The following is a 67,074-nucleotide window of genomic DNA, read 5'->3' as shown; positions in this document are numbered from 1 at the left end:
ATTTACCTTTGAGACTATTGTATGCTGTTGATTAGATTTTGTGAATCTCTTTTTAATTAATATTATATTTAGGTATGATTTGTGTGAAAGCTATTTCAGCAAAATGACCGTGAGGTTGATCAAAGTACATCCATCTTGGCCTTTTAGTATTCTTAATATACTTTGGTCGTATTAAAGTTTAAGCTAATAAACTTGGGATTCTTAATTAAAGCGATAGGCTAACAAACTGTCTCAATATTATCTCAATTCCATTATAAAGCCATTCAGCTGAACGAAACCTTTCAATCTTTACAAGACTGTTGCCTCTGTCTTCCCAGTAATGGATGAAGACGTAATTGTATATATGTTGGTCGTTATATACGTAGGTAGGCATATTTCCAAACTAAAAACAACTCTCTGAGTGAAAAAATCAATTTGTTCCTAGTTTTTTGACAGCAAATAAATAAACATAACTAATAGTTTCATTCAGAAATATAATTGAAGTTAGTACTGCACTAAATTTTCAAGTAACTTTAAGTTAAAGTTAAACTATCTTGGAAGAAATATGACTGCGGAAACAGCGGATAAAGTTGGGCTGAAATAAGAACTATTAAGATTAAATTGAGTCTTAAATCAAAGTGGCAAAGAGATTGTTATAAATTACATTGCGTAGAAAAATTCCTCAAATATATTTTAGAACCTCTTTCGTTTCAAATTTATTTTGCTATCGTTACATTCGTGAAATCACCTCCTTCCTTAAAGGGTAGGCAGAGATTACATATTTCTTACAGTAACTTACATGTGTGCATGCTTTTTTCGTTATCGGAATGAATGTATTCAAAATAAGTTTGCGGGGATCGTGGCAAGTTGAAAGACGTAGCTACTGCCTGGCCCTCCTGGAAAGATAGATAGATAGAAAACCCTTTATTGTGCATAAAATTGTAATAACATACATACATACATTACGTTACGTCTATATCCCTTGCGGGGTAGACAGAGGCAACAGTCTTGAAAAGACTGAATGGCCAGGTTCAGCTTTTTGGCTTACTGATAGAATTAAGATTCAAATAGTGACAGGTTGCTAACCCATCGCCTAAAAAAGAATCCCAAGTTTGTAAGCCCATCCCTTAGTCGCCTTTTACGACATCCATGGGAATGAGATGGAGTGGCCCTATTCTTTTTTATATTGGTGCCGGGAACCACACGGCACAATTGTAATAATAAATTTGTTATAATATTACAAATTTATTATTACAATTGTGCCGTGTGGTTCCCGATGCTTATGTTAAGGTAATGTATAAAAGACAGCCTTATCGCATTATACAATCTCTTCCAGGCAACCACAAGAACATTTCGTAATTGAATTTATTGAGGGATAGTTAGAGAATATTTGGAGAAATATAGCTACCTACTGATCATAGACGTACACAAATTCTGGAAGAGATTACTTTTAAGTATAAGCAGATCCTTTGAAATTGTGTTTCTTGTGATTATCAGTTTTGATGTTTTCTGTGTACATAAATTAGTAAATAAATCTATACTTATAAAGTTGAAGAGTTTATTTGTTTGAACGCGCTTATCTTAAGAACTACTGGTTGTAATTGAAAAATTCTTTTTGTGTTCAATAGACTATTTATCTAGGAAGGATTGAGACTATTTTTCATCACTTTGCAACCATTAGGAGCGAAAAAATAATGGAAAATGTGAAACAAACTGGGAACATTATTCCTCCTTGAACGAAGCGGACGCGGACGAAGTCGCGGGCAGAGCTAGTAAATAAATAAAATATATTTATATTAATTATAATTATATTAAAACTAACACAACATAGATCTTCCTTTATCATTTGGTTAAAAATAACGTAACATTTTGCAAGAATATCAACGATACAGCTTTGAGTTTTAAAATTCTTGAGACGCGGTATCATATTTTTATTTTAGCCTCTAAAAGCTCTTAGCCTGAAGGATATCTGATTTCGTCGGCCACGACGACCCATCTTCATCTTATTACTGATAAATTACTCATATTTACCTTCTTTAGAATTCGTTATTCTGCCGTGTGGTTCCCGACACCATTAAAAAAAAAGGATAGGACCACTCTGGGGTTCTTCTTTGAGGCGATGGAATAAAAGAAGAATCCCAAGTTCTAGAATCTGCACGGGAAGAGAAGCAGCCGGCACACACTCTGTTTTTTTCGCAACCAGACCATCGTGGCATTAGATGATAGTGCGCCTATTCCCTTAGTCGCCTTTTACAACATAGGAAAGTAATGGAGTTGTTCTATTCTAATATGTCAGGCACCGCACTTTAAATAAACACCCTCACATGTTAAGTAATAGTGCATTAGCCTCTGAGACACAAGGTCCATAAATTATTCCTTATAATTTTTTTTAATTGTTATAATCTAAAAAGTTTTTAATCAATAAACGATTATTAACGGACAATTTATCTAAAGAAAACCTTGTTACTAAGAAGACAATAGACCCTCCATCTCCCGGCCAATCTAGCAAGGTGAAGAGGATAAGATTAATCGTCGGCGAGCGTGCTTCGCGCCCGGTCTATACTATCTATGTCTATGGAAATATATTACTTTGTAGATTTAGGTAGAGTTTACAAATAAAAACTCAAGTATTTTTACCTTACGGGGTAGACAGGGGCAACAATCTGGTCACGTTCAGTTGTATATCACGAAATTAGAATACCTTTCATGACTTACGATCTGATTTTTAACGATCATTTCATCAAAATTAGTTAACAAAACGAAGCAACAGTCAAAGCAGATTAACTGGAAATATTTACAATCAATCGCCAATTACGACACCGAAGTTACAGACGGGAAGCAAAATGGCTGACTCTACTTAATCCGCCGCGAGGCTTCCACAGACATAAGGAAGGCTAGACCCCGCGACTATACTTACTTTGTATGCCAAAACGCGTGATAAAATAGCGACAAATAGTCTCTTTCTGGAATTTCTTGATTTGACATCTATTGCAATTGTTTGTAGTAAAAACTCGGCATCAGTAAAAACTTCTAATAATTTTGGTGAATACATACTTACATATTATGAGTATTAAGTCTCCCTTGCGGAGAAGATAGCCAATAGTTTTGAAAATACTAAAACACCACGTTTAGCTCTATGGCTTTATAATGGAATTAAGACTCAAATAGTGACAGGTGAACAGGCCCATCGCCTATAACAAGAATCCCAAGTTTATTGACCCATCCCTTAGTCGCCTTTTACGACATTCATCGACACCATATCGAATAATGTAGGTGAATATAAGAAAGAGAATTAATCCCTTATTAGCTTAAATTGAAGCCCTAATTTTATTCTGAACAGAAACTTAAACTGCAAAAGATTTCAAACATGTTTGTTAGATATTTGGATGAAAAAGACACATAGTGTGGTGCTTTTGTCCTATTCCCTTCAGAGTAAATGGAAAGACTTGACACCCATGGTTCCTTATGCAAATCGGTAAACTGGCGCTATCTAGCTTAATCTATGTCTGTATTTTGAACAAAGATGAATTTAAAGACGATGTTCGCTTACGGGTGCACACGACATAATCTTTCAACTCTAAACTCTATAACCACGCGGTAAGTCTCAATTTACTTTAATGGTTATACATATTGGATTTAGAAATTGGTGAAAAATATTCGGCCAACATTTTAACGGTATTTACAAAGTTGTGTCCTCAGGATATGACACAGTATTTATGGGTAAATTTGCCCTTTGTGTTTTGATATCTGTAAATAAATATCCTTTTTGTGTGTCGTGTCGTTTAGTACGGTTGTATATTTATCATTTCAGGTTTGGTTTTTAATCTCTTTTTGTGTCAAATGTTTCATATTTCCCTCGTCGTGTATTTGAATTTGGCAAACAAAATAAATTGAGAAATAACGGAATAAAATATATCTGAGTAACAAATATAAAAAAAAAAATTTTTTTTTGTTACCTTTTCTACGCTGAATCTGAATTTGTGAAATGCTGCCGTAAAATAAGTTGTTCGACAGTTTTGACGCTCTGTTCCGTTTTCATTTTATAAAAAATCCTTCTGAAATAAGCCAAATAGCCATTCAGTCTTTTCAAGACTGTTGGCTCTGTCTACCCCGCAAGGGAAATAGACGTGACCATATGTATGTATGTATGTATGATGATTGGGTGTTATGACATATGGCGTAGAGATGTCGCCACAATATGAAATGTTATACTTTCACAACCAGTTGTGGTGTAACATTAACCACTTCTATACTGTTAAATTATTCCAATTTCTCCTAGTTCAAACCATTTGAACAAATTTCACAAAACAGAAATGTCCTCTATCACATGCCCTCAACAATATAACCTCAAAATCGAACAATTGAAATCCATAAAGAGCGTAGACGGTGGCGGCAGAATTTTTAGTCAATTTCTTGTCGGACACAATCGAATTTGATCGTCGGATAAATCAGATTTCTGGGCACGGGCGGGGGACTTCCTTCGAGGTGGCGTGGTCCAAGATATTGACTGAAAGCGATTCTAAAATATATTATTTTTACGAGTCCTCGCTTGGGGATTCTCTACTGTGGCTTTAAAAAAAATGTGGCTGACATCATCATCAAAATTTGTAGACCGGTTTAAATATGGAATATATTACAATAATTTGGAACAGATGACAATTAACAATATCCTGCATTTTTTATGCAATAATTTACATAAAGAAAAATGCAAAGAAAAATGTTTTCATATTGACAGCCTTGACTTAGCATTTACTTTTAAAACTCTCAATAATATCATATCCATCGGTGGATTCTTGTCAAGCGACAGGCGATGTGAACACATTGAATACTTTTTGGACACGTGGGTACTTTCTGTGTCATATGACTCCATGTTTTTAAAATACCAGAGGAGATTTTAAACAATATTTACTTTTTAGAAGTTAAAGAATCTCTTGTTTTCTACCCATAAGTTAAAGATAAAATAGAAGGGCAATAAAAGTATATTTTTTGTGACTTGTACCATACACCAAAAACTTTTATACCCGCTACCTCGCGACCTCATATCATCGTTTGTAGCATCTTAGTGCTCTTTTGTGACTTTACTATGACCAATTTTTATTAGCTTTCAGTTTTGTTTAGGTCTATTCTGTACAAGATAGTAATGGCGGCATAAATATGAAAATCTTATAATGTATCCTTCAAGAAAAGAAAAAGATTTATTTTTAAAACAGGATAAGGACTATGTCTTTCCCATTGGTGTTGTAAAAGGCTAAGGGATATCTTATAAACAAGGATTATTATGCCACTATTGAATGTCAATTCTATGATTAAGTCAAACAGATTAACGTTGTCTATCCGTCTTTTTAAGACTGTGAATAGAATAGAATAGATTTATTTTCAAAATTGGATACAAAGTATCACTTATTGACGTCACATCACTATAATCTAATTATAACTACTATCGCTTCCAAAGCGCGTGTGTAGAATACGCGGCGCAACAAATATAATAAATATATAATATATACGGGACAAATTACACTGATTGAGTTAGCCTCGAAGTAAGTTCGAAACTTGTGTTACGAGATACCAACTCAACGATACTATATTTTATAATAAATACTTATATAGATAAACATCCAAGACCCAGGACAATCAGAAAAAGTTCTTTTCTCATCATGCCTTGACCGGGATTCGAACCCGGGACCTCCGGTGTCACAGACAAGCGTACTACCGCTGAACCACAGAGGCCGTCAACAGTTCTTATTTAAACAAGATTTTATAAAACTAAGTTCTTTATAAACATTCTTGATCCTTATAGCGCCCAAAACCATACAAGATAAATAAAAAAAAAACTATCACACTGCAATTTCAATCTTAACAATATAATAGCTAAAGTTATACATTCATTTGTCTTACCCCACGCTTTATCTCAACTAATAACAGTAGAATTAAACTGTAGCATGACATTCTCGTATGAAAGCCTAATCCCACCCACGTAGTTATCCCGGTGTTAATTCCCGCTACCATTATTAATAGTGGGGGGTGTGAACAATTGGCACTTAATAACGATGGCTGTTCCCGAGTACAGTAGATAAGCACCCTTAGACGATTTGAGGTGAGCACCGAGGTCGTATATTGTATGTTGAATAAAGTTGGTTTGTATTTAGACAGTGTTGAAGTAAGAGAAAATATAAGTCCACTAGCTGTGTCCGCAACTTCGTACGCGTGGAATAGTTATTTTGGGCATCATTGAATCCCTCAGGGGTCCCGATTTTTTCACATTTTCCATTATTTCTTTGTTATAGTTGCAGCGTGATGTTATATAGCCTAAAGCCTTACTTAATAAATGGTCTATAAAATTTCGAACAAGTAGTTCCTGAGATTAGCGCGTTCAAACAAACAAACTCTTCAGCTTTACAATATTAGTAAAGAGAAGCGAATCCCGGCCAGGGCATGATAATTACGTTTTTAACCGGGCTCTTTTGCCATACTTTTAAAATCAATCAAAGAAAAGTAAACTTGAATTTTTTTCAACAAAAGACAAAGCCGGGAAATGTCCTTGTATTGCATACCTATATAAAACGAAATATTTGCCTATATATTACATATAATCACGGCATACATACTATATACTTTGCAAGGTAGACAGAGCCTTGAAAAGACTGAACTTGGCCCGGGCATGTAACTAATGTTTTTACCAAAATTCTTAATTTAACTTTTTATTTCGAAAAAATATATGCATGATAAAACATTGTGTTATTAAAAATTTACAAAAAAGAATGGGACCACTCCATCACTTTCCCATGGATGTCGTAAAAGGCGACTAAGGGATAGGCTTACATGCATGGGATTCTTTTTTAGGCGATGGGCTAGCAACCTGTCACTATTTGAATCTCAATTCTATCTTAAAGCCAAATAGCTGAACGAGGCCTATCAGTCATTACAAGACTGTTGGCTCTGTCTACCCCGCAAGGGATATAGTCGTGATTATATGTATGTATTTATGTATCACACAACGCGAAAGTTAAAAAGTGTATACTTTATGGAGTTCAAACCCCAAAAATGATGGACACAAAAGCCGATATAACAAAAACCGCATAATAAATTAACATGATTCTCATTGACAGGCTCAACTGCGCTCTCTGATTAATTATTATCGCGATAAACGTTCGGCGCGATAAAATCTGATAAACTTTGATTTATTGAAAGATCGGTGAATGGGGTGAACGGTTTGTAGATAACTCTTTACAGATATTAAAACGAGTGATTAATCGTACAGTCCGTCCGGGTCGGGTACTTTTCGGGGAATGACGAAATGATTTTATTTGTCTCCTGTGAAAAAATGGTTACCTTAGTCCAGTTTATATTAAAAAGAATAGGACTACTCCATCTCTTTCCCATGGATGTCGTAAAAGGTGACTAAGGGTTAGGCTTACAAAGTTGGGATTCTTTTTTAGGCGATGGGTTAGCAACCTTTCACTATTTGAATCTCAATTCTATCATTAAGCCAAATAGCTGAACGTGGCCATTCAGTCGTTTCAAGACTGTTGGCTCTGTCTACCCCGCAAGGGATGTAGACGTGACCATATGTATGTATGTATGTTCAATAGGATTACTCCATATCTTTTCCACGGATGTCGTAAAAGGCAACTAAGGGAAACGCTAATAAACTTATAATTTAACTTTTAGGCGATAAGCTAGCAACGTGTCATTATTTGAATGATTCTAACATCAACCCGTATGACTGAACAAGGTCTTTCAGTCTTTCAGGTAAAGTAGTGATTAGTAGATAATCCTTTGTTCTACGTTCACGGTTGAAAAATTACATACATACATAAAATCACGCCTCTTTCCCGGAGGGGTAGGCAGAGACTACCTCTTTCCACTTGCCACAATCTCTGCATACTTCCTTCGCTTCATCCACATTCATAACTCTCTTCATACAAGCTCGGTTGAAAAATAATTAGAATAATATTCCTTGTTTCAGATACCACATGAGCCAGTATTTAGATGACAACAACTGGTGATGAAGATGTTCGGGAGACGAGGACCCTGCAAGAGTTTCGCCATCAGCGTCATTCAAATCATCACCATCATATGCCAAGGTGATATACTTTGATAAAACTTTTATATTAGGGTTACCAGGAAGTATACTAGAATTTTATTCTTAAATACACACATATAATCACGTCTATATCCCTTGCGGGGTGGACGGAGCCAACAGTCTTGAAAAATACTAATAGGCCACGTTCAGCTGTTTGGCTTAATGATAGAATTGAGATTCATATAAAGTGACAGGTTGCTAGGCCGTCGCCTAAAAGAAGAATCTCAAGTTTATAAGCCTATCCCATAGTCGCCTTTTACGACATCCTTGGGAAATAGATGGAGTGGTCCTATTCTTTTTCTATTGGTGCCGGGAACCACACGAAACTTTTATGCTGAAGATATAAAATTATATAAGTAATAAAAAATTGTAACGAAAAATAACCCTAATCAGATCCTACGCCCAAATGGGAACACGCAAAGAGATTACAGATAGAGAAAGAGAGAGAGATCGAGTTAAGGTGAGAGAGAGAGCTGCTAAATGAACTTGAAAATTATAAAAAATAAACATACATACATAAAATCACGCCGCTTTCCCGGAGGGGTAGGCAGAAACTACTTCTTTCCACTTGCCACCATCTCTGCATACTTTCTTCGCTTCATACACATTCATAACTCTCTTCATGCAAGCTCGGCGGTTTCGGGTACTTTTGATCTGACCCTTTACCAGGACGTCCTTAATTTGATCAAGATACGTTCGTCTAGGCCTTCCCACTCCGACCTTTCCCTCCACACTCACCTTGTATATCTGCTAAAAAAACACTTACCGTATATACACTATTTGGTACCTATAATATTTATACTCATACACACACAAAAAATATCAAATTTACCTTGTAACTTCTGTAACACACTTGATTCTTTTAACGTTAAAGACTTGATTTTCGATTGTAAATATGAACTCAAAATATGAACAGCTTCAAAACGATATCTGAATGTAGTCTACGAGACAATCAAGGTTTATAACTCCTCAAATTATACGGAACTTTTCAAATAAAACCTCCACAAAGGGTGCGAATCTTAATCAAGACAATATTCTGAAAGTTCATTAATTAAGTTCTAGCTTATAGAGTGTTTGAATTGGTTATCGGTAAATCTTGATATACGAGTATAAATATGGTGCTGTGTGTTTCATGGCACTAATAGAAAAATAATAGGACCAGTCCATCTCTCTCCCATGGATGTCGTAAAAGGCGACTAAGGGATAGGCTTATAAACTTGGGATTCTTCTTTTAGGCGATAGACTAGCAACCTGTCACTTTTATCATTAAACCAAACAGCTAAACGTGGCCTATCAGTCTTTTTAAAACTGTTGGCTCTGTATACCCCGCAACGACGTGACGGACGTGATAATATGTATGTATTTATGTTCGAAACAAATCCTTGTAATGTTGTGATAAAATGATGTTTACATTCAGTAAGATCTCGCGCTTAACCTTCATAATCTTGATCGGGATATCGTGCCGTGTACAAACGTTCTCCCGACCGCGGCGGGGTTAAACAACCGCTGTTAAAACATTACGCGACCGGGTGCACCTGTAAACAGGCGGGTGTTATGGGGTTAAAACATTACATTAATTTGTTGTTGTCGTACTATGATGACGTTGTCAAATTTTTTTCATCGATTTTTTTTTACTTTCATTTTAAATATCTTGTAAAAATGTGAAAATGTTTAAAATGAGTTCCCGATTTTTGTTTTAATTCTTTTTAAAGTGACTGTGTTTTTTTTTATATTTCACTTAATGCTCCAAACATGATACCAAATATTTTTTCATAGCTCGTTCGATACTAAATTTTAAATAGAGTAATTTGTTAATTTTACTCAATAGCACCAATATAAAAAAGAATAATGCCTCACCATATATTTCCCACGCCTTTTACGACATCCATGGGAGAGAGATGGAGTGGTCCTATTCTTTTTTTCTATTGGTGCTGGGAACCATACGGCACTTATTTCCTTTGTAATATTATATCAATTCCTTATACTATGTTCAGATTTTTTCAGTAACCTTTAAATATTTTCTAGTTATGAACCAAAATGAACAGAAAATATTACATTCTGTTTTTAGTTACGTGAATTACAAAGTACATATATATATATATATATTCACATATAATCACGTCTATATCACTTGCGGGGTAGACAGAGCCAACAGTCTTGAAAATACTGATAGGCCACGTTCAGCTGTTTGGGTTAATGATAGAATTTAGGTTCAAATAGTGACAGGTTGCTAGCCCATCGCCTAAAAGAAGAATCCCAAGTTTAAAAGCCTACCCCTTAGTCGCCTTTAACGACATCCATGGGAGAGAGATGGAGTGGTCCTATTCTTTTTTCTGTTGGTGCCGGGAACCACACAATTACAAAGTACATTCATACAAAAGGATCTTCCCGACACTGAACGTTCATTTCAATATATTTTCCGTATTTACTTCATTCACATCACAATAAAAGATAATATTCTTTGTAGGCAGATTACAATCGGTCTCCAAATTCATTCTGAAAGTAATCATTCCTCAAAGAAGTGCTCGGCAACAGGATATTATGTTTTGAAACTCAATCATAAAACATGTTATCTTTTGCAGAATTATATAGGTATATATTTTTTCTCTGTGAATATATTATACAGGATAACGCCCGCGCCTCTGTCCTAATTTTTCCCGTGAGAATTTCAAAATTCTATCCCCAATCCCAAATTTCTACACCTAGTAGTTTGGATTGTGTGTTGAACAGTCAGTGCCCGATATGATGATACATGCAATATAGTTACGTCTATATACATTTAGGGGTAAACAGAGGCAACAGTCTTGAGAAGATCAATAGGCCACGTTCAGCTCGTCGGTTTCATGATGGAATTGAGATCAAAGTAATGACAGGTTTCTAACCTAACGCCTAAAAAACGAATCGCAAGTTTATGAGTCTTGCCTTAATTGCCTTTTACGACATCCATGGGAAAGTGATGAAGTAGTTCTATTCTGTTTTGTATTGATGCAGGTAACCAAACGGCACTATATAACAATATTTTAAACAATCAAAAACAAAGCCAAGACAAATGTATTTTGGTCAAATTTCTAGTGAAAAGTCGGGTCAAAGATTGATAAATGTGAATGTAGCAAAAGATGTATGTAGTAGTCGTGTCGTAATGAAGAATGTAGCCTCTGCCTGCCACTTCAGAAAAAAACGATGTGTGTGTGTGTGTTTTTGATGATGTTAACTTATAAGATAAATGTGTACATTTATCAATTCTTAACTCTTTTAATGACCAGCCTATCATCGACAGAAGACCGGAATCTACTAATTATAAAAACTCTAATCACACTGTGAACAAGATATAAATTTATTTGTTCAAAAACAACTCTTAACACTTACAATTTAACGCTCACATTCAAACTCCAACTTGTGACCGCAAGTATTTTAATAGCGGATCTTACCAAAGTTAATCGCTTAACTCGAGCATAAAGTAAACAAGAGTTCTGAGGAAAATAACAATGCGGAGTGACATTTTTAATCAACGGCGCGGCTGGAGAATGACAGGCGAAACCATGTTTATTAGCTAAGTTTGTCGGGTGTAAAACTTCGGGATTTTTAGGCCCTAAATTTGAGGGTTAATTTTTTTTATACATTTACAATGGGATGGTTTTCAGCTTTGTGGGTCATGATTTTATGATTTATCGACTTCATTTTTGTCTGGATACCGCGAGGGATGACGTCGTATCGACTAAGGGATACTACGTTAAAGGGATAAATAATGTTATCACTTTTTGTCACATTTCAGCTCTTATTAAATAGACTTAGAGATAGCAAAGATGAATGGAAAGACAGGGAGATAGATTTTCATTTACCATTTATGCTAGATGATTCCCCCGACTTTTACCTAAAATAAAGTATTTTTTACATTGTGTCTCAGAATTGAAATACAATTAATGTCATTTATTTATACACAAGAGTTCTAATTAATTATTTCACTATTGGAATCATTATACAATTATACGAGTATATTTTGGCTTAATATGTCCAATACTTACATATAATCACGTCTATATCCCTTGTGGGGTAGACAGAGCCTACAGTCTTGAAAAGACTGATAGGCCACGTTCAGGTGTTTGGCTTTGTTAGAGAAATGAGGTTCAAATAGTTACAGGTTGCTAGCCCATCGCCTCAAAGAAGAACCCCTAGTTAAGCCTACGCCTTAGTCTCTGTTTACGACATCCTCGGGAATTGACATACATATGTATGTCCAATACAATAAATAACGTCCTCATTATACCGACAGAGTTTCATTCAAAACCTCCCGCGGAACGATTAAGAGATTCCCACTGAATACTAATTTAAGCGTAATGATGGAAACAATGTTGAAATTTAATTCCCACAAAATGTTTCGAAATCCTGGCAACATTTGCTGACCTTAAAAGATAATTGAGGCAGCACTTAATTTTAAGGCCTATCTGTAATATCATATGTTGACTCAATAGTTGACAGATAGATAAAACTTTTAGTATTAAGTTAGGCAAGTATACAATTTTTATTTTGCGTAATAAGCGAAATCTTACAAAAAAAAGTTTCGCTCCGCTTGACCATCTTGGTGGAGGCGCTCCCGTGTACCCAGATTAAAATAATATACAAAAATTCAAATTCAGATGTTAAAAACACAAGCAAGCAGGCTCGTAGTTAGTATAGCTGAAAAAAAAATAACAAGAAAAACTCCTTTTTCAAATCGTAACTAACATTTCAACGCAACAAAACAACCATTACATTTACAGTTAACCTTTACGAGTAAAAGTAATGTTTTTTGTAAGAATTTTTTTACTATGTGCCGTGTCGTTTCCTGCACCAATACAAAAAAGAATAGGACCACTAAATCTCTTTCTCATGGATGTCGTGAAGGGCGACTAAGGGATTACAAACTTGGGATTCTTTTTTTTAGGCGATGGGCTGGCAACCTGTCAATATTTAAATCTCAATTCTATCATTGGACCAAAAAGCTGAACGTGGCACTTCGGGCTTTTCAAGACTGTTGGCTCTGTCTACCATATATATGTATCTTTTTACTACATAAAATCTACAAAAAAAAGGAAAACTCTTTTAAATCAAATATCAAATTCAGCCGTTCGACGTCTTTCTTTGATGAATCGTTACGATATCCTGTGACAATGAATTGTGAATATAATTTGAATAAATTTCAAATAATATTGAACTTAACCTTGATCTTGACATTAATTTTGTAAGAAAGTTATTTTATTTCGGGTTATTACCGATCATATTTCGATACTCGCTGATCGACATTAAATTATAAATTATATCAAACCTGATTTTAATTCAATCTTCGTCAGATACCCGATGCGGGCAAAATTGAGCTAGCATTGAGAAATAATAAAACTATTTCATTTTAATATTTAAAATGAAATAATTTTTTTTTGAATTGACGTCTCCATTAAAATATAAACTAAACATAGATAATTCAACTAGAATAAACACCTAGACTTTCGTTCTTATCTAGTTTTTGGTTCACGGAAGTCAGATAATGATCTGTATAAAGTCCGAACCTTCTTCAAACAACTTAAGTTACGTTAGTGGACCCTAGTTTCTTAGGCAACGGATATTTATTACTGACTGAATAGTTAGAACAGATCTACAGTCCTTAACAGATTGAAGAGTCACGTTCAGCTGGATTAAATGATGGAATTGAGATTCAGATAGTGACATGCAAAGATGTCGTAAAAGACGACTAAGGGCTAGGCTTATAAAATTAGGATACCTGTTGTGGGCGATGAACTAGCACCCTGTCACTATTTGAATCTCAATTCCACCATAAAGCCATACAGCTAAACGCAGCCTCACAGTTTATACAAGGCTGTTGTTGGCTCTATCTACCCCGCAAGGGATATAGACGAGACTATATGTATGTATGTCTTTAAAAACCGTGCCGTGCCGTGTGGTTCCCGGCACTAATACAAGAAAGAAAAGGACCACTCCATCTCTTTCCCATGGATGTCGTAAAATGCGACTAAGGGATAGGCTTACAAACATGGCATTCTTTTTTAGGCGATGGGCTAGCAACCTGTCACTATTTGAATCTCAATTCCACCATAAAGCCATACAGCTGAACGCAGCCTCACAGTCTTTTCAAGGCTGTTGGCTCTGTCTACCCCACAAGGGATATAGACGAGACTATATGTATGTCTGTTCCGATTCCAGTTCTGACTGAAGAGCCCCGGTTCGCGGAGCCAATTCCCAACGTGACGGTCGCGCTGGGCAGAGATGCCAGTCTACCGTGCGTCGTCGAACATCTCGGCACCTACAAGGTAAGTTCGTTTTTATCATTCAGAACAATTCAGTAGACTGATATCAGAGGACGCCGAAAACTGGACCGAGTGAGAGATATTGACGGCCTCTGTGGCGCAGCGGTAGTGCGCTTGTCTGTGACACTGGAGGTCCCGGGTTCAAATCCTGGCAAAGGGCATGATGAGAAACGAACTTTCTCTGATTGGCCTGGGTCTTGGATGTTTATCTATTACTAGCTGTTGCCCGCGACTTCCGCCTTAAATTTCGATTTGAATCTACTGACAAAATATTTTTACTGTTTTATTATATGTATAGATGAAATATAGTATCGTTGAGTTAGTATCTCATAACACAAGTTTAAAACTTACTTCTAAGCTAACACAATCTGTGTAATTTGTCCCGTACATATTTATTTATAACACATTCAATATTCACCCAACATTTTTCAAAGAAATTTATCACAGAGAACAAAAATTCAAATATATATTTCAAACCTGCAATCATCACAATAGCCAGATAAACTCAATCAAGCACAAAATGCACCGTGTGAAGCCCGGGTAACGATCGGGTGCAACCCTTTGACGACTAGCGCCTCTCGGGAAATCGCGCTGTGGAGCATTTTATCCATTTCCGAAGATTAATAGCAATTGAGAGCTCGCGATCTGATTATCGCGCGTAGCTTTAAATATGTTTAATCTTTAACCGACTGGTAGAAAAGGTTATGTTTTATACGCGTATCTTTTGTGTAACTACGTAATATTATTAAGTTGAATTGTTATTTAGTTAAAGTATTGTTAGATTGGTCTTGTCTTTGACACTTTTGTTTTTTAAACTAGGTGTTACAGCAACGGCAGACTACTTAGGGTAAGACTCCGGGCAATACATACATACATATAGTCACTTCTATATCCCTTGCGGGGTAGACAGAGCCAATAGTCTTGATAATACCGATAGCCTATCGCCTAAAAGAAGAATCCCAAGTTTATAAGCATGTCCCTTAGTCGCCTCTCTCTCGCCTTGGTGCCGGGAACCACACGTCTGGAAATCCTGCTACCGCTGGGCTCAGGTAGGTTCAGGGCGAAAAGATCATGGCTGGAAGTTGCAAAAATCATGGCTGGAACAAGGAACAAGTACCAAGTGGAGAGAGAAAAGTCGGAAGGCGGACCGCGGGCCCTGAAACTCTACTGTGGAGAGAGTAACCGGGAACACGTAGAGATAAGAGAGTTTAGAGAGAGAGAGGGTAATTAAGTGAGATTACGAGTATGTAAATGGTATTAATTATTAGCAATACACATACAGTATTATGTGTAACCCATTCACAAACTTACCCTTGAGCTATGTATGACCTCGGATAACTAACTATAGGTATTCTAACAAGCCATAAAAGCGTTACTGACATAATTTGATGTCACATTCTATCGCATTTCCTTTAATAGGTTTCCAAAATTTTTAAGTCTTTGTATTGATAAATTGATTGACAAAGTCTTTTATACTCCTGTGACCAAATAATTCAAGAATAAGATTTATTTCAGACATTTTTTAAAGCAAAAATAAGCGATACATGATTAAACTATCGCAGCCTACATCGTTAAGCCTGACACGGGAATCAATCGGGCTCCCTGGGGAAATCCCCGGGCGCCTCGCAGCCTTCTCTCATTAATCTTCTGCCTGTTCCTTTACCCTCTGAATTTTGAATATGAAATATCGTGCATCTTGTTTTAGGGCACTTTGTTTGTTTCCTTAAATAAAATAATGGAGAGTGAGTTATGGAAAAAAAAAAGTTGCCGTGTTGTTCCCGGCATCAATACAAAAAAAGAATAGGACCACTTCATCTCTTTCCCATGGATGTCGTAAAAGGCGACTAAGGGATAGGCTTACAAACTTGTGATTCTTTTTTAGGCGATAGCAACCTGTCACTATTTGAATCTCAATTCTATCATTAAGCCAAATAGCTGAACGTGGCCATTCAATCTCCTCAAGACTGTTGGCTCTGTCTACCCCGCAGGGGATATAGACGTGACCATATGTATGTATGAGTTTTGGAAGAAATATGTGGCACGGACGTAAATGCACAGGGAGTGGGCAGTCGAAAGGTTAAGATATCTGATTAAAAGATCGGAATGCTTAGCTTCGAATTCTATCGCGGTTTTGTACCAATAACTATTTGCTGAGTAATATAATTAAATTGTTATAACTTATACTCTTATGGTGGACAAAGAAATCATGGGGAAATCTGGACATTTGGGCAACTGGATGTGTTTGATCCAATATGGGTAACTACAAGTTTCCTATGTGACCTCATGGCGCAGTCACAAGTCAAAATAAATAAATAAATGTGGGAGAAGTTCTGTTTTTTGCTTTTATTTAAATCTTTTTTGTTTGTTTTTTTCAATACTTTGTAGATAACGAATTTTTGTTAGCTGACCTTTTTTAATTTTCACTATTTTCCCTCAAACAAACAGAAAAAATATTAATATAAACTTCAGAAAATCTTATTACCCTAATAAACTGTACATTTGAGCCAAGATCAGCAATAAACCAGCCCAAAAGCTAGCTAATACTTATTTAAACGAAATATCTTCAGAGTTATAATTCAGAAGTAACAAATTAGCCAAAATAACCCTTTCAATTACTCGAAAATTGTAAGGTACTCTTCTATTTACGACTCGCCTCGAGATAATAGGAGTCGTAAAATAAAATAAATAATTTGGTGCCTCGTTCCATGAATAAGTTAATTGTTACATTGCAAGCGTAAGAATGGATGGCGCAGAAGTGTATCTGACTAAAAAATTAATAGGTGTTGTGCCGTGTGGTTCGTGGCACCAATAAAAAAAAGAATAGGACCACTCCTTCTCTTTAAATGGATGTCGTAAAAGCTGACTAAGAGATAGGCTTACAAACTTGGGGTTCTTATTTTAGGCGATTTATTTATTATTTATTTATTTATTATTTTAGGAGATTCTATTGCTGCTGGTAATTAGCTGATTTTGATGTATTTAAAGTATTGAAATAAATAAAACATGATGATAATATAAACAACAAAAATAAAATGTAATCTATTGTTTATTATCTTTGTTTTAGACAGGCTTAATGATAGAACTGAGATTCAAATAGTGACAGGTTGCTAGCCAATCGCCTAAATGAAGAACCCCAAGTTTATAAGGTACTAGCTGTGCCCGCGACTTCGTCAGCGTGGAATAGTTATTTTGGGCATCATTGAAGCCCTCAAGAATGAATAATTTTCCCCGTTTTTTTCGCATTTTCCATTATTTCTTTGCTTCTTTTTGTAATGTTATGTTATATAGCCTAAAGCCTTCCTCGATAAATGATCTATTCAACGCAAAAAGAATTTTGTAATTCGAACCAGTAGTTCCTGAGATTAGCGCGTTCAAACAAACAAACTCTTCAGCTTTATAATATAAGTATAGATTAGCTTAAACTTCTGTATCCTCAACATTTTACGTGTAAGACTCTGTAGTCGTTACCCCTCCCCCCTTCTCACATCCCCTCCACTAAATTGCTGTAGGGGCGGAATATGACAGTTCTCTCGCAGATGGATGGTTAGGGGCTGCTCGCGTAATTGTTCAAATAAAATGGCGTAACATTAGTGGAAATCTAATCAGATGAAGCTTTTAGTATTATTGTGGCGTAAAAACTAACATACTTATAGTTATATCCTGGCGTCGGCTGTGTAGCATACATACGTATATTATAATCACGTCTATATCCCTTGCGGGGTAGACTGAGCCAACAGTCTTGAAAATACTGATAGATGACAACAACTGGTGATGAAGATGTTCGGGAGACGAGGACCCTGCAAGAGTTTCGCCATCAGCGTCATTCAAATCATCACCATCATATGCCAAGGTGATATATTTTGATTAACCTTTTATATGAGGGTTACCAGGAAATATAATAGAATATATAAATATGTGTGTATGTAAGAATAAAAATCTTCCTATTCTGTTTTCTATTGGTCCCGGGAACCACACGGCTGTGTAGCATTAAGTTTTATTTTTGTAACCCTTATCACTAAGGGGTATGAAAAATAGATGCTGGCCGATTCTCAGACCTACTCAATATGCTCACAAAATTTCATGAGTATCGGTCAAGCCGTTTCGGATTGTGACACGACAATTTTATGTATAAGATATTATTTATTAAAATAAAAAGAGTCTTTCTTTTAATTCAGCCAATTCACTAATTCACCTAAAGTTGATCAAATTTTAATGCGTGTATTGGAAACCGGTAATATGCTTAGCGAATGTGCAATTTGCAATTGTATAATGGCTCCCCCGGGCCAATGCAATAATGTTCTGAAATAATAGCAAAATTTAACAAATTTATAAACTTTCTTCTTTTAGGCGATGGGCTAGCAACCTGTTAGTATTTGAATCTCAATTCTATCATCAAGCCATAAAGCTGAACGTGACCTATTAGTATTTTCAAGACTGTTAGCTCTGTCTACCCCGCAAGTGATATAGACGTTACTATATATATATATTCACAAATTTAAACTTAATTAGAGTCAAACTCGTTTAATTTATAAGTTTGGTGAATCTCGACTCTTACGATAACTCGACTAATAATCATGAGGCTAAGGTTCAAATCGTACTGTTTCGGGATAAGTAATGTACATTAGTTCAATTGTTAACCAAATACTCTTACGGTGATTGTGAAGAAACCTGCACCTACAGGTAACTAGGCGTGTAACCATGACCCATTATGAGTTCATAAAGGTTTCGGAGGTCAGAGTCACTTGAAAAAGCCTGACTTGCTTAATACGGTTCTCTATTTTTTAGCATAAAATTTTGTGTCATAATTTTACATGGCATACCTTTGTTTAGCCTAATAATTGTTACGCATAATATTATTTGGCATAACTTTTTGGCATATTTCTTTAAGCATATTTTTCTATTAGCATAACCTAACCTAACCTAAGAAATACTCGCCTTATAGCACTTTACACTACATCTGCTCCGCGCAAGAAATAAATTAGTCTTAACTATATTTATGTCCATTAAAATAGTATGCCAAAACCAATTATGCCAAAAAACTATTATGACAAAAAATAGTATGCGTGACTCGTTATGCCAAACTAAAATAAGACAAAAAGAATTAGTCGAATGAAAGAGACCCCGCTTAATACATAATCATGATCATTAGTAATCAGACGGTCATTTATAACCGTGGCATACAACTTGTTGGACCGTGTTCGCAATAGGACCCAGGGCCCCAAAAGAAGACGGAAACGGGACACTAACAATCATAAATGAACAAAGAAATAATGTTAGAGTCAGTGATATTAACGTTTCCATGAATAAGTTAATTAGTATGCGGAACTCCACACAATATATGGTGCAAAGCTTGAATTACAGGAGCTTTCGCTACACTCCAACATTTTCTACTTATGCATTTTGATGTAACTTACTTACTTAGCAGGATAAAAGGAGTAATATTTTTTTTTTAAATAACAGTAAATCAAATATTTATAATTAAAATGGTACAAACCTAACGATTATAGTGATAGTCTTATTATATCCATATTTTTATGTGTAAATCACATCTGTACCTTTTGCAGGGTAGACAGACAACAGTAGAATAGAATAGAAAAGATTTATTTTCAAAATTGGATACGAGGTATCACTTATTGACGTCACATCACTTAAATCTAATTATAACTGCTACCGCTTCTAAAGCGCATGTGTAGAAGAAGCGGCGGAACAAACTACACTGCAGCATTTTCACCGGACCGGAGTCATTGTAAATATTGATAGGCCACGTTCAGCTGTTTGGCTTAAGACGGAATTGAGTATCAAATACTGTCAGATTACAAGCATAAGGTTTATTAAAATTTATAGTACCCATCTCGTGTGCACTGTGTTAAATTGTAGCAGTGCTACGAGTAATGCAGCGTAGCTCCGATTCGTAGCAGTTCTACGAAATACCCGTAGTACATTTGGTCCACCTCTAAAAGTTACGTTTCTGTAATGTAGGTTACATTATTGTTATTTGTTAACTACTAATTTATGTACACAGAAAACATCGAGAATGATAAACACAAGAAATAAACTTGCAATGATTCTGTTAGTGCCGTGTGGTTCCCGACACCAATAAAAAAAAATAGGAACAGTCCATCTAATTCCCATGGATGTCGTAAAAAGCGACTAAGGGATAGGCTTATAAACTTGGAATTCCACTTTTAGGCGACGGGCTAGCAACCTGTCACTATTTGAATCTCAATTCTATCACGAAGCTAAATAACTAAATATATATACGTGATCATATGTACTCGTATGTATGAGATATAGATAGAAGAGTGGCTGCGGGGAAGGAAATATGCAGAGATCGTGGCAAGTGGAAAGAGGTAGTCTCTGCCTACCCCTCCGGGAAAGAGGCGTGATTTTATGTATGTATGTATGTGGCTGCGGGAAATAAAGTAAATGGGGCATTACATTCCTTTATGGGAAGTAGGAGGGTATCGAAAAGTGCTCGATTTGCCGTTTATAATGGTGTGTTACTGCCTACATTTTGTACTGTTGAATTTTTTTAATAACGACAGGTCGCTAGCCCATCGCCTATATGAAGTATCCCATGTTTATTAAACTTTCTCTTAGTCGTCTCGCCTATATGAAGTGTCCCATGTTTATTAAACTTTCCCTTAGTCGTCTTTTACTATATTCATGGAAAAGTATTATAGATTCGTCTTTAGTCGTATTTTACTATATTCATGGAAAAGTAATATAGATTCTTTCTATTTTAAAGTGCAAGGAACTACAATAATTATTATTTAAATTATCAGAATTACGAAATGGAAATAAAAAAACTCGATTCAAAAATCGCACTCGCCTAAAACTCAATGAAAATAACTATTATTTTTGACAATCGCGCAATAAAAAACTCAAGCACACGCGAGTCAAAGTTTACGGCGGCCAATAAAAATAACTCCTTTTGCCATAAAAATAACTCGCAAAAAGTTATTAGGTTCGGCTAAGAGCAAGGGCATCATTGAAAAACAATTTGGCAGACGAGAGGAATAAAATACTGACCGTCCCCCAGGGACTGCGATCAAGTAGGTATGCTTTACCGTGAGTTCTCTGGGATACCTATTTTTACATCATATTTTTTTTTTTGTGGAGAGGATGAATGAAAGCAAGTTGACTTAGCAGATATACAAGGAGAGTGAGGAGGGAAAGGTCGGAGTGGGAAGACCTAGACGAACGTATCTTGATCAAATTAAGGACGTCCTGTTAAAGGGTCAGGTCAAAAGTACCCGAAACCGCCGAGCTTGCATGAAGAGTTATGAATGTGGATGAAGCGATGGAAGTATGCAGAGATCGTGGCAAGTGGAAAGAGGTAGTCTCTGCGTACTCCTCCGGGGATTTTATGTATGTATGTATGTATATTTTTATACATATATATTGCTAAGTGGTTCTTGGTAAAATTATTAAAATAATAAACATTTTAATGCGATAGAAATGTATTATGTGGAATTTAATATGAATGTACATGAGTGGTTCCCGAAACTATATTTATAAATTATATAGGACCACTCTTTGTCTTTCCCATGGATGTCGTAAAAGGCAACTTAGGGAAAGGCTAATTCTTCTTTTAGTGGAAGATAGCTGGCAGATAATGCGTTGCGGCATTAAGTCCATTTGTGTAATACATTTTACTTGCTATACAGTTTAAATTAAAAAACAAAAATAATGTGCTTGTAAAACACATTCTTGTACAACCCTATTATATTACTCAACAATTTCAATTTTCAACTCGTACATATTTACAAGTATTAACATTCGTATAACATGAATAATAAATTCATATAGTTGAATTCGTTTTTGTGTACCAAAGCAAGTAGTTAATAAAACGATCATAAATTAATCACGAAAAATTACTATTAGTTCAATTTCAGTATCGGGATATTGTTGGAAATTGAAATTCATTTTGGCTTTAAAATCAGCCGAAATTGCAATGTTGCCTGATAACTGAAATTTAATTTAGTATCGCTGTATGGCACAGTATTGTGTAGTTACCTCATTATATTACTAGGCTTTATGATGTACTGGGGCCAATTTTGTAAAATGTTGCCAGTAAGCAACATACTACGTACCAAGAAATAAAAAAATATATACACGTACGTTATACGTATTACGTCTATACCCTTTGCGGGGTAGACAGAGCGGACAGTGTTGAAAAAATCGGAAGGCGACGTTCAGCTATATGGAATTGAGATTCAAATAGTGACAGGTTGCAAGCCTACAAGAAGAATCACAAGTTTATTAGCCTATCTCTTAGTCGTTTTCTACGACATCCATGGGAAAGAGACGGAGGGGTCCTATTCTTTTTACACAAATAAAAAAAAAATAACAGAGGAAAAAGATAAATGAAGTACGCTCCAATTAAGTCCACCGACAAGAGTTAGCTCCTAAATTTGAGTAAATAATTATTAGTTTTTGCCAACGAATTTGCTCGTATAATATTTTCAAATCACTCATTTCACAAAAACAATTGATACAATCAGTCAATCAGTCAAAAACTATTCAATCATGAAATTCATATTAAAATTTAATTTATGGACTTGTTTTTGATTTAAACATACATACACATTATCACGTCTTTGTCTCGTACAGGCTAGACAGAGCCAACAGTATCAAAAAGACTGTAAGTGTTGTAGTTGGTAAAGCACTCTATAAAAAGTAAAACTTAGATATGGAAATAAACTGGGGATGCTCTTGGGATGAAGTAAAACTGCACTTTCGTTTAACTTTAAATATGCACTGTAATAAACCGCTGAACTTATTGATACAATAGTTTTGAAACAATTTGATATGTACTAGTTATAACATTGTAAAAAAGAATGAAATGCACACGGAAAAAATTTTTTTTTCTTTTTTTGTAACTGGCCAATTAGGACACATTCTGAAGAAAACAGGAAAGAGGTTGCATAATACAAATTATATTAAACAGTAAGGCTTAAAATTAAGGACGTCCTGGTAAAGGGTCAGGTCAAAAGTACCTGAAACCGCCGAGCTTGCATGAAGAGAGTTATGAATGTGGATGAAGCGAAGGAAATATGCAGAGATCGTGGCAAGTGGAAAGAGGTAGTCTCTGCCTACCCCTCCGGGAAAGAGGCGTGATTTTATGTATGTATGTAGTAAGGCTTAATTAATTCTCGATCTCTTACCAACGCCACTTTCCGACCACCCGGAACTGCAATGAGTTATGACGTTACTTAATCATGGCTTCACAGGCTGTTAATGGTCGGCCCTTATTGTCCAAATCGCAGATTTATGAGGACAAGTTCATTAGAACTGGCGCTCCCTTAGTTTCTGATTGTGTTTCTATCGTTGAGATAGAAGATTTAGATTTATTGAATTAGTTCGGAGACATTTGATGGCGCAATTTTCGTATATTTGGTTGCAGAACGCAGACGTATACCGACATACATATGTAATCATACACATTTATAAAATTTCTAAAAGAATACCCATGTGTTTCCCGGCATCAATAGAAAAAAGAATAGGATAACTTGTAAAGACGACTAAGGGTTCATAAACTTAAGACTCTTTTAGTAAGCTTTTAAGATTGACTAGCAACCCGTCGCTATTTAAAGCGTAATGCTTAACGAGGTTTTTCAATATTTTCAAGACTGTTGGCTCTGTCTTCCCCGCTAGGGATATAGGCGTAATTATATGTATGTATGTCCTTTTACTTGTTATACTGACAGTAGTGCTGCAAATCGATAGTCCACTATCGATAGAAAACCTATCGTTTTTTCAGCAATGCTAACTGATAGATCATATATCATTAGGATTGCCGAAATATCTATTTTAAGAACTTTAAAGAAGGTAAAACGAGAAAAACGGAGAATACGCTCAGAATTACGCTTTAAAAAGATTAAAATTAACTTTAATATTAGCGGTCGACATGTCTTAACTAAAGCTTAGGTTTCTAAAAATGGCTCACGTCACAGCATTTGAGCTAAAAAGCGTCGGCGCAAAAACCTAGATGGATCGATTAAATTGACACGTGTGAAAAATTGATAGCCTTAAGTGAAAATAAATGTAAGAAAGTGATACCTAACAATGAAAAAATAGCAAATAATCTTTACCTATTAAAAGCTTATTGTTGCCTGTGACTTCTTAGGTATGGGAACGTTCTGATATTGTAATCTGATCAGGCTTAAAAGCCATTAAAAAAAACATCACAATCCTTATAGCCTATATTAATCGCTACATTTACAAATGTTTCAATTAATAACATCTTAATATTTCTCTTAGGCGATAGCCATTTTATGATTGATCGTGGATAAGTATTTCCAAAACTGTTGGTTCCGTCTACCTCGCAAGGGTTATAAATGTGATTATATGTATGTAAGTTTGCATATCGTCAGTTTCCAGAAAGTCAAAACTTGTTATATGCTAAAGCCTTTCTCAATCCCGCCATCTTTTGTTGAAAACTGTGTGGAAAATCGTCCTGTTTTTTCGAGTTTATCGTGAAAATAGACAGTTCAATTGGCCGTAACTTATTTTTCCCTTAACCGATTTTGACGAAACAAAGTTTTGACAACGCTCCTAATTAAGTAAAGTTTCAAAGTAGCCAGAGGGAGGGACAAAAATTTAAAAAAAATATTGGTCATTTTGTTTAAATGCCCTTTATCAGTGTTTTGAGAAAATATTTAATAAAAAAATTTAATAAATATAAGATACTGACTCAACCTGTGTAATTTGTCTAGTGTATAATGTTCCATTATGATAGAACTAATGTATACGGGACAAATTACGCAGATTGAGTTAGCCTCAAAGGAAATATGAAACTTGTGTTACGAGATATTAATTTGAGTTAGTATCTCGTAACACAAGTATCGTTGACTATACTATAGTTCATAATAAATATTTAGATAAATCATCCAAGACCCAGGCCAATCAGGGAAAGCTCTCATCCTCCGTCCGTCCTGGCGGGAATTCGAACCCGGGACCTCCAGTGTAACAGACAAGCGCACTACCGCTGCTCCACAGAGGCCGTCATTTAATGTACAGACACTCAATGTTTACTGTCTTATTTATACATAAATACATATGGTCACGTCTATACCCCTTGCGGGGTAGACAGAGCCAGACAGACAGAGCCCAAAGTCTTGAAAAGACGGAATGGCCACGTTCAGCTATTTAGCTTAATGATGGAATTGAGATTCAAATAGTGACAGGTTGCTGGCCCATCGCCTAAAAAAGAATCCCAAGTTTGTAAGCCTATCCCTTAGTCGCCTTTTACGACATCCATGGGAAAGAGATGGAGTGGTCCTATTCTTTTTTGTATTGGTGCCGGGAACACATGTGTACCTACATTGAAAACAAAAATACTTAATCCCACCCTGATCTGAACACATTATAAAGTTGTTTCACACTCGTCGCGGTTCACATAGAATTGTCGCTAAGTATGTGAACGTATAAAAAGGGGGGGGGGGGGGCGAGCTTACAGAGGCTTTGCAAACTTACCTCTCAGCTTGTTCAGGCATCGAGATGATTAAAGACAGGATTACATCAAGTTTATGAGCAATGGTTTTATTAGATGTTGCGGATTTAAGTTCGAATAACTTCGTGTGACAACTTGGATTATGTACCTTGCATCTTATTATTGTGGTGCCGTGTGGTTCCCGGCACTAATGAAAAAAAGAATAGGACCACTCCATCAACTCAACAACTCAACTTTATAATGTGTTCAGATCAGGGAGGGATTAAGTATTTTTGTTTTCAATGCACACATGTGTTCCCGGCACCAATACAAAAAAGAATAGGACCACTCCATCTCTTTCCGATGGATGTCGTAAAAGGCGACTAAGGGATATACTTACCTACAAACTTGGGATTCTTCTTTAGGCAATGGGCTAGCAACCTGTCACTAGTTGAATCTCAATTCTATAATTAAGCCAAATAGCTGAACGTGGCCATTTGGTCTTTTAAGGACTGGCTCTGTCTACCTCGCAAGGGATATAGACGTGACCGTATGTATGTATGCATAGCTTTTAAACACAGGTTCGCCCGCGTGAATTTAACGCCATCTAGAAAAAGCGACAAATTTAGCGCCACTTACAAGAGAATACAGGTTTTTCGAAAACCCCACGGGAGTTTTAGTTTTTATCGTGATAATAGTACCTACCCTATGTCCGTCTACAGACTCTTAATTATATAAACGGGATATTTAACATTAATATTTTAATATTTAACGGTAGAGAATGCCAAACGGCATTAAGTCCGCCTTTTGTACATTTTTGTTTTTTGTGCAATAAAGTTTAAATAAATAAATAAATAAATATTTCAAGAAGATTAATTCAGTAGATAACCCGTCAAGAGGTTACAAACAAACAAACTCAATTTCGAATTTATAATTTTAGTTGAGTTTTTTTTCTCTTATACGAGTCTTGGGTAATTCACAAACGAAAAACATAAGAACGTTAGAAGAATGACATGTAATGTACACTTCTATCTAACATTTGTGATTTTATTATAACTATCGTAAATGATATCGTTTACTTCCATCGAAATTTTATTTCAAAATTGGAGAACCTTTTTTTTTTCAAAATTATGACATTTACTAGGCCATGATTTTTTTTTTACTTTTAAAATTACAGATTATATCCATTCAGCGTTCTGTTTTTGAATTTATGCACGATTTTCTTTTATTTTTTCGTTCAGCAAAACCAAATGCAATTGCCAGTTATCAATATTGTTATGAGGAAAATTATAAAAAACACGAACTATAATGCCTTTTTCTCAGTATAACGATTATTATTTCCAGCGAAAAGCCCCTCTTTTTGTACCGAATATAATATAAATCATATTATAATCCCTCTTCAACCCTTTTAGGGACAGTTGAAAAAATAATGCCAGTAGATAGGTGCTTTGGAAGTAACAGTGAGCTTAGTTTACGATATTTTTGTAAAAGCCCCTTTTTTAGTTTAACTGTGTGGTCATTTTATGGACATGATTTTTATTTTACTTTGAAAGAACACCGTGGCTTTTATATTAAAAGTTTAAGCCGGGTATAGATTTTTTATTATTTTTTAATATCTTTGTAGCAGCTCGAAACTCAATGTCAGAAAAAAATGTGCCAAATTTAATGAAATTATTAATATTTTATACTCATACATACATATATCACTTTACAAATTACGGAGCAGACAGAACTATTAGTCTAGAAAAGATTCGAAGGCTTGTTTCAGTCAGACCTCAGATAGAATTGTAATTTATTTATTTTTATTCTACCTCAAAGACTCATCCTTATTTAGTTTATAAGCCTTTTTCATGATATTTTACATGCTGTCAAATTAGTTTTCACAAATTTTATAGCTGTCTGCCTAGCACGAAACCTCCTTGGTTTTAAGATTCCACTCCTACGTCATTTATATCTCTTTTAAAAACCACATAGCAAAACATTGTATCGATCTGAAACAAACGCAATCCGCCCCACACGTACCGCTTAAATAATCCAATAGCATGAAAACAAACTTCTACCCCCACAATCAGATACGTAAAGGCCGATACGGGTGGCGTAAAGTTGAGATGCCTAATAAAATATGCAACATATTGACTTGAGCGCACTGCGGCATTGCGATACGGTTGTATGCTGCGGCGGCGACGGGCGAATTTAGCGCCGTTGCGACTTTGTCAAAGTAAACATCGTGTGCGTGGCGCGGAGGTTAGTTCTGTAGGTTTGTTTGTTTTGGGGCTTCGAGGTTGGAGCCCGTTATCGTGTTTGGGGATTTACCGGAGATGTAAGGGGTTGAGACTTGTCTTTGGAACGGAAGACGTCATATTTTCATGTAATTTTTCTTTTATATATATTTTTAGCTGTGTCCGCGACTCTGTCCGAATAGTTACATTAGTTAGTTTTGGGCATCATTGAAGCCCTCAAGGGTGAATAATTTTCCTCGTTTTTTTCTCATTTTTCATTATTTCTTCGCTCCTAATAGTTGCAGCGTGATGTTATATAGCCTTCCTCGATAAATGGTCTATTCAACACAAAAATAATTTTTCAATTTGAACTAGTAGTTCCTGTGATTAGCGCGTTCAAACAAACAAACTCTCCAGCTTTATTATATTAGTGTAGATAAGTGGGCACGTATGGGTACTCTTTCAAAGTATTTTTTTCACTTTGTCCGGTTTTCGATATGCTCAGTGTATAGAGGTTCGTTGAATGGAATGATAAACACCGCTGAATTAGTTAACACATTTTTTTTCCGAGCACAATTAATATATAGTGTTACCTGCGCAGAGGTTAAGGGACGACTGCCTTGACGCGGCCACAAAAGATTGCGCACGCGCACTGATTTTACGAACTAACTTAAACGAATTTTAAAAAATTTCAAATTATAGGCTAATGAACGCTTTGCTTATACTCAGTTTCAAGTCCATTGGCTCATATTTTTATCTCTGGTTACGACTTCAAGCCATGATTTTCGCGTTATTTAGTGCATTTCGTGTCAATAGCCGTTCACATTTACGAAAATTCCCAAGTGAGCAGACACAACAGTTCTCTAAGCAACAGCGAGTTAGAAGTAAGTCTGTATATCCTAGAATCTGAGCTGTGAATTTAGATCAGTGACACCTCACTCGGAACATAACATGCACACTGTTGTTAGAATTCCAATTTCCGCACTGAGTAACACTTAACTTTACTCCGGCACAAAAAAGGAGAGTACAGAAGGAATAAATTTATAATTAAAAACAATAATAATAATTAAAAATAACTCATCCAAATTTCACAGTCTTGCTTAGTGTTCTATTATATATATATTATAATATTTTTTACTAATAAATAAATATACGGAACAAATTACACTGATTTAGTTAGTCTCGAAGTAAGTTCGTGACTAATGTTACGTGACACTAATTCAACGATTATATATTTTCTAATAAATACTTAAAAAATAAACATCCAAGACCCAGGCTTATCAGAAAAAGTTCCTTTCTCATCATGCCCTGGGATTCAAACCCAGGACCTCCGATGTCACAGGTACTACCGCTGAATTCATTATATCTGCTTTGAATCCATTATAGTTTCCTTAACAAAAAATCGTTATTGATTGGGGCAGTGTTAATTCTGTACTGCATCTATTTGAAGGCACAGTCCAGCCGTCCAATAACCCAACGTAAATATCTCGGAACGAAACAAACTTTCCATTTTATATGTGAAACTTTTATCGCACAAAGTTTGGCGGGTCTGAAAATATTGCACGTTGAATCTAATATTGTCGGTTGTTGAAATAAAATAAAAATACAAAAGTTTATGCATCAACTTATCATATATTAATAAAGAGAAAAGATTTGTATTTTTGTAACAAATAAACTCAAAAACTACTGGATTAATTTTGGCACAGATGCAGAACAGATATTCGAGCGTGACATACTTAGGCTATTTTTTTTACTGAAATAACCCACGGGGGCAAAACTCCGCGCAAAAGCTAGTATAATATAAAACTCTTGTATAAGTAAGCGACTCTCTAATAGACAATGGATAGCAAAATCTGTTGGAATTTATGGTAGGGCTACGAGTACCTTTAATAGAGAAAATCCCAAAATTTCCTTGGAAACATAAAATTAACGGGAGGTTAACGTGAATGGATCTTGCAAGCATTGGTATTATATTTCTTTAGGAAACCTACAATGATATTGTGATTCAAGGAATAAATAAAATTTGGAATTACCTGACTCATCCACTCCCGTATCATTGTCATTGGCAAGCCCTGAAGCAACTTCTCAATGATGCAATGGATGCAATCAGGATATCAGAATAATGCTAATTTTAATAATGCCATAATTACTCGACCGGACTCAAAATCAAGTTACTCATGGGCGGATCTCTAGGTTACCCTTAAAAACGCTACTGTTACGAACACCACGAGCAATAGTTTTTATACCGCTGGTACTATAGATTTATATACCTATGTGCCGTGTGGTTCCAAGCACCAATACAAAAATTTTTTAGGCGCTAGGTTAGCAACCTGTCACTATTTGAATCTCAATTCTATCATTAAGCCAAATAGCTGAACGTGGCCATTCAGTCTTTTCAAGACCATATGTATGTATGTACTATAGATTCATCTATCCCCATCAGGTGGCGTGGATCCACATCGATCGTCAGATGATCCTGACGATCCACCGGCACGTCATCACACGCCTGGCCAGGTTCAGCGTGTCCCACGACAACGCCATGACCTGGCTTCTCCACGTGAGCCAGGTGCAGCAGGAAGACAGGGGTTACTACATGTGTCAAGTGAACACCAACCCTATGATAAGCCAAGTGGGGTACCTGCAAGTCGTTGGTAAGTTATTGACAGATTAATCCTACTACTATTATAAAGGCGAAAGTTTGTATGGATGTATGGATGTTTGTTACTCTTTCACGCAAAAACTACTGAACCGATTACCATGAAATTTGGTATGTAGGTAGCTGAAGACCCAGAATAACACATAGGCTACTTTTTATCCCAGAGTTCCCGCGGGATTGATAGGGTTTCCATGCGGACGAAGTCGCGGGCGGCCTCTAGTCTTCTATACTAAGCTGATCTAGGTAAGTTTTTTCAAATGGTAGGGGGTGTATGATTCATAGAACGAAAGGCTAAGGTGGAAGATTGAAGAAGAACGGCCACGTATAGACAAGCACAACGTCTAATGGCCCATTACATGGTCTAATAAAGCCATTAGAGTTACGAGAAGACATAATATAATGCAGCTTCTCACCGGTCAAAGTGAAGATCTTTGGGGGATGCCTGATTCCTACAGGTTCAATCCTTGACCATAAAACGTCATCTCACGCGACAACGACATATTCTGGCTTCTCCGCGTGAGAAATTAGCCAAGTAGAGTATCTGCTGGTTGTTTGTAAGTTTCAAAAAAGATAAAAAGCGACTAAATTAAGCTGATTGTTGTTATATCAAGACGTTTCAACTAAAAACGTGTTCAAAATATCTACGCGGTTGTTCTAGGGTTATGTTATCTACTTATCAAAGAGATGGCTGTTTTTTTACTCGAGACAGTACATGTATATTAAAAAAATAAGTATCGATAATCATTATGGATTGCCCTTGTTATCGATGCTTGTTAGATATTTGAATCCTTTTCGAAACAAAACAACTAAGATTATTAGATGAATCGGGGTCTGTACTGAATCCTTATTCCTCATTTCATCCCAAATATTCCCCTCGTTATTTATTATTTAGATTTCGTATAACAAAACCAATTTAGGGCTGATAGGATAATGACCCGAAGTTTAAAGTATAATGGCATGGTAGTAACAACAAAAAATAATAAAATTATGATCAGGCAACGTTCTGGGCCCGTTTTGTAAACTTTTAATTACTTCCCCTTAATATCTAAAAGGGTTTAAAATAAGCTTCCCTTACTCCCCTTGAAGCCACGTAATTATTTTTATTGCAGACAAGTACCGAAGCTTTGAACATAAATTGAAACTTTATAAAATATTAATTTAATCTCGCTCTTTAATGCTTTCCTCTCATGTTGATGAAATATGCTGAAACCGAATTAATTCGAATTTCTTGAAATGATCTTGCTTCTATTTTAACCACACCAGATAAATTAAATACTATTTTAATTTTTATCAAAAGTTGGTACCTACGATTAATTTTATTCATTTAATAAATTTATGAGCGAAAATTACTCTAAAATGTAATTTTTAAGAGTTTTTCTCTATAACCTGTAAAACTCTATGTTCTGATATCTATGTATAATCTTCTATAATATAAAAATGAATCGCTAAATGTGTTGGTAAACGCTTAACTCAAGAACGCCTGGACCAATTTGGCCAATTCTTTTTTTTTAATATTCGTCGAAGCTCATGGATGGTTTTTACGGCGAAAAAATACCAAATAATTGCCTGAAAAACCATAAAAACAGTCCTTTTCTTTATCCCATACAAACGTTTCCTAACTAATACGTACAGTCAGTTTGAGCTTTATTGCTAATGTATAAAGTTTACTGTTGTCTAAGCAATGTCGGTAGACCTACATTGCTTAGACAACAGTAAACTTTATAGGTATAGGAACAAAAAACTGTCATATTACACATCTTTTTGACAGAACGAAGTCTGTCGGGTCCGCTAGTTGAGAAAAAATATTATACCTAAATTAGACGGCCTCTGTGGCGCAGCGGTAGTACGCTTGTCTGTGACACCGGAGGTCCCGGGTTCGAATCCCGGTCAAGGCATGATGAGAAAAGAACTTTTTCTGATTGGTCTGGGTCTTGGATGTTTATCTACATAAGTATTTGTTATAAAATATAGTATCGTTGAGTTAGTATCTCATAACACAAGTTTCGAACTTACTTCGAGGCTAACTCAATCAGTGTAATTTGTCCCGTATATATATTTATATATAGGTACTATGATTTACAAATGTGAAGTTTCATCATTATTAAAAAAAACCATTAATTGACTAAGTATCCAATAACACAAAGAAACGTGCAAAAACATACGTGTATTTGTTCCACCTGTCCACTCTTTAATTATTCACACTCCACAGCAATTCTTTGAAATCTACAACGTCTGTTTGCAAATTAATAAACCCACGAACCAAATAGATCGTCACCCCGAGGCCCGTCGCGCAATAAAACGAAGATAAAACTGACTCCGTGGAAGGGGCAAAAAACCGTTTTTCCACTTAAAAGTTGGACCAAACTGCGGCTATATAAAAGACTAAGTGTTTCCCCGATCGACAGTTAGGGCCAGCGCGCCTCGACGCCACGATAGTTGTTTTTCGCGATGTTTTTAGAAATGGGAACTGTTTTGTTTCTGTAGACGATGCTTTGTTGGTTTCCGCTCATTCGGAGTTGCATGTTTCGGAATATTGGAGCGGTTGTGTTTTTCTTGTTAACTATTTCAGTGGATGTTTGAGATTGCTCGTCAAATATAAATTGCGGCTGTTTATGAGAAACTATGTGTGAATGCTGTTTAAAATTGTAGTAATAATAATTGACATCAATTTTCAATTTGTATTGGTGCAATGTGGTTCCCTGTACGAATAGAAAAAAAGAATAGGACCACTCCATCTTTTTACCAAGAATGTCGTAAAAGGCGACTAAGGGATAGGCTTATAAACATGGGATTCTCCTTTTAGGGAACGAGCTAGCAACCTGTCACTTTATATGAATATCAATTCTATCAGTAAGCCAAACAGCTAAACGTAGCCTATCAGTATTTTCAAGACAGGATTATATGTATGTATCAATGTTCAAATTCAATAATTCGGGATTCTAATCCTCGTTTTAGATCCTCTCATTTTCAAAATAAAAGTAATTGTTTGGTCTTATGAAGAAGACTTTGGTCACGCAAATACCATATTCCCACCTAAGGACTTTCTTTCAAGCCACAAAGCTGAAACTGATTCTTTCATCAATCATACATCATTGTTGCACCAAAAAACGTTCTTAACGTTGCAATTGTTAAAGCGGCGTTATAATTTAGTACAGGCTCATTCTGATACATGCGCAGGCGTCTCATATAGATATAATTTCCTCTTCAAAGTAGTACATTAGCTTGTATACTTACCAGTGAAAAAATATTGCATACATACATAAATCACGCCTCTTTCCCGGAGAGGTAGGCAGAGACTACATCTTTCCACTTGCCATGATAACTCTTTTCATGCAAGCTCGACGGTTTCGGGTACTCTTGACCTGACCATTTGCCAGGACGTCCTTAATTTGATCAAGATACGTTGACTTAGATTAATTTACTCCAATCAAATTTTAATAGTCTAATTGACTTATTGACATTTTTTTTCCATAGTGCCACCAAATATCCTGGATGAAGAGAGCACGCAGTCAGCTGTCGCTGTCAGGGAGAATCAGAACATTAGTCTGGTCTGCAAGGCGGATGGGTTCCCGGCGCCGAAGATCATGTGGAGGCGAGAGGACGGTCAGCCCATCTCCGTTGACAGGAGAAAGAAAGGTAAGGTATTTTTGGTTAGTTCGAGGTATTCACATTTATTTAATGTCAAATAATGACATGATAGAATTTGTCCATAGATATAATGGTAATACAAAGGTCTATAAATCCTCAAGCAGATCATTCATTCAAATAATCAGGTCTTTATCTCTTGCGTGGTAGATAGACCCAGCAGTCTTGAAAGACGTACATGATTAAAGGCCACGTTTAGCTGTTAGTATTAATAATAGAATTGACATTCAAATAGTGACAGGTTGCTAGCCCATCGCCCAAAGGAAGAAATCCATGTTTGTAAGCCTATCCTTTAGTCTCCTTTTACGACGATCAATTTTCCGAAATTCTCACCGAACCAGAGAATCTGAGGTTTGTTGATGATGATTATAAAGATGATTGCGCATTAATTAAACCCAAAAATTGGAAAAAATGTGTACAATCAACAGAACTGGTACATAAATAAAGAAATTATTTAATTTGAATTATTTATTATTTAAAAAAAAAGATCGGAAAGTTTAAAATATCGATGAAATTTTATTCTACATACTTATATGATAAATGAACATTAAACCAACATAGCTCAGTTCAATCCCTAACCGTCCAATCGCGTGTAACTATTTTCCACTAGCTCAAGATTCACACAGAATTATAGACTTTATTCCATTGCACCGACATCGAAAGAATAATGGTACCCTATCTTCAGACTAATACCTCTATGCGACTGTATCTTCTAGTAGAGAATTCTTATAAAACCCACTGCATTTTGTTACAACGAAAATCCTCTCGACGATAAAAGAAATTGTGGTGATAAGTGCAAACAGTTTGCTGGTGAATTTACCTACAAGTATTTTCGTTTGTTAGTGATGTTGGTGTGAGATATATAATGTACCTTTATAAAAGTGTATTTTGGTTCATTTAGTAATATTTGATTGGTCACAAAAAGTAAATCAGCTCATAAAGTATTTAAAAACAAAATTTAATACATGTATTTTTTTTAATATAACAACTTGTGAACCTTTGCTGTAGTGTTGTTACATCTTAAAACAATAACATTCATATAATTATGTATGATAAAGTGTGCATTGTGGTTCCCGGCATCAAAAGAAAAAAAAAGGCGATTAAGGGATGGACTTATATACTTGGGATTACCCTTTTAGGCGATGTGCTAGCAACATGTCACTATTTTAATCTCAATTGTATCATTAAGCCAAACAGGTGAACGTGGCCTATCAGTTTTTCGATGACTGTTGGCTCTGTCTACCCCGCAAGGGATATAGTCGTGATTATATGTATGTACGTATGTATGTAATATAAAATCGTGATTCCAACCCGATATAATCCCACTCGGGCCGGATTAAACCAGAAAAAAAACCCAGATAATTGCAGTACAAAAAGCCGAGTATTTCCAGCAAATTAAACGGTGCCTCGTTGGCGGTGCACAATGGCGGCCAAAAATTCAGTTTAATTTCGAGAGAGATTTTCTTGAACCAACGTGTGTGAAGGGTCCTCGGAGCTGATTGTGCGTGGTGTCAGGCCGCCCTCCGTGTCAGCGTCACCGACAGCCGCTACGGTTGTGCCGAAGGGCGACAACATTAATTATCACGTCAATGTTTTCAATTCCCCGTTGTCATTTGTTTGAATTAATGTGGTCGCAAATCCACTCTTTATTTGACGAGTTTGAGTATAGAATTGGGGTTGGCTCAGTTCTTTAGGTTTAGAAATGTCTTTGGGTGCCCAAAGAATGGATAAAGGACTTGTTGTTTTGTAAGGTCTAATTGAAAACGATTGATGGTCGGCCGGTCGGTGGATTTGTTTTGCTCATACGATGTAATGTGTTTTAGATTAATTTGTTTTATATATCAAATTCAATTAGAATTTAATTTAAAATATTATTTACATACAGTTATCAGTAGAATAATGCTATGTAAAAAACAAAATATATCTCACAAAAAAGATTTTCCGAGTCATTATCTGCAGAAAAACTTGACCTCTCCATGGCTCTCCATAACAAAGGTAATAATATTCTTCTGCTGTTGACTGTACCCCCCCCCCCCCCCCCCCCCGTACTATGTTTACAACTTAATCAGTCCGAATATTAGCTTCTCTAAATTTTGTTAAAGTAAGTAATATTAATATAATAGTATTATGTTCAAAAAGTGGAATTGCAACCGATTTACACGATGCAGCTCAAAATTTAGCCCCGAGAGCGAACAACAGCCAGCAGTAATTGCTTTATACATCCTCCCTCATTACATTCATGACGTCCTGCGGGACTGGCCAAATGTGAACTGCAAAACATTGAGAGAACAGATAAACCCTTCTTTTAGAGTGGAGTGAAAAAAATAATAATTTTTTTTTTACTTTTTTTGTAATAAAAATATGCAGTCGTGTTGTAAAAAATGTTGACTGCTTATTAAATTAAAATGTCAAGTTAACGGATTTTTTTTTGGGTTTATTTTGCAAGCGTTTTTTTGTTTGCATACAGTATCTGTAATTGACTTTAGCTCATCATAAGCCACGTAAACTTTTAAGATTGGATTATTTTATGGTAATTTTTATGATCAATTTTAGCCATTTTTTTTCTTTACACAAAAACAGAAAAGTTTACTTTTGAGCGAGTAAAACTCGCCCTAACACCTCGTGCAAGTGCACATTACTTGTTTTCCGTCCACTACATGTTTTGCGTGCAAACACAGAACTCATTACCTACTTGATGCGGCATACGCAACCCGAATTTTTAATTTTTATTACTTTTTAAGCTAGAATTTAACCGTCGGCCTCACGTAAACATCCCTTTGAGGCTGGGACATCTCTTGCCTTTTAATGAACTTGCTGGCCATTTATCATCGTAGGGTTGAATAAAAAAGAAAAAAAAAATCAACTTTTACGGCATTCCAAGTTTGAATATAATTTAACCGTCATGGTCACGTTTCCAAACCAAAAGGGTCTTGTGAATCAAACTTTATAGTCTTCTTATAAAGTTTCTTATTGAAGGAACCGTCTATCTTTTTACGTAACTAGAAAGGTTTATATCAGTGCCAGATAAAATTAATAAATTTATAAAATTATATAAGAGCATAGAAATAAAGATAACCAGTTTGATAAGATAATGAGAAACACTAAATTTTAAAGCGTCAGAATTCTCTGATATTTTAAAATTGTCGCTTTCGACTATATATATTTCTAAGTAGGTATATAAGTTGACAGAAGAACTATTTTTTTTACACAATATAAAGTATCAAATTGTTCTTCTTTCAGAAGAGTTGTGCGTCTTTCAGCAAATTAAAAAAGGGAGTATTATTATTGCTCAGTTTTCAGGCTTTTTGTTAAACGAAACAAAACGAGTGCTACCACGCAGTAATATGTATATACTCGTAAGTCAATATTTAACACATCAGAACATTATTTTGAATCAATTAACTCGTGAATGAAAACCTCATTACATAGAAATTATTTTGCCATCCCATAAAATGAAGAGGGCCAAATAAACATTTCATCTTAAAACAAAATCTATGCTAATTTTATTAAGTTCACGTCTTAATCGATATTTCTTGTCCCCTAGTGACTGTCTACGAAGGTGACACGCTGAGCTTACAGCGAATCAGCAGAACTGAGATGGGGGCGTACCTCTGCATCGCGACCAATGCTGTACCCCCCTCCGTCTCCAAGAGGATCATTGTCGACGTTGAATGTAAGTCAGATTTCACAGCTAATTATTTGATTATCTATTAATTATTACGTGCCGTGTGGTTCCCAGCACTAATACAAAAAATAATAGGACCATTCTTTTCCGTAGATGTCGTTAAAGGCGACTAAGGGATAGGCTTGTAAACTTGGGATTCTTTATTTAGGCGATGGGCAAGCAACCTGTCACTATTTGAATCTATCATTAAGCCAAACAGCTGAAGGTGGCCTAACAGTCTTTTCAAGACTGTTTGTTGGCTCTGTCTACCCCGCAAGGGATATAGACATGACGTATATATGTATAACATAATACTTACAATATTCTATGTGATATTTCTGGCAAGTTGAATAAAAATCTAATTTGCCTAGTCCACTTTATTGGGACCACCGTCTCATTAAAAAAAAGTAATGAAGCTGTTAAGTATTCAACATAATACCCACGACATTATCAAGTTTCCACAATCTCCAATGCAATTCTCATTCAATCACTCCTTGTTTATTCACTTGTGCACCCTCGCTGCACCGCAAAAAAATATTATCTTTCAATTATCGCGGCCATCTTGTCCCGTGTTTAGTCAGCCGGCCGTTTTGATATCGCACTGGAAATAAAGCGAACAGCTTTCAAGGCTTTCTCTTTTCATGCGATGAAATTTTATTTAACATTGTTATTTTACGATGGCGGTCGGGTTTTTGATTTGAAACAATTGGAGTAATTTAGTGTTACTGAATGAATGATAGTCTTTAGAGCGGTGGCTGAGTGGTTGAGGTAGCTAGCTACGGATTAATCCGAGCTTAATTTTAACTATCCCGTATTAGCTATTACCAATAACAAACATATGTATATAATAGCAGCGTATATATATATAAAGATACCTTGATCCGGAGAGTATCCGAAACCGCCGAGCTTGCATTAAGAGAGTTATGAATGTAGATGAAGCGAAGGAAGTATGCAGAGATCGTAGCGAGTGGAAAGATGTAGTCTCTGATTACCCCTTCGGGAAAAAGGCGTGATTTTGTGTATGTATGTATATATATACCTTGCTGGGTAGACGGCAACAGTCTTGAAAAGACTGAAAGGCCGCTTTCTGCTGGAATTGAGATTCAAATAGTGACAGGTTGCTAGCCCATCGCCAAGAAGAAGAATCCCAAGTTGCCAAAAACAATCCTACTACTATTATAAAGGCGAAAGTTTGTATGGATGTATGGATGTTTGTTACTCTTTCACGCAAAAACTACTGAACCGATTACCATGAAATTTGGTATGTAGGTAGCTGAAGACCCAGAATTACACATAGGCTACTTTTTATCCCAGAGTTCCCGTGGGATTGATAGGGTTTCCATGCGGACGAAGTCGCGGGCGGCCTCTAGTGAGCTATAAAAATAAAATGAGTGCATTTTTCAAGGCGATGTTAATGTTTTTTTTTTATATATTAAAATGCTTTTAACGGATTTTTTAACTTTCTATTAAGTTTAACTAAAATATAAATACTTAAATCAGTCGTGTCACATGTGCGGATGCGCGCGAACGTGTTACTTACATATGTGATAGACGATACATCGCTGAGGAAAATGACCTCGACCACTATAAAGTGCGCGAACTGTAATGTTGTGATAAGTGAACTTTTGACGTTTCTGCGAAATGTAATTGACTTCACTGATGAAGAGAGTATCCACCAGTTGTGTATCTCGACATATTCATCGGAAGAAATAACTAAAGCAAAATCACTGTTATATGATGCAGTACCGAATGCGAAAAAGATGCCAATACGGAGGAAAGAAGGTAAAAAGAGAATGTCCAGAGACCTCGATGATATTATCTTTTTGATGAAATCCGGAAATAGAGAACTTTTTCCGATATTTGCAGCCGTCGATTTACATAAAGTACCTCCGGTTTCTTTTGATCATGTAGACGCCACAAGAATACTTAAGGATATTCTTAAAATACAAGGGGAGCTGAGCAATTTAAAGGAATGTGTCGTATCTAAGGATCAATTTGAGTTGCTAAAACAAGAAGTCGACCGTATGAAATATGCATCCATAATAGAAACTACGAATTCCTCCATCAACAAGGTGAACATGAGGAGAGGAGCCTGTTTGGCGGACAATTTCTCTTTTGATAGTGGTCCAATAGGCCTAGAATATTTTCCGTTAACAATTTCCCAAGAATCAGCTGATGCCGAGGTAAATAAAAACATTTCTCGGGTAGATGACCGGCCGCCAGGTAACAAACGTCCGTCGGAAGATAACGACAAGGCAATTACATCGATCCCACTCAACTGTGAACAAAAACATGAGACAGAATATGTACAGCGCGTGGAGGCGCATATTTCGGTTTCAAACCCGAACCCGAAGAGTGACAATAGTCTAGTTAAAAGCGAGGCTAGTATAGGCTGTGTGAGTGGAAGGGAGACGGAGCGAACCCAAACAAAGTCCGGGGAGGTATTACCAAGCGCCCGCGTCGTTGAACCGGTCACCATTCAGCGCTCAGTTGCCGTTGAGGCGATTTCTTCTAAGACAGCGAGTGAGATGCTTCCTTTAAAGGACGGTATGCGTTATCAAGAATTAATTTCCGAGGAAAAGACTTACGAAAAAGAGGAGAGTGAATGGCAAGTTGTGAACAGATCGAAAACTAGGCGATACAAATTGATAGGTCAAAGGGGATCTGCAGCAACAGAGCCTAACGGCAAGTTTAGAGCAGCAGACGTTAAGGTGCCATTGTTTATTTCAAACGTTAGTAAGGATGCTAGTGAAAGTGATATAATTAGTTACATTAAGAAAAAAACGAATGAAACAGTAGTGTTAAAACCGATTAATATAAAATCAACAAAAAAATACAACGCATTTAAATTGTTTGTATCGAAACATAAACTTCATTTATTTTTAAATAGTCAAATGTGGCCCGATGGAGTTACTTTTAGGCGTTTCGTGCAATTTATGTACCGAAAAAATTCGGATGAAAATGTTAAAGTAAATTAATATTTATCATGGATATTAACACAAACAATGTCACTTTTGCTAGTTTTAATTGTCAAGGTTTAAAACGATCGCTAGAATGCGTAAGAAAAATATGTATGAAATCAGATATTATTGGTCTACAGGAGACATGGCTTCTTCCCCATGATATACATCTTTTAGGATCTATTTGTAGTGACTTCGAATATACCGGTAAGTCTGCAATTGATACTTCGGCTGGTTTGTTAGTCGGCAGACCGTATGGGGGGGTTGGCATTCTCTGGAGAAGGGGCATATTTGAATCCGTAAAGGTTTTGGACTGTAATAGTGACAGACTTGCAGCTATCAAAGCTACTATAGATGGTCGTTCAATTGTTGTGTTCACAGTTTATATGCCGACGGATTCGCATGAAAATTTGCTCTTGTTTACTGAGGTTTTAGGGGAAATAAGCGCAATAGAGGATGCAAGTAATGTAGAATGTATATACATGCTGGGTGATTTTAATGCGCATATAAATGAACCATTCTACAAGGAGCTTTGTAGTTTTTCTATTGATAGAAGGTGGGTGTGTGCGGACGTAGACAAATTGGGCGTTGATTCAAATAGTTTTACTTACGTTAGCCAAGTTCACGGGTGTACCAGATGGCTTGACCATTTTGTTGTTTCATACTCTGCTAGGAAATCTATAGTCGATGTATGGATACACAAGGAGGTATATGTGTCGGACCATCTTCCCATATTTATGTCTTGTAATCTTGAGGTAGTTAGGCAGAAATTGGAGGCCCATGATGTGCCATGCAGCAAAGTTATTTGGGGGGAAAGAGAGGAATCACAGATTTACGATTACCATAATGTATGTAATAAATTGCTCCGCGATATTCACTTTCCTTCGGAATGTGTGGAATGCAGTCATGGGTCATGTAGTAACACTGACCATCAGAAGGTTTTGGATAACATATACGCCAAAATTGTCAATATTCTTAGTAACGGCGCATCTAAAACCAAAAAAATCAAGGGTCCTACAAAGAGGAGGGGGAGGACACTGTGTGGCTGGAACAAACATGTACAAGAGGCTCATCGTGAGGCAAGGCTTAGATTTGGAGTTTGGATGCAGCACAACCGACCTAAATCGGGTGTTGTGTATGAGCAAATGTGCGAGTCGCGAAAAGTTTTTAAAGGACGCCTTAGCTGGTGTCAAAAAAACCAAGACCAAATCCGTATGGACAGAATTGCAGAACAAAGAGCTACCAATAATTTCAGGGATTTTTGGAAAGCTGCATCCAGGCTGGATTCTGGGCCAGGCCGCCCGGTGAGTGTTGAGGGGAAAAGTGACGCAACTGAGATAGCGAACATGTTTAGGGAACATTTTAAAGTCCAATCTCCATTGGGTCCTACCGTCGAGGAGTTTGATGCTGGGTCCGTTGTGCATAAGGATCTTAATTTTCAGCGATTTTGCGCGGCTGAAATAAAAAAGGTAATAACAGGAATGAGCCGGGGTAAATCGCCTGGCCACGACGGACTCAGTATTGAGCACTTGAGGTATGCGGGCGTCCACCTGCCGAGGGTCCTCTCCATGTTCTTTTCGTTATGTGTGAGTCACTCATATATGCCTCCTGACTTAATAAAGACCATTATTGTGCCCATTGTCAAGAACAGGACAGGGGATATCTCAGACAGGTGCAATTATAGACCTATTTCCCTTGCAACGATAATTGCTAAGGTATTGGATAGTGTGATTGATGCTCGTTTGCAGCAATATTTAAATTTCCATGATGCTCAGTTTGGGTTTCGGCCTCGACTATCTACTGAGAGTGCGATTGTTGCACTAAAGCATACTGTCCAATACTATACAAATCGTAGAACACCAGTATTCGGGTGTTTTTTGGATTTCTCCAAGGCATCTCATAAAGTGCTTTGGAGAAAGCTAGAGGACAGGCGTGTACCGCCAGGGTTGTTGAATATTTTTAAGTATTGGTACAAAAACCAAACAAATTTTGTTCGATGGGCTGACGGTATTTCCGATCCATACTGGTTGGAGTGTGGGGTGCGGCAGGGGGGGCTATCGTCTCCCAGGCTCTTTAACTTGTATGTCAACGACCTTATAGTCGAGCTTAGCAATATGCGAATGGGATGCAGTGTAGATGGAACTGTCATAAATAGCGTAAACTACGCTGACGATATGGCGTTGCTCAGCCCAACTGTTTGGTCAATAAACGAAATGCTTAAAGTTTGTACTAGATTTGCGACCACACACGGGCTCATTTATAATGTGAAAAAGTGTCAGTACATTGTCTTTGGGGCCCCAGGTGGGAAGTCCGAAAATCTCCCACCCATTACTCTAAATGGCGTTATCTTGGACAGAGTTAAGACTTTTAAATATTTGGGACATATTCTTGCTGAGGACCTTAAGGACAATGCCGATGTTGAACGAGAGCGGAGGGCACTAGCGGTAAGGGGCAATATGTTGATCCATAGATTTGCCCGTTGTGGCGACCAAGTCAAAATAACGCTTTTTAAAGCTTTTTGCCAGGGTTTTTACGCGGGCGCTCTGTGGGTCCATTGTACCAAAAGATCGCTGGATGCCATTCGTGTCCAGTACAATAATATTTTTAGAATGCTGCTAAGACTGCCTCGATTCTGTAGTGCCTCTGAAATGTTTGCTCAGGCAAGAACGGATGGATTTCATGCCGTGATCCGTAAAAAAATGGCATCTTTGCTAGGGCGATTAAGAGCGAGTCATAACAGCATCCTGAAAACTGTAGCGGATAGACTGGAAGCACCAATAATGGGCCACCTTGTGCGGGGGACCATGCCGATAGCTGTATATGGCCAAATATGAAGCCGAGTTTTTCAGCGGCACCCCGGTGTACAGTTATTCTTTTTATTGGGTACCTTTTAAAATTTCATTTTGCCATATGTATTTACTAACACTATCTCTAAGTTTTCTGTATTACTAACAAAGTGGATCATGATATCTGAATAAATAAATTAAATTAAATTAAATTAAATTAAATTAAATTAAATTAAATTAAATTAAATTAAATTAAATTAAATTAAATTAAATTAAATTAAATTAAATTAAATTAAATTAAATTAAATTAAATTAAATTAAATTAAATTAAATTAAATTAAATTAAATTAAATTAAATTAAATTAAATTAAATTAAATTAAATTAAATTAAATTAAATTAAATTAAATTAAATTAAATTAAATTAAATTAAATTAAATTAAATTAAATTAAATTAAATTAAATTAAATTAAATTAAATTAAATTAAATTAAATTAAATTAAATTAAATTAAATTAAATTAAATTAAATTAAATTAAATTAAATTAAATTAAATTAAATTAAATTAAATTAAATTAAATTAAATTAAATTAAATTAAATTAAATTAAATTAAATTAAATTAAATTAAATTAAATTAAATTAAATTAAATTAAATTAAATTAAATTAAATTAAATTAAATTAAATTAAATTAAATTAAATTAAATTAAATTAAATTAAATTAAATTAAATTAAATTAAATTAAATAAATAAATATATACGGGACAAATTACACTGATTGAGTTGGCCTCGAAGTAAGTTCGAGACTTGTGTTACGAGATTCTAACTCAACGATACTATATTTTATAATAAATACTTATATATAGATAAACATCAAAGACCCAGGCCAATCAGAAAAAGTTCTTAAATCATCATGCCCTGGCCGGGATTCGAACCCGGGACCTCCGATGTCACAGACAAGCCTACTACCGCTGCGCCACAGAGGCCGTCAAAAAAACTATTATACATGCTGAATTAAGTTACTTTGTTACCTCGTCAAAGTTAAACTATTGAACCAATCTTTATAAAATTTTGTATAAATATAGTGTAGTGTACGGAAAAGGAATAAGATACTTAATTTTTACGTTGGTAGAGGCGCGGGCGAAAGCCAGTATTAAATATATACATTACACTATTATTTACATTACATTACACTATTAAATATATACATTATTAAATAAATATACACATTCTGCTTCTAATTTCCATGAACCTAAGCCTATATCTATTAGACAATCTAATAAAAACACTGACATCACTACATCTAACCTATCAAAGCATTGTATTACGTATTGATAAATTGATATCCCTATAGCCCTTCGGATCCCTTATTTAACCAGATATATTGTGTAGGTATATTTGATTTAAGCAGGGGACACAATGGCCGGGATTAGCCGGGACGGCTGAGAATTAGCGCGGTTATCGCCTATCGCTTTGTTAGTCTGTTTATATCAATATTGGTATAGTAACATATACCTACTTATGTAATCCTCATTCAAATTCAAAAAAATTCAAAATTTTTATTCATTATTATAGGATACTTCATATCGCTTATTAAATGTCAAAACGTATGGTTTAACAACATTGGTTGACGTCAAAAAATTACTTAAAACTAAGTTTACTGCCGCGTCCAAGGCGTCAGTGCAGGAGAAGCGGTAACAACTGCACTGCAGCATTTTCTTCAACAACGTCAACTTCACAATTATCCAAACTTAGAATAGATTCATTCTCTTGGCATTTCGCTTGTTTGGCCCTTTTTCGACTCCGATTCAGTTTATAAGTTTTGTAAGATTGAATACATATATTTATCGTGTACAATGGCTTTCTTAGAGAGGTAGGCAGAGACTACATCGACCGGTGCATATTATAATGTCCCTCCCATTTTCTCCAATTGAATGTCTAAGCTAATCTGAATTTGTGGACGGATTTTGTTCCTGTTGGAAAGATGGGTTTCTGAGGAAGGTTTATATCAATAAATGCTACTTGGTCTGATGGTGGGCTGGTCGCTAGTTTACACATAACGGTATTACGGTTTAATTTACTTTATAGTTATAACTACTGCAATCATGGTGTTACTGACACACACATACATACATACATATAGTCACGTCTCTTTCCCTTTCGGGGTAGTCAGAGCCAACAAACAGTGGCAGGTTGCTAGCCCATCGCTAAAAAGAGAATCCCAAGTTTATAAGCCTATTCTTAGTCGCCTTTTACGACATCCATGGCAAAGAGATGGAGTGGTCCACTTCTTTTTTTTTATTGGTGACGGGAACCACACGGCCTTCCTGACATATAGTAGACTTTTGAATCTCAAATAACTTATTGACAATGATATTGCATAATTCTAACAGATTCCTCAAAACGCCAACGATAAAACCCTTCGCGCATTCAAGTGGAATTCTTTAAAGCAAACTCCGTTATCAAACCTAATATAATCCTTCCGAAAAAACCGGGAACAAAAACACGCCGCGTAACTCTCTCCCTTCATAATGAAGTCATCCTCCAGGAACACATAAAAGAAACCTGGAACTTTATAAATATTTTAAAACGTCGTAGAATATTAAAGCGTATCACGCGCCAAGGGTAATATTTTCACGCGCAAAATTGCGGCCGTAAACTGAGAAATGAGAATTATCTTCACTGTGTGCGTTTTATTATCAGCTCGTGAGAACTGAAGTAGCGGCCGATCGATCATCATTGAAACTTAAATTGCTTTCGCTGTCCAAGATGGATGGACGCGTCACTGCACTGTGTCATTTTATGTCTTTGAGAATTAAATGTTTTATTATTTTTCATTGACTGCGAATGATTCAAGACATTTTTGAAAAAAAAAAAACGTACATAAGTTTGTTACATTATCTTCAGCAAAACAGTGAGCACTGAATTTTTACAACTTCTAGTGTCGTGTGCTTCCCGGCACCAATACAAAAAAGAATAGGATCACTCCATGTCTTTCCCATAGATGTCGTAAAAAGCGACTAAGTAATAGGCTTACATTCTTGGGATTCTTTTTTTGGGCGATGGGCTGGCAACTGTTTGAATCTCAATTATATCATTGAACTAAGTAGCTGAGCATGGCCATTCGGTCTTTTGTAGACTGTTGACTCTGTCTGCCCCGCGGGGATGAGGACGTGACTGTGTGTATGTATGTTCTAGTAAGAAAGGAAGTGAATGCTTTATTGTTAACTAAAGGAGTACATTACAAGTACAAAAACAGTACTACAGCACAAAGGCGGGCTTATCCCTAAGTGGGATCCCTTCCAGCCAACCTGACAATAAGAGTCTAGTCTAGAATTCTTGTTTTTGGCGATGGGCTAGCAACCTATCATTATTAGAACCTCAATTCTATCATTAAACCTAACAGCTGAACGTGGCCTATCAGTCTTTCAAGACTGCCGTCTCTGCCTACCCCACAAGGGATATAGACGTGATTATATGACTGAATGAATAATGGATGTGCCGTGCGGTTCCCAGCACCAATACAAAAAAGAATAGGACCACTCCATCTCTTTCCCATGGATGTCGTAAAAGGCGACTAAGGGAAAGGCTTATAATTTGCGATCCTTTTTTTAGGCGATGGGCTAGCAACCTGTCACTAATTGGATCTCAATTCCATCATTAAGCCGAGCAGCTGAACGTGGCCTATCAGTCTTTCAAGACTGCTGGCTCTGCCTACCCCACAAGGGATATAAACGTGATTATATGACTGAATGAATTATGGATGGTGTGGAGGGAAAGGTCGGAGTGGGAAGACCTAGACGAACGTATCTTGATCAAATTAAGGACGTCCTGGTAAAGGGTCAAGTCAAAAGTACCCGAAACCGCCGAGCTTGCATGAAGAGAGTTATGAATGTGGATGAAGCGAAGGAAATATGCAGAGATCGTGGCAAGTGGAAAGAGGTAGTCTCTGCCTACCCATCCGGGAAAGAGGCGTGATTTTATGTATGTATGTATGAATAATGGATAATCATTCCTTGTACTATAACAACTTAACGAGTCCCTCTTTTCCAGTTTCACCCATGATCTGGGTGCCTAACCAGTTGGTGGGAGCTCCGGCTGGGACTGACGTGACAGTGGACTGCCACACTGAAGCTCACCCCAGGGCCATCTCCTACTGGGTCTACGATAACGTCATGGTGCTGCCGACGAAGAAATACGCTATCAATACAGAGGAGAACTCTTACAGGTGTGTTTCATAATTAAAAGATTACTGATTACCTCATAGAGAGTGAGCTTAGATGAAGTTGCGTTTGAAACAGTTGTGGTGCGTGCCGGAGCTAAGTGTCCACATTCCCAGCGGGGCAGACAGAGGCAACGGTCAATAAAAGACTCAAAGGCTACCCCCAGCCGCTTGGATTGATGATAGAATTGAGATTCAAATAGTGACAGGTTGCTAGCCCATCGCCTAAAAGAGGAATGCAAAGTATATAAGCCTATTCCTTAGTCGCCTGTTACGACATGCATGGGAAAGAGATGGTGTTGTACTATTCTTTTTTCTATTGGTGCCGGGAACCACATGGCACTACTAAAAAAAAAGCTATATTATGCTAGATGTAATTGACCAATTGGAAGGCTCTATTCTTTGTTTCATCGTAATCAGATTGGACGTCGTGAAATAAAAAAAAAATAGAGTTTTACCGCAATTTTCACTATTTATGAATTTTAAGCTATAGTACTTTGTTATTGAGAATCATTGTCAAATGTCTCACCCCTGCATTCTCTGCAGAGGTGTGAATTGACGCCGGGAGGAAGAATATGAACATCTTTAGTAACTAAGTCCTGACTAGAAACATACATATAATCACGCCTTCGAGTAGACAAAGCCACCAGTCTGAAAAACAGATAGGTCACGTTCAGATGTTTGGCTAATTATAGTCCTGACGACCCTTCTTCAATCGTGCTGTTGAGAACAGTTTTAAGACAGTAGTAATAGTTTTTATAACAGAGAAAATTTACTTTCTCAATCCCCTATTGCAACCGACTTCAGGAGGAGGAGGTTCACTATTCACCCGTTATTTTTTTAATTCTTTAGCTTAAAATATATTCATAAATTTTCACTATATTACAATCCGGACACTCCTGTCCGATCCCGCCTGGCACCCACGTTCCCCGCACCATTAAAATTTAATAAGTCTTCTCAATCCCCTTTTTAACCGACTTCAAACAAGGAGGAGGTCCACCATTTTTTTTTTATTTCTATCATTTAAAATATGATCATAAATATTTACCATATTACAATCCGGACACTCCTGTCCGGCCCCGCCCGGCGCCCACATTCCCCGCGTCATTAATTACGAGTGGCCACCTAATGATTAATCGTGCGAAATCAACAGGCAGCCACTTCACGGTAGATTTGATCGGACAGGTCGCACTGGGGGATAATTAACTGTATTGTACGACTAGCTGTTGTTTGCGACCGAGTGCGAGTTCGGTTTTTCGTAATTGTCAATTGAAATTTTCTATGCGAATCTATACTAATATTATTAAGCTGAAGAATTTGTTTGTTTGTTTGAACGCGCTAATCTCAGGAACTACTGGTTCGAATTGAAAAATTCTGTTTGTGTTGAATAGACCATTTATCGAGTAAGGCTTTGGGCTATATAATATCACGGTGCAACTATAACGAGCTAAGAAATAATGGAAAATGTGAAAAAAACGGGGAATATTATTCATCCTTGGGGGCCTCAATGATGCCCAAAATAACTATTCCACGCGGACGTGGTCGCGGGCACAGCTAGTATTGAATATATTTGAAATGAATTACACAGATCGAGCTAGCCTCGTAGTAAGCTCAAGACTCGAATATGAACTCAACTAGTGTTGTCGAACTATCGATAGTATTAATATCCATATTTGAACTCAAAAAATCATCTACAATATGGAATTCCTTTTTTTAGGCGATGGGCTAGCAACCTGTCACTATGTGAATTTCAATTCTATCATTAAACCACATAGCGAATGAGGCCTATCAGTCTTTCATGAATGTTAGCTTTGTCTACCCCGCAAGGGATATAGACGTATATGTCTGTATGTATGTCACATTTGGACAACTAACTGTTTATCGTGACATTGTTTGCGTTTGGTTTTTCATTTCAATATCCACTTGATTTCCTAAGCTACTCGTATTCAACGTCAAAAATGCTTGACTGACAACCCTGTTCCGACCATAGAAACTGAATTATTAATAGCCATTCATCTGCTTAGATTATATCAGGGTCAAATATTAATGTCTGACAGCCGATTCAACCCATTTTAGTTCGGTATTGATTTTTAATAATGTATTGTATGTTATAATTTTCATCTATGTATACAACTCCATACTTTTTGAATTACTAAATATACTAAATATGAGTGTGACCACCATAGATTGCTCTATTGGAAAAGACGCTAGAGGCGGCACAGTCTTGTGCCTGCTCAACAGCCGCTAGGAGATAAGTTTATATCAATCCATCGTGTCAGTCTCATTCCTGACCATCTAAATTATTTTTATTTTCTTTTATTTTACTAATTTAATCTAAATTATTTAAGTTTTAATAACAAGACTAATGTATTGTTACTTACATTAATTACTACATACATACATATCGTCACGCCTATATTCCTCTCGGGGTAGACAGAGCCAACAATCTTGAAAATACTATTAGTTTTCGCGTAATTGATAGATAGTTATCCTTACACATTTTTTTACTTATTTCTTGCTTTTCCACTAGAGCACACATGAAACTCACAGTGCGGAATCTGCAGACAGGCGACTTCGGCAATTACCGCTGTATCTCCAAGAATTCGCTGGGGGAGACCGAGGGCTCCATCAGGCTTTACGGTAAGACTAACTTAAAAAGCATAATGTAATTAACTAGACTACACTCTCGCTATAACCTAACGGTGAACTGGTAGACAATGTAGCATTAAGTGCAACATTTTGTCAATAGTCTTAAGATTACATACATACATATGGTCACGTCTATATCCCTTACGGGGTAGACAGAGCCAACAGTCTTGAAAAGACTGAATGGCCACGTTCAGCTATTTGGCTTAATCATTATCGTAATCATAATCATTTATTCCTTGAATATGGTTACAATGTAGGTCTTAAGTATTTAAGAAATTCATATCAGTATTATTTACTATTTCTTTTATTTGATACCATAACGAAATGACATAACATTTTATATATACAAAGTTACAAATCACAAAACCTGTTATATGTTTACTAACAACCCTTTTGAAGTTAACATAGCCTAGGGCTGTTTGAACCTAAAGTTGACAGTAGGCCTTATTGTAAAGCCTGAAAATTCAAAATCAAAACAATATAAATACCTTTGTTTGGCTTAATAATAAAGGACTTTGTCAAGATATTCATGGGTTTAATTGAAATATTTTTATACTTATATTAATAGTCTTACGATCTGCAAGATAGCAGACAGCTAGCCTGTAATTTTGTTAGGTTTAAAAAAACTTATTCTCAAAAAAAAAAAAACACCCACATGAGAACATATTTAAGAAGTAAAAAGTATTTACATTCGCCTCGTTCACCCACACACTGTTTGCACTTCGTACTGTCGTATTTATTATTAATGTTCAAAGTATTATATATATATTTCTGTGATAAACATTGTAATTATACCCACAACTTGTTTGTTTGTTTGTATGCACTTGCATATGTGCATTATTATGTTCAAAGATCTTTATTTCTCAAAAAGACAGACATAGTCACTTAGCTGAGAATCTACAATATACTTAAAATTAGTTTTATCGTTTGCACTGCCACTGGGTAATCCGGGTATACGAATATTATCACAAAAAAGACTATTGAGGTAACATTGCACAAATCATTGGTTCATTAACTTAAATTTAGTACTTAATTACATATTTTTATAAATGTGTTCAGCAAGCTTTGTTTTAAATAAATTGAATGAAACAATTTTTTTAATATCTTGGGGTAGTTTGTTAAATAATTGTGCTCCTTCAAAGATAAACATTCGCTTACCATAGCTTGTGAGGAATTATTACAATGAATCAATCAGCTTTAAGTCACTTTTCTCAGATTTATATAAGTATTTTAACATTTTAATAACAATTGTTTATATTTATTTGTGAACAGAGATTCCGATGCCGTCAACGTCGCCTAAGGCGACGGAAATGAAGAGCAACGCCAACAAAGAGAGTGAGTTCAGCTTTATTTAAAGTTTCTATAAACACCTACACACATAAAATATCGTATTTTTCCCTTACGGAGTAGATACGGCCAACAGTCTCGAAAAGACTGATTGACTGTTTGATTTAATGATAGAATTGAGAATCAAATAGTGACTGGTTGCTAGCCAATCACCTAAAAGAAGAATCCTTAATTTATAAGCCTATCCCTTAGTCGCCTTTTATGACATCCATGGGAAAGATATGGAGTGGTCCTATTATTTTTCTGTCGGTGCCGGGAACCACACGGCATTGCTTAAGAACCCAATAATATATCGAACTGCCAGGAACATAAGCCACATTTTTTTTCCTTGCTATTTTTCGCGTGTGTAATTACCCGCGCAGCCTATCGAAACTAGAAAAACTTATGTAGAACTCAAACCTACCAAAACCACACGGTAACGACCCCAACTGCATTTGTGATGGAAGTTTGCAGCATACTATTGAAGGCGTTAAAAAAGATCTTGACTTTTTATTAACTTGTTAATTTTATTTGTTATAAGTGTTATTGTCATTTAATGGCCTTTTACAAAATCGTTCTAAAATACGAAATAAGAAAATTTAAAAATAATTTAGATAAACAAAAGCACAAAAGCAATCATTGTTTCTTTATTGTTTAACAAACAAAAGTAAACAAGAATCAAAGTTTAAAAAAAATAAATTGAAACTTCCAATGGGATTGTAAACTCTAATGTCATTTTAAAACCAAAAGTCAAACAATGCTCGGGTCTTCGAGTTATTCAAATAAAGCAATTCCGTGAAAGTTACAACAATGTACTTCATCAAGAAGAAATTGTAATTTGAATCATAGAAGCTAACTTTTTAGCAAACTTGGGATTAAAGGGTAGGTACTGTTGCTATATTCTCTGATTCACGACAGAATTAGCTTTGAACTAACTTTTTTTGTAGTTCTTCATCGAATGAAATCGTCTTGGCTGTGTGTTTACATAATTAAGATTAAGACAATCTTTTTGTACCTACTTAGCTTTTAACAAAGTTTTAATTTTTTAGTTTGGTTTTAATCATTAACTTGTCTTACATTCTTTTTATTTTCGCTTAATCTTGTTTTATAACATTTTATTTGGACGAATAATTCCAACTAGCAAGATCCTAAATAATAATGATTGTCTACTTAATTGTATGTAATATTATTTCAAAATTTATGTTAGTACTTTTGCATAAATAACAAAAGACAATTAAAACATTTCTAAATATTCATAAATCAATAACAATCATTTAAATTTACTCCATTCAACAATACTGTTATTTCTGCAATGAAAACACAAAAGAATTCGATTAAGATCAGAAAGAGCATTCGTGGAATTTCCAACAATGCACGTAGGAAAGTTAGCGGATGGCGGCGGCAATTCCAACGTTCTTAGAGTCGTTAGCCAAACCGTGCAATGCACGTCGAGTGCTGGATGCTCGGCCACTGAGCATTCGAGCAATGTAGCACGCTCCGCGCTCATTGTTCTTTATTCTATGCTGTTTTACTGTGAAACCGTTACGTACACTGAGTGGTTTGTGTAAAGTGTTATTAAATGTGTTTGCACTGTTTATAATTTATATTTTTTTATGTTTTAAATTAAAATGAAAGCGGCGGTAAAAGGAAAACTGAACTCTAAGAAAATAAACAGTATAATAGAGATTATACCTAGAGCTACTTTATCGTACGATACATATTAAGTCAGTAACTCATCCATTATCGTCACTTACCTACTCATCCAATGACTTATATATTAAGGTACTTACATATAACTTTCATATTACTCTTTACGCCTAGATTAAGAAAATCGATGTAAGGAGAAACAAATAAAGGTTGTCATTTAACTGTAAACTATAAAACAAAATTTTTGTAACATTAATTCGTATATGTGGGCTAAAATATAATCACATATTTCTTATTTACATCTTCTTTTTCTTGTTCCATAATCATGCTTAGCTCAGTCTACAGCATCTATCATGTCATTACTTACATTGAGGCGTGTTGCAGGCCGCCGGGCGAACGTAAGCCGAGCCGTGCAACGAGCCGAGCCGGGCACAGAGCGGCCGAGCGTGGTCCGTGCTCAACTCGACCGAGCGCCGGAGCGAGACGCGGCTCACCATGTGTACCGCGCGCCGCACCCGCACCACGTCTCAGGTATCATTGCATGCTGCTTCCGCTATATTTGAATCAACTCTTGGAATTTAATAAGCCATAGTGCTTCAGTAAGAGTCTTCCGTTCTCAACCTGAACATTTGCTACAAAAAAAAACAGTTCACTATGTATGTTTGCGCTCGTTTGGACTAAGATCGGACATCGATGGGTAATTTATTCTTGTTCGAAAAATCACACAATGTTAATTTCTCATCAACATGACTCAGTTTAATCATGTTATTATAATATAATAAAATTTTTGGTTCTTACGTTAAAACATCCTATCTTCTTCTATACTTATAATAAATCTGTAGAGAGGTCAATTCTGTACATGGAATATATTTTCAAAATAACTATCAGGGGGTGATAAGTGATCGATACTGATGCCAAAAATGCAATCAGTAAAATTTTTGTCTGTCTGTCTGTCTGTCTGTCTGTCTGTCTGTCTGTCTGTCTGTATGTTCTTTATAGAAACAAAAACTGCTTGACGGATTTTATCGAAACTTGGTACAGTTATTCTTCATACTCCTGAGCAGGTTATAGTATACTTTTTATTACGCTACAATCACTAGGGGAAGAGCAGTGAAAGGAAATGTTGGGAAAACGGGAGAAGTTACTTGATTTTTAAGCTTCCGTCGCGTGTGCAGCCTTAATGGTTAAAGATACAGCAAAACCATGTATAACGGAAAAATACTACATAAAATTATAAAAAAAATATCCCAAGACAGCATAAGTCTATCTTTTATGGTTGACTCACAATAACACGTGTTATTCCTAATAGCTTAGAAGTTCGGAGATTTCTGATTATATTTCTTTACTCTGATGTTTATAATACCAATGACACTCACACTCATTCATAATTCTTAAAAATTAATATAAGTACCTATTCAATAAAAAAAGAATAATCGAAATCGGTATAGAAACACCAAACTTATACATGAAATAAAATACGCTAACAAGCCATCGCGCGTAAATACTGAATCATGCTATAAGGATTATTTTTGCGTAACGGTTGCCGCGCTCGACGCGGCTAGCGGAGGCAGGGTATAAAAGGGGCAGGAGGCGAGCGCAAGCTTCATGACCAAGCCAGCTAGGGGGAGACTTCACGCAGTTCTCTCTTCCAGCCTCCCCCTGAGGACGAAGCTCGGGATCTACCAAACGTACGTCAGATCCCGTCTCACGTACGCGGCCCCGGCGTGGTACGCATTCTGCTCTAAGACCAACAGGAGAAGACTCAGAGCCCAAGAGAACCAAAGTCTCAGAGCAGTCGTTGGAGCCCCGCGCTACGTGAGGAACTCGACGATGCTCAGGGACTTGAAGTGAGAGAACCTAGATATTCGAGAGGGCGGACGCGTCATCACACAGCCACCTGCGCGGCATCGTGCCGCTCCACTCCGCTCCCTCCGGGCCTTCGGGTGAAACCCTCGCCTCGCTGCCTTGCGGCTGACGTCGTCAACCAGTGACGACGCCGCCGCTGATGGGAACTCCCAGTGTATGAAGACGTGAAGACCCAGGCCGTCGACCATCGACCTGCCTACAGTCGTAGGCAGCGATGATGCCATTGAAGAGGGCCAAAAGCCCTGACCAATCTACTCCGACTCCACTAAGGGAGTATGGGAAGACCCGACGACGGCAAGATAGTATTGCACAGGCGTTTCAACTTTATTTTCATTTCTTTTGTAAGTTGTAGGTACATATTTCTGGTTATAATTCTATTAGAATATTTTTTTTAGTTTAAATAGGCACTTAGATTTATCTATACTAATATTATAAAACTGAAGAGTTTGTTTGTTTTTTTTAATGTGCTAATCTCAAGAACTACTGGTTCGATTTGAAAGATTATTTTTGTATTGAATAGACCATTTATCGAGGAAGGCTTTAGGCTATATAACGTCTAGATGCAACTATTAAACTATTAGGAGCGAAGAAATATTGGAAAATGTGAAAAAAATCGTGGAAGGAGCATCCTTGAGGGCTTCAATGATGCCCAAAATAACTATTCCACGCGGACGAAGTCGCAGGCACAGCTAGTAGTATAAAGCTAAAGAGTTTGTTTGTTTGAACGCTCTAGTATCAATAATTACTGGTTCGAATTAAAAAAATATTTTTGTGTTGAATAGACCATTTATCGAGGAAGGCTTTAGGCTATATAACATCACGCTGCAACTATTAGGAGAAAAGAAATAATGGAATATGTGAAAAAACGGGAAAAATAATTCATCTTTGAGGACTTCAATGATGCCCAAAATAACTATTCTACGCGGACGAAGTCGCGGGCACAGCTAGTCTTGTATAAAACTAAATCTAAGCCGTACTTTGCATGCTGTGGAAAGTTCCAGCATGTGTTTGGTTCAGTAAAGGCATCGGTTAGTATTCAAACTAATGTATATAACTTCGAAAATAGGTTCAAATCTCACCTCGGCTATGAAGAGGTTTCATAGCCGAGGCGGGATTTGAACCTCTTACCGATTCGACCACCAACGCTCTCGTTAGTAATTTACCTCATATTGACGCGTTAAAATTATCGACGCATTGATTGTAAGTGCTTTTGTTCTTCCTATGAAAGCAAAAGATTATGACTTATATCCCTCTTCATACGTAGAATTTCTTTCCAAGTCCATTAAGATAAAAACCTTCATACAAGTTTCCGTGTTTCACTCGCATTTATTTTTAACACACCGCCTCCAGATTAATAATGCAGTATATTGTTACAAAGTATACGAAGCGGGTAAGCCTCCGGAGGTTTCGCTTTGTGAGTTTTACAAACGTATCGGGCTTTTTATTAGTATATGTAATTAGGTTGACGAAGGCTGACGGTCTTTGGGATACAGAGATTATTCTAATGTACATTATATACATATTTCTGTTCAGTCATACCGCTGGCTTTTGCGTAAAGCTAAGCTCGCAGTAAACTGAAAGTAATTTTTTTCCGTTTCTGTGGATATTATCAGAAAAAACAAAGTACCCATATTTGTTCGTTTATTCATTCGTCTATATCCCTTCCCTATCCCTTCCCTATCTATATCCCCTGGGGTAGACAGAGTCAATAGTCTTGAAGAGACTGAATGGTCAAGTTCGGCTTTATGATAGAATTGAGATTCAAATAGAAACAGGTTGCTTGCCCATTGCCTAAAATAAGAATCCCAAGTTTATAAGCCTATAGTGGTCCTGTGCTTTTTTATATTGGTGCCGGGAACCACACGGTTAAAACATATTACCTATAATTGTCCTCGGTTTAAACAAAATTTTATTAAAATCGGTCTCTTTACTAGTTATTCACAACTGTATTATGTGCTAATAAAACAGACACAAAAATATTAAATTCAAAATCTTTAATACACTCGCCAGTTTTCAAAACTAGATATATAAATTCAATTTAAAATACGTTTAAACGTTAAAATGTGACAAAATTATCCTTTTGCAAATAAAACCATTGATTTTAAACCTTGAATATTATAGCAATAGGGAGTAAATTGCGGGATTTCATCCGTGAACCGGGTTAGGATTAGTGTAGAATCGGAACCCATCTCCAGAAGCACGCGGCGGGTGTCGCCTCAACCGCGCTGCGGGACCTGTAGGGATGGCAAAAAACTTAAATAAATGAATATTTCATACACACATAGAGTCACGTCTATATCTCTTGCGGGCTAGACAGAGCCAACAGTCTTGACTTAAAGGCCACATTCAGCTGTGTGGCTTTGTATTAGAATTGAGATACAAATCGCCTAAGAGAAGAATCTCATGTTAATAAGGCGATCCCTTAGTCGCCCCTTACGACATCCATAGAGTGATCCTATTACTTTTTATATTAGTGCCGGGAACCACACGGCACGGGAACAGACAGAAGTTGCTTTATAAAATTGCTTGACTTATTATAAGGTCAAAGAAATTTGAAAGCGCAATAATGGAGAAATAAACTTTTATCAAAGCAAAACAGGTTCTTCCCACACATTTCAAAAGCTCCTTGTAAAGCCCCCAGTTCAAATCCCACACACAACATTTATTTTCATGCAGTAAGCTGCGTTCGCTATAAGTTGCAAACTCGTATAAAATTAATAATTCTTTTAGATAAATATCTTCTATTGTGTTTTATTGTTTTGGTCCTTATATTTTTTTCCAATCACATTAAAAGCTCATAAAGGTTCAATATTTCAAACGAAAAGACTACTTATTTACTCAGAAGAGGGAATGCATACTCGTATCAGTCGCTCAATAATAGTTTTTTTTTTTAAATTTAGGTATCGTATTTGTGTCTAAAAAACAATATTGGAATTTACTTACGAGTACATTCAAAAATACATAGTCTACGCAAACTATATAGCATTTGCTTATTATAAACTGGTATAATTTTCAACTAAGTCTATTGTAATTATATAATCCCGTCCACCTGTCAAACCGATTCTAAAATTAACTGAAAGTTATGATAGAACAGACAATTTTCCCAACTTCAAAGCCTATTTGAAATTCAATAATTATTCCTAACTAGAGGCCGCCCGCGACTTCGTCCGCATGGAAACCCTATCAATCCCGCGGGAACTCTGGGATAAAAAGTAGCCTATGTGTTATTCTGGGTCTTCAGCTACCTACATACCAAATTTCATGGTAATCGGTTCAGTAGTTTTTGCGTGAAAGAGTAACAAACATCCATACAAACTTTCGCCTTTATAATAGTAGTAGGATACTGGCAACCCTACGATTTAGAGATTAAACATTCAACGTGTTCGCACACACACTTAACCCTTATAAATATTCAGGACATACCACGTACAATCAATTCTTGCAGCGAACCAAAAAAAAGTTCAAACACATAATATGATATGAACGGTTTGAATAAATATCATGGGTGTTGATGTACGCTGAATTTTAACATTCGTTTTGATCTGTTGAATGAAAAAGGCTTTGAAGAATATTATTGCGAAAGAATATAACTTTGAAGTATTGTTGTTGAGAGAAAAATTTGTAGTGTCAGGGTATTCATGAGCTAACTTATCGCAAAATGTTACTGATTTTATCTAGGTACGTTTATACCTTCTTCTTTCATGTTACTAATCATACAAATCTTGTATTTGGTCAATCTGCTTTCATTCACCCCATTCCATACTGTCTTTTTTTCTGTACATCTACATACATACATATCATCACGTCTATATCCCTTGTGGGGTAGACAGAGCCAACAGTCTTGAAAAGACTGAATAGTAAAATTGATGTATATCTTCTCCCACAATATGGTTTCTTTAAGCGGTTCAGCAATTTGCCACCCAATTTCGCAATCATATAATTATTTCCTTTGCTGAGCGTGCAAGTTCATATACGTTTACATTCATTATAACGTCTTTTTTGCGGGCTTGACAAAGCCAACATTTGAAAGATTGCTATGCTACGTACAGCTGTTTGGCTTAACATCGTTCAAAAATAGAATCCCAAGTTTATAAGCCAAAATCCAAATAGTGACAGGTTGCTAGCCCATCGCCTACAAGAAGAATCACAAGTTTATAAACCTATCCCTTAGCCGCCTCTTACTACTTTTAGAGATGGAGAGGTCCTATTCTTTTTTTTAAATTGGACCTGGGAACCACATGGCATACATATACATATATAAACTTTTGTCTTGCAAATAAAAAAAATATACGAACTAAAACACAACTCAACATTTCTCTATATTGATATCGGTATCACAAAAAGATAAATTCAATTCAAACGTTTTACCAAACCAAATCAGGGAATATTCCCGGTACCTGTTCAAAATTAAACAAAGACTGATAAAGTAGTCATTGTTCGTCGAGGCGTGAGCGAACTTATCGGTAGATAAAAATGAAATACGTAAAAATAGCGCCGCGAATTGTGTCGGTGAAGCATCGGCGTGAAATGATAACACAGACGGGTGGAGCCGCGGGGAGGAACTAGTCATACATACATACATATGGTCACGGCTATATCCCTTGCGGGGTAGATAGAGCTATATTCTTGAAAACACCGAATGGCCACGTTCAGCTATTTGGCTTAATGATAGAATTGAGATTAAATAGTGACAGGTTGCTAGCCCATCGCCAAAAAAAGAATCCCAAGTTTGTAAGCCTATCCCTTAGTCGCTTTTTACGACATCCATAGGAAAGAGATGGAGTGGTTCTATTATTTTTTGTATTGGTGCCACACGGCTACTAGTCTGCTGCTTTTAATGTTGTATACACTTTCCTGTCATGGGCCTGCTGGAAGATATTTCACTAGAAATAAATAGTGCCCTTGTACTGAATTTCTCTTTATTTTAAGTTTTATCAGTGCCCCCGCCAAATGAATAAATGAATGAAATTTTGTGAAGAATAAAAAGTAAGTAGATTTTGACATAGTCTATAAACTAAATATTTTCATTGTTTCAGCTGGAATCCATCTGCACTGCTGGCGACCCGCGTTCTGGACCATCGTGCTTCTTGTTCATGTTGACCTAATCATCTAACTCATAAAACATCTTCACATTTTCCATTCCTTTTATTTTGCGACGATACTGTGAGTCCAAAGAGGTGGATGTAATCTGGAGAAACTCCTGGAGGATGATGAGTGTCTCACAAACTCATCGCTAGGCCAGTGACCATAGGGTCAAGTACATGCATGCATAGATATCTATCACATATTAGGCAAAGTCTTGAACTATCAACATTTGCCTCTTTGGTAAAAGTTCAAGAGATTTAAGATCAGGAATGAATAATTATATTCAATGAAAATGCTTGAATTAACATTAACTTTTTAATAATGGACACTAAGAGCTGTGAGTGAAATTGATTTTGATTAACATCTCAGTTCAAAGCTCCCATCACTCCTCTGTACATTATTAGAAAAGTGAATAAAACCTTTGATTGCCTGACAGAAGATTAGAGAGTATTTTTATAAAAACACTAAGAGAATGCCCGGGGCTCCCCCCGCGTGAAATGAAAAGTCTCGATAATTTCCATTCCCGTGGGAATTTCGGGAAAATCTCTCTGAGTGCACCCTTAAACTACCTAGCAAATCTTTATTTCAAATTTCATGTTTCTAGTCCCAGCGGTTTAGGTTTTCCGTTATCTGTCAGTCAGTCAGTAAAGAAAGAGTTATTTTATATATATATATATATATAAAATTAACTCTTCATATACATTTTTGTGATGTGGTTCCACCTAATTTTATGTTTTGTAACGTCATTTCATGTAGTACTCAAATCATAAAAGCTTATAACGTTTTACTTTTAACTGTGTCGTATTTATAAAAGTGAAACATATCATTGTAATCCTCGTGTCATATCCTGAATGAAAGATGAAGAGTGAGAATATAATATTTGTATAAATTAATTTATTCTAAATCCGAGGCTAATAGGCTTACAAACTTGGGATTCTTTTTTAGGCGATGGGCTAGCAACCTGTCACTAGTTGAATCTCAATTCTATCGTTAAGCCAAATAGCTGAACGTGGCCATTCAGTCTTTTCAAGACTGTTGGCTCTGTCTACCCCGCAAGGGATATAGACGTGACGGTATGTATGTATGTATGTATTCTAAATCCGAATATAATACGAATAGTATAAGATATTTGGAACAAATAAATATGATCGTAATGAAAAACTAAAATATAAAAGTATAATTAAACAATTTGTTAATAAAAAGGTGACTAATATCTGTTTATATACAGCCAAAACTAATGTATAGAATTCCCTCAAAATTTGAAAAAATATAGTGTATCTACTCTAGAATAAACATGAAAGAATTTATATCTATCATAACCCGAAACAAAAACTGTGTCCAAATGAAAATCAATTATGAAAAATTTTAAAAGCCAGAACTAATCGTGGATTTTGTTTTCCTACAGTACGGTTTCTTCTAAAATAAACTAATTATTATACTACCCTCATGTCGCAGCTTTGCATAGGAATATTAACATTATAATCACTATTTCTGTCTGTATATATGAATTATGTATTGAAACTGACGTAGAACAAAGTATATTTTCAATTTGTATAATTTTGGTCGGCTACGCTGGTAGGTGTGATTCATTTATATTACTTACAGATCAAAAATATACATAGTTGTTCTTCGTATCTTTAATAACTTTACTTACACATTTTGTTTTAAAATAATTCTTTTTTTTTGGAATCGTCAGGAATTTACCAAGTAACGTGCCAAAAATTACGGTAACAAAAATTTAGCCCAAATATTTAGCTTAAGTTATTGTTAGCTCAATTTGTTACCTGATTTTATGAAAGAAAATGTTGTAGGAATATTTTTTATTTACATTTAAAGGTAGATTTAAATAAAGCTTGCCCCTCACGCTTATTGATATTGTAAATATACAGCACAATAAAACAGTTTTAAAAAAATTATATATCTTCGTATCAAATATAATTTGTTAATCGACCTAAATAGTTATATATTAATGTATAAATTGTATCTTTTATTGAAAATAAGAGATATATTATCTATAGGGTTTTACTTACTGTACAGATCGTGTGGTTTTGGAAATGTAAATAATGAATTAAATAAATTAGTATAAAATTTATTTCGTGTTTTATTGTAAAATTTTAAATCTTGCGTTTATTTGGAACTTTGACATTTTTCTTAGTGTAATTTTTTGCGGGGAAAATGTATGCAGTGATTGTTGTCTCGAGAATCAAACCTGGACTCAGAAACACCGCTGACGCACCACAGAGTTTTAACAAAAAGAAGTTCCAGCCAGTATGAACGAAAAAAAAATAAAACCTAACAAACAAAAGAACGCTCCGTATCGCACGTTTAAAAAATAATTAAAGGCGGTCTGGCACAATCTTATCACAGTTTTCACTTACTCTGACAGACGTTATCGGCCGGCGAGAATCGATGGCGCCTTTAATTGATTCCACTCGCCTCTTTGTCTTCCTAATCGAAATTCACCGAGGGTTCTACTGAATTTTTCTTAAAAGAACTGGCTGGAAAATAAATACTATTGAAAAAACAAGTTTGCTTTAGAATTTTGTGGTTATTTTTAGTGTTTTAAGTGCTCCGATATTTTATGTAATCAAAGGTGGTTGGTTTTTGTTAGTTTTGTTTCACTCATGGGTGATTTTTGTCCATTTATTTGAATTGCCCACATTTAACAATACCCGTAAACGAAGACCAAGGATGAAACGAAAAAAATATGCAGAGATCGTTGCAAGTGGAAAGATGTAGTCTCTGTGTACCACTCCGGAAAAGAGTCCTACATACATATAGTCACATCTATATCACTTACGGGGTAGACAGAACCAATAGTCTTGGAGACTGAAAGGCACCGATCAGAGGCGTAATTTTATGTATGTTTGTGTGTATGGAAACTTTATTACTTGTGAAAATTCTGATCAAGAATATTAACATTTTACAAGTTTACATGAAAATATTGATAAATGAGGAATATACAGGCAGTTGCAATTGAATGACGTAGTCTTTGCCTCTTTGATTGCAAATTATCTTAAAGAAATTAATACAACTTTCAAAGTTAGTAGTGGATAATCTTCGGTCAGGTCATGACGAAATACGATTTCTCCAGCCATTTTGTCTGATAATAAAAAAAACTAAAAAACTACGCTTTATTGCTAATCAAACTAAAAAATAGAAAATACAATTTAAAGACAAAGGAATTATAAAACAGTAGTAGCAAGTCGAACAATCGGTTATAGTCAATTACCTCCGATTAAAATTATAACAAAATTAAATTTATAAACAAAACAACTGAAATCTGAGTAAAAAGCGTGGGGTGCCTGATGTAGTAAATATTAAAATCATTCTATTAGCATATATTTATGACAAGAGAGTTATGAAAATGAAGTAAAATGCACCCCACGCTTTTTACTCTGATTTAAATTGTTTTGTTTATAAATTTAATTTTGTTATAATTTTAATCGGAGGTAATTGACTATAACCGATTGTTCGACTTGCTACTACTGTTTTATAATTCCTTTGTCTTTAAATTGTATTTTCTATTTTTTAGTTTGATTAGCAATAAAGCGTAGTTTTTTAGTTTTTTTTAAACTATTATTTATTTTCTATTTTTTAGTTTGATTAGCAATAAAACGCCTAGTTTTTTAGTTTTTTTATACAATTATTTTTTGGTAGAAGTGTTAACTTCCTACTACTTCTACTACGCTGTATAACTATCTTACTAGAAATGACTTTCGCAACCATGCGCCCATCGCCGGAGGTTTTCACAACTAACTTTCTTAAAGTTATATGTGGCCTGATTGGATTAAATCTCATAATATTCTCATCATCATGATTCTTTTTTAGGCGATGGGCTAGCAACCTGTCACTATTTGAATCTCAATTCTATCTTAAAGCCCAATAGCTGAAGGTGGCCTATCAGTCTTTACAAGACTGTTGGCTCTGTCTACCCCGCAAGGGATATAGACGTGATTATATGTATGCATGTATGTATGATGATTGTTAAACCCAGTTGAAAAGAATTTTATAGTGATAAATCACTGTTAATAATATTTTTGACTATCCAGCAAACATAACAATTTTCGATTGTGGCCTTGCCAGGAATCAAACCACAAGATTAAGAGGCAGATTGATACAGGAACAAAAATATTTCAAACATACCTCCACTGCCTTTACAACCAGGAACGCAACAATGTTTATCTGAAGACATCGTGGCACTTTTGTAGTAAAATCTGTCTTTCACAAAAACAAACACAAACTTGGGACTCCTATCTCAAATAATCAGGTACTTTTTACAGGAGTCCTATCTCAAAATATCTGCACAACACAGTGAACACAGTCAGAGTCCAATCTCAGATGATAAAATCACACGAATATCCGGAAGAACAAAGCTCGACTCAACGGAAGATTCCAAACTCCAAATAACGACAAGTTATCAGCACAAAACAAAGTGCAAATAGGTAAATACACAGGCACCGGTAAAAAAACAGAAAGAAAGTTTACAGGTGTTAGAATCGAATTCAAAACTTACTGCAAAACTTATTTTACATAAATAAACAAACTGTCACTCATTTTCCAAGCGAGTATTACAGTGTTGCTATTATAAATATGCAAAAGTTACATAATGTTAATTCAAGAATCGCATTAATATGTTAAATACGTATTAAATATCGCAAAGTTCTGTAGGTAGTAACTTTATTCTTGTATTGTTGTAAATTTAGTTGTTCAATTTTCATTTATTACTTTTTTTTTATTACTTATATATTTTTTATTGTTTTAAAATATTCTACTAATTCTACTATTGTTTCTAATGGTAATTCTAAATAGAGCGATGCGATGAAATAAAAAAGCCTCAGGTTAATAGTAACATTATATGGAAATATATTACATCTCTTTTTGGACTCCTTATGCGTCAGAACTTCTTGGTTTCTTGTATGGAGATTACTGGCACTGGTGCTATCTCTGTCTCTCTTACTCTCATACGAAGGATCTAAAAATGAATTTATTAATCCTGGCAGTTTTAATAAGGATAATGAGAAACTCTTATCAAAATATTGCATTGTCATCGGTCCTTGATACGTGTGCAAAGTTTCAAGTTGATCAGACGTTTAGAAATCAGTGAAAATTAAGCTCAAAGATTCCGTTACATACATACATACATACATACATACATACATACATACAACCCAAGCTAATATAAGGATAATGAGAAACTCTTATCAAAATATTGCATTGTCATCGGTCCTTGATACGTGTGCAAAGTTTCAAGTTTATCAGACGTTTAGAAATCAGTGAAAATTAAGCTCAAAGATTCCGTTACATACATACATACATACATACATACATACAACCCAAGCTAATAAAAGCGTAGTAAAAAGCGTAGTAAAAAATATCATCAAGTCACAAATTAGATTGGTGGACTATTGTCAGCAATTTTGTCCAAAAATGGGCTATTTCGGTCGCGTGACAATACATAAACGATGATGCTCTTATGCCACAAAATAGACACTTTGAACAATATTGTATATTTTCGACTGGATTTTTTTTTAAGTTGACTTTTTATGTGAAATCTCGATTGATAAAGATAATTAGACTAATGAATGGAATAAAACATGTTTTATTCAATTGATTGTAGACTCATAAGATATAGTCATATCATTCATTGGTTCATATAATCACGTCTATATCCCTTGCGGGGTAGACAGAGCCAGCAGTCATAGTAGTGATGTGACTTTCGACTGATAAATAAATAAATAAATATATACGGGACAAATTACACAGATTGAGTTAGCCTCGAAGTAAGTTCGAAACTTGTGTTACGAGATACTAACTCAACGATACTATATTTTATAATAAATACGTATATAGATAAACATCCAAGACCCATGACTATTGAATCTGCCTATAATGATATATACACGTGATATGAGTACGGTATGCAGAATTTACCTTTTGCAGTACTCGCATGCAGCTATCTATACGAACTGTAGTGGAGCCCTATAAATTCAGCTTGTCACGAGTTAGACTAGCAAGTTTAGTACACAGCTGATGTATGGACCAACTCCGTAGTTGCAACAACGACGCAATATTGGACGATGTCAGTAAATCAATAGTTTTTGGAAAGTAAACTTATTTCTATATTCACTTACTGTATACATACATACATAAATACGTACAAACATACATACGTACATACATATAATTACGTCTATATCCCTTGCGGGGTAGGCAGAGCCAACAGTCTTCAAAAGACTGATAGGCCACGTTCAGCTGTGTGCCTTAATGATTTAATTCTACAATCACGCATGTTCAAATTCATATTGTGCATAGAGTTTTGTGTTTTTATTTGCTCGTAAACATATTAACCGATTGTGATGTAACTAAATAGCGGTATAGACTAGACCTTTTGAAGATGTAACTGGTTATAGTTTTCTAAAATTCCCAGGCAACAAAATAATGGGCAAACGTTATATAATTAGTAATTGAACTAAACTTTAATTGAGTTCTTCAAATAAAACGCATTCGAGATACTACCAAAAACATTTTCAATAATGATACATTAGATCGGAATTC

General features: G+C 35.8%; 1 protein-coding gene across 1 annotated transcript; it reads left to right on the top strand.

The window, feature by feature from the left end:
* The first annotated feature begins 7,990 nt into the window (after positions 1 to 7,990).
* LOC106143519 (lachesin) lies at positions 7,991 to 60,825 on the top strand. The gene is made up of 10 exons (XM_060945084.1): positions 7,991 to 8,063; positions 14,255 to 14,361; positions 30,458 to 30,665; positions 34,145 to 34,306; positions 37,860 to 37,988; positions 47,775 to 47,949; positions 50,474 to 50,583; positions 51,865 to 51,927; positions 53,950 to 54,096; positions 60,468 to 60,825. Exons 1-10 carry the CDS (start codon positions 7,991 to 7,993, stop codon positions 60,542 to 60,544), a joined length of 1,251 nt encoding a protein of 416 aa, XP_060801067.1. The 3' UTR covers positions 60,545 to 60,825.
* Positions 60,826 to 67,074: the final 6,249 nt, after the last annotated feature.

This window comes from Amyelois transitella, chromosome 7 (assembly GCF_032362555.1).
Source record: "Amyelois transitella isolate CPQ chromosome 7, ilAmyTran1.1, whole genome shotgun sequence".
Classification (NCBI taxonomy): Eukaryota; Metazoa; Arthropoda; class Insecta; order Lepidoptera; family Pyralidae; genus Amyelois; species Amyelois transitella.
Note: the sequence above shows the minus strand (reverse complement) of the source record. Positions and strands in the feature narration are given on the sequence as shown.

What these genes read in the sequence shown, in the direction of transcription:
- LOC106143519 (XM_060945084.1), top strand. Translation starts at nt 7,991, where the DNA reads ATGTTCGGGAGACGAGGACCCTGCAAGAGTTTCGCCATCAGCGTCATT. An exon ending in ACAGAGGAGAACTCTTACAG is followed by an intron (nt 47,950 to 50,473) that starts GTGTGTTTCATA and finishes CTTTTCCACTAG; the next exon opens with AGCACACATGAAACTCACAG. An exon ending in GCACCCGCACCACGTCTCAG is followed by an intron (nt 54,097 to 60,467) that starts GTATCATTGCAT and finishes TCATTGTTTCAG; the next exon opens with CTGGAATCCATCTGCACTGC.